This window comes from Lolium rigidum, chromosome 5 (genome assembly GCF_022539505.1).
Source record: "Lolium rigidum isolate FL_2022 chromosome 5, APGP_CSIRO_Lrig_0.1, whole genome shotgun sequence".
NCBI lineage: Eukaryota > Viridiplantae > Streptophyta > Magnoliopsida > Poales > Poaceae > Lolium > Lolium rigidum.
In genome coordinates this window covers 47,668,348-47,740,436 of record NC_061512.1, presented here as the reverse complement: position 1 = coordinate 47,740,436, position 72,089 = coordinate 47,668,348, and the positions used below count along the sequence as shown (strand labels likewise).

General features: G+C 44.4%; 2 protein-coding genes and 3 long non-coding RNA genes across 5 annotated transcripts; 2 read left to right on the top strand and 3 right to left on the bottom strand.

Moving 5' to 3' along the window:
- Nucleotides 1-25,727: 25,727 nt before the first annotated feature.
- Nucleotides 25,728-26,300, bottom strand: LOC124655929 (pathogenesis-related thaumatin-like protein 3.7). Its single transcript, XM_047194756.1, has one exon. It carries the CDS (start codon nt 26,298-26,300, stop codon nt 25,728-25,730), a length of 573 nt encoding a protein of 190 aa, XP_047050712.1.
- A 2,805-nt stretch (nt 26,301-29,105) lies between these two features.
- On the bottom strand, nt 29,106-34,693 carry LOC124655928. Its single transcript, XM_047194755.1, has 5 exons — nt 34,685-34,693; nt 33,362-33,442; nt 33,124-33,268; nt 32,918-33,016; nt 29,106-29,363 (listed from the first exon to the last, which is right to left on the bottom strand). Exons 1-5 carry the CDS (start codon nt 34,691-34,693, stop codon nt 29,170-29,172), a joined length of 528 nt encoding a protein of 175 aa, XP_047050711.1. The 3' UTR covers nt 29,106-29,169.
- Nucleotides 34,694-41,519: 6,826 nt separating this feature from the next.
- LOC124651200 lies at nt 41,520-51,299 on the bottom strand. Its single transcript, XR_006987311.1, has 3 exons — nt 50,695-51,299; nt 42,315-42,358; nt 41,520-42,216 (listed from the first exon to the last, which is right to left on the bottom strand). It is a non-coding gene; the product is annotated as an uncharacterized LOC124651200 (long non-coding RNA).
- Nucleotides 51,300-52,497: 1,198 nt separating this feature from the next.
- On the top strand, nt 52,498-54,939 carry LOC124654131. Its single transcript, XR_006988218.1, has 3 exons — nt 52,498-52,752; nt 53,391-53,532; nt 54,754-54,939. It is a non-coding gene; the product is annotated as an uncharacterized LOC124654131 (long non-coding RNA).
- A 1,174-nt stretch (nt 54,940-56,113) lies between these two features.
- On the top strand, nt 56,114-58,150 carry LOC124654130. Its single transcript, XR_006988217.1, has 3 exons — nt 56,114-57,042; nt 57,346-57,512; nt 57,751-58,150. It is a non-coding gene; the product is annotated as an uncharacterized LOC124654130 (long non-coding RNA).
- The last annotated feature ends 13,939 nt before the right edge of the window (nt 58,151-72,089 follow it).

Here is a 72,089-nt window from a genome sequence, read left to right as displayed (position 1 = left end):
TTGGATACAGGTTTGGACATACCTTCTCCAGGAGGATCAGCGGGATACTATGGCTACTGGATGCAACCGACTTTTAACGATCGCACGGGACTGCTATTTCCAGGCTACTGGATGGCGGCACATTAAAAGAATTGAAGATGGATAGTTTTTGTTTGATTTTCATCTTCGTTTGTTGATTCTTGTCACAGCCTTAGCTTCCACATGATTGTAATAAGTATACATTTTAGACCTATTTTTTAATAAAAGACATGGTTGTGTGCATCTATTGATGCAGAGGTCGGAGCTATGCTCCCATATCAAAAAAATAGAAGAAAAACATGACATTAAGCAACCCAACACTAATGTGTGTTGCAACACAAGCATGAAGCATGCAATGTCTTAAGATCAGTATAGAGTAAAGAAAAGAGTGCTCTGTACCAACAAACTTTGTATGGTAAGTTTAGAGATCAAATTTTGCAAGCAGTTTCAGGACAACAATATTCTAGATATGACTATAATTCCTTGCATAGTATCAGATTTTTTCCCTTTTAAGAATCAATAGCTGCCGTCCAATTTAGACATAACTTTTTTTACGGTACCTGGTACTCCAAAACTATGTGCGGGAGTACCAGGCCGATCTGGCCGTTCGTTTTGGAGGCCAAGTGTGTATTATATTTTTTTGAGAGTGCCAAAAGGCTATTTTGCACTTTTACCATCATTTTGCACTTTGCCCCTCCATCCCGATAGAGGTCAGGAGCATCCCGCTTCAGATTGATTGCGATTGGCAGCGTGTCCTTTGCGATTGATCGGCGGCGCTCCTCTTTGCTGCATCGAGCAGCCGCAGGGAGCGGAGTCACCGGGGCCCATCTGTCGGCGTGCATCGACGCCACGGCCGCGCGGTGTCTAGTCCCCCCTACCGAGTCGAACCGATCCATCGTCTCCGCCGCCTCGAGCGAGGATCTCCGCTGCGCGCAGGCCCCGCCTTGATTGCCGTCTCGCCGTGAGCTGGTTCGTACTTGCCCTTCTTATTTACACTTCTCTCAGATTCATGAACAAGCATGCCCTTTCTTTTGTGCTACGTACAAGTCATCCCAGCAATGACCAATCCCTATAAAGTCGTAAACAAACAGTTCTCTGTCCGTGAGAGCATTACTAACCAAGGATTTAGCGGCTGACTGTTCTTTTGCATCTTCAAAACCATGTCTTCATTCCAAGCATTTATTCGCAAATAGGTATTGCAGATGAGAGTCATTTGTAGTTTACACAAATAAGAATCTATGGTAACTGGAATGAAACTAAGAACACCAAAAAAAATATATTGGAAGAAACAAATTTAAGTTATAGCTTGGATGAACGTAAGTGATATATATTGTTTACTGGAACATCAAAATGATTCTCATATAGTGGACCATGGAAGCCAAGGCTGCAATTGTTGTCGGACAGAAACGCCAATACGCATGTGTGTGGTCAATAGAGATGCGTCGTCTGCGAAACAAAGCTAGTGTTGCACTATTCAAAGCTTGCATGTGTGGTCAATAGAGATGCGTCGCTACCGGGATCTGCGAAACAAGGCTAGTCTACACTATTCAAAGCTTGCATGTGTGGTCATTGATCAATGGAGATGCGTCGGGATCTACGAAACAAGGCTAGTGTTGCACTATTCAAAGCTTCGAAGATCACAGAGGGTTCGCAGCAGATGATGGAATTTCCAACAACCATTCTTGATGAGCCAATCGAAAATGATGGGATCACCGAGGACACAACATTTGGTCATATACCTTTCCCATTATTCTGCCTCTAGCCATGCCTCAGGGGAGTCCTTGATCCAAAAGTCATTGTTCCCAATGGTGCTCCATCTAAGAAGAAAATGAAGCCATTTCATGAGACACTCAAGGAGACAAACAGGCGCAAGAAGAGATACAGGCGCTGCACTGAATGTGGCACCCTCAACCAGGCAAATGTCCTAATCTGAGATAGTTATTATTTATTTATTTATTCACCTTATTGATACAGGTGCTCCATCGAAGTATTTCTTTTTTGTGCATCTAGTTCAGCCATAGGCCACATTCCTGAACTTGTCTATGTTCATTTTGCATTACAGGAGAGGTTGATCTGCAAGACTAGGTTGTTTCCATCATCTACAGAGCCGTATACCTCTTTGTAGATTAGGTTTTTCCCCATCATCTACAGAGCCGTATACCTCTTTGTAGATTAGGTTGTTTCCATAATATACAGAGCCATATAAGACTCATGCAATGCAACTAAATATTGACACGATAAAAAATTATTCATGTAGGACCAAATAATGAAGATGATATCACTTGACTAACTAAGTCTGAGCCGAACGAGAATTAGACGCATCTTTTATTTAACTGTCTATTTATTGATCGAGATACAACCATGTGAATGCGTATGTTGCAATTATGATCGAACCCACCTTGCAGGTACTACACAGAGTTGTGTACATAGTGACCAAGCATAGAATTTGTCAGAATTCATGTCATAGTAGATGGGCACGAAATTCTCATTTTAGCTACACAAGAATTTGGTCAATCCCACGTGCAAGTGTTCTGGAGTCAGGTCTGCCATGCCTACTATCAACGAATACTCAAAACCAGCGCTAGATGTAATTCTATCTCCACGCAGGTTTCAGTCGACATCCATGCCAAATCTTCAGTAAAAATCAAGAGAAAGCAAACGTCCCATTGTGATTAAAACATATACTCACAAGTACTACAAATTTCGTACATATCACTAATCTATCTATCTGTTATACTATAAAAGCAAAATACAGAGGTCTAAAATAGGGACACAAGGTTAATCCACATCATCTTAATTATTTTGACAGTTAGATCTTAAATATGTGGCCAAGATTTATTATTTTACGTAAACATGTTATGTTCCGTCTGACACGATACATGTTGGAAAGTGTACATGAAAATACCGGTTAGACATATGTTAAGTTCCCTAATCTACTTCCCTAAAAAAGTCCCCTAATCTACTTGGTGGACCATGAGCATGTACATATATATATGAAGCAGTCACCTAACAATATGTAACATGCCCTGGAAAAAAAAAATAACGTGACATGTTCTCACTCACTACGGGAAAAAAGCTCAGTGCCGTGCACGGGTCTTTGCCGTGTGCTTGCAGAGCCCTTTGCTGTGCGGAAGTTCTTTGCCGTGCGCCTCGCGCACGGCAATGAATTCTTTGCCGTGTGGCTCCGGGCGACGCACGGCAAACAAACGGCGCACGGCAAAGAGCCGGGTCAGCGCTCGGCAAAGTAAGCAATGCACGGCAAACAAAGCAAAAGCTCACGGCAAAGAAACATGCACGGCAACGAGGGAGCCAAGGCGCACGGCAAAGCCGTGGGCACGGCAACGATGCCTTTGCCGTGCGTGGCAACCCTTTGCCGTGCGTTTTCACGGCACGAAGGGCGGTTTCATTTCTTTTCCTTCTTTTGTAGTATTCATATTTATATTAATACTTATATTTGTTGTAAAATTAGTTTTTACTTTTTGTAGACTATTTGTTAGTGTTACTTAATATAATACGTATACCGATAAAACAAGTAATCTACATCTTCATCGACCCAACATATCGGGGTTTCGAGCAAATTAACGGGGGTTCGGTGTACGCTAAGTGTTATCGCCCCCACATATTTGGTGCAATTTCTTACAGCTTTACACCTTACACGACACTTCCAAACATATTCTTGGTCCACATGAAAGTTTGGCTGAGATTCAATGCTCAGGAGGTCTTCCCCCCCCCAACACGGCGGTCTATATATGGGCCCCGGGGTCTACCCCCTAGATTTCTCCGCGAGGTTCCACCAACATACTTTTTGATAGGTTTAGTTTTGTTTAGTTCATACACACATGGAAAGCTAGGTTTGACACACTTTGGCACACTATAGCCACCGGTATACCGCGGCGGGACACTTCGACCTACAAGTCGAGGAATCTTCCAAGTGTATCGCCCGAAAGAGAGGAATCTCACACATGGGAGCTATGCCTTGCACCATTTGGTGAATCACACCTTCCAACACACTTTCACACATATCCTAGGTCCACTTGCAAGTTTTGGTGGCATTCGGTGCCCCGGCGGTCGTCCCCCGATAAAGGCGGTCCGTGTGCCTCGGGGGGTCTACCCCCCTAGATTTCTCCGCGCGAGGTTCCACCAACATACTTTTTGATAGGTTTAGTTTTGTTTAGTCCATACACACATGGAAAGCTAGGTTTGACACACTTTGGCACACTATAGCCACCGGTATACCCGCGGCGGGACACTTCGGCCTACAAGTCGAGGAATCTTCCAAGTGTATCGCCCGAAAGAGAGGAATCTCACACATGGGAGCTATGCCTTGCACCATTTGGTGAATCACACCTTCCAACACACTTTCACACATATCCTAGGTCCACTTGCAAGTTTTGGTGGCATTCCGGTGCCCCGGCGGTCGTCCCCCCCGATAAAGGCGGTTTGTGTGCCTCGGGGGGTCTACCCCCCTAGATTTCTCCGCGCGAGGTTCCACCAACATACTTTTTGATAGGTTTAGTTTTGTTTAGTTCATACACACATGGAAAGCTAGGTTTGACACACTTTGGCACACTATAGCCACCGGTATACCCGCGGCGGGACACTTCAGCCTACAAGTCGAGGAATCTTCCAAGTGTATCGCCCGAAAGAGAGGAATCTCACACATGGGAGCTATGCCTTGCACCATTTGGTGAATCACACCTTCCAACACACTTTCACACATATCCTAGGTCCACTTGCAAGTTTTGGTGGCATTCGGTGCCCCGGCGGTCGTTCCCCCCGATAAAGGCGGTCTGTGTGCCTCGGGGGGTCTACCCCCCTAGATTTCTCCGCGCGAGGTTCCACCAACATACTTTTTGATAGGTTTAGTTTTGTTTAGTCCATACACACATGGAAAGCTAGGTTTGACACACTTTGGCACACTATAGCCACCGGTATATACCCGCGGCGGGACACTTCGAGCCTACAAGTCGAGGAATCTTCCAAGTGTATCGCCCGAAAGAGAGGAATCTCACACATGGGAGCTATGCCTTGCACCATTTGGTGAATCACACCTTCCAACACACTTTCACACATATCCTAGGTCCACTTGCAAGTTTTGGTGGCATTCCGGTGCCCCGGCGGTCGTCCCCGATAAAGGCGGTCCGTGTGCCTCCGGCGGTCTACCCCCCTAGATTTCTCCGCGCGAGGTTCCACCAACATACTTTTTGATAGGTTTAGTTTTGTTTAGTCCATACACACATGGAAAGCTAGGTTTGACACACTTTGGCACACTATAGCCACCGGTATACCCGCGGCGGGACACTTCGGCCTACAAGTCGAGGAATCTTCCAAGTGTATCGCCCGAAAGAGAGGAATCTCACACATGGGAGCTATGCCTTGCACCATTTGGTGAATCACACCTTCCAACACACTTTCACACATATCCTAGGTCCACTTGCAAGTTTTGGTGGCATTCCGGTGCCCGGCGGTCGTTCCCCGATAAAGGCGGTCCGTGTGCCTCGGGGGGTCTACCCCCCTAGATTTCTCCGCGCGAGGTTCCACCAACATACTTTTTGATAGGTTTAGTTTTGTTTAGTCCATACACACATGGAAAGCTAGGTTTGACACACTTTGGCACACTATAGCCACCGGTATATACCCGCGGCGGGACACTTCAGCCTACAAGTCGAGGAATCTTCCAAGTGTATCGCCCGAAAGAGAGGAATCTCACACATGGGAGCTATGCCTTGCACCATTTGGTGAATCACACCTTCCAACACACTTTCACACATATCCTAGGTCCACTTGCAAGTTTTGGTGGCATTCGGTGCCCCGGCGGTCGTCCCCCGATAAAGGCGGTCTGTGTGCCTCCGCGGTCTACCCCCCTAGATTTCTCCGCGCGAGGTTCCACCAACATACTTTTTGATAGGTTTAGTTTTGTTTAGTCCATACACACATGGAAAGCTAGGTTTGACACACTTTGGCACACTATAGCCACCGGTATACCCGCGGCGGGACACTTCGACCTACAAGTCGAGGAATCTTCCAAGTGTATCGCCCGAAAGAGAGGAATCTCACACATGGGAGCTATGCCTTGCACCATTTGGTGAATCACACCTTCCAACACACTTTCACACATATCCTAGGTCCACTTGCAAGTTTTGGTGGCATTCCGGTGCCCCGGCGGTCGTCCCCCGATAAAGGCGGTCTGTGTGCCTCCGGCGGTCTACCCCCCTAGATTTCTCCGCGCGAGGTTCCACCAACATACTTTTTGATAGGTTTAGTTTTGTTTAGTCCATACACACATGGAAAGCTAGGTTTGACACACTTTGGCACACTATAGCCACCGGTATACCCGCGGCGGGACACTTCGGCCTACAAGTCGAGGAATCTTCCAAGTGTATCGCCCGAAAGAGAGGAATCTCACACATGGGAGCTATGCCTTGCACCATTTGGTGAATCACACCTTCCAACACACTTTCACACATATCCTAGGTCCACTTGCAAGTTTTGGTGGCATTCCGGTGCCCCGGCGGTCGTTCCCCCCGATAAAGGCGGTATGTGTGCCTCGGGGGTCTACCCCCCTAGATTTCTCCGCGCGAGGTTTCACCAACATACTTTTTGATAGGTTTAGTTTTGTTTAGTCCATACACACATGGAAAGCTAGGTTTGACACACTTTGGCACACTATAGCCACCGGTATATACCCGCGGCGGGACACTTCAGCCTACAAGTCGAGGAATCTTCCAAGTGTATCGCCCGAAAGAGAGGAATCTCACACATGGGAGCTATGCCTTGCACCATTTGGTGAATCACACCTTCCAACACACTTTCACACATATCCTAGGTCCACTTGCAAGTTTTGGTGGCATTCCGGTGCCCCGGCGGTCGTCCCCCGATAAAGGCGGTCTGTGTGCCTCCGGCGGTCTACCCCCCTAGATTTCTCCGCGCGAGGTTCCACCAACATACTTTTTGATAGGTTTAGTTTTGTTTAGTCCATACACACATGGAAAGCTAGGTTTGACACACTTTGGCACACTATAGCCACCGGTATACCCGCGGCGGGACACTTCAGCCTACAAGTCGAGGAATCTTCCAAGTGTATCGCCCGAAAGAGAGGAATCTCACACATGGGAGCTATGCCTTGCACCATTTGGTGAATCACACCTTCCAACACACTTTCACACATATCCTAGGTCCACTTGCAAGTTTTGGTGGCATTCCGGTGCCCCGGCGGTCGTCCCCCGATAAAGGCGGTCTGTGTGCCTCCGGCGGTCTACCCCCCTAGATTTCTCCGCGCGAGGTTCCACCAACATACTTTTTGATAGGTTTAGTTTTGTTTAGTCCATACACACATGGAAAGCTAGGTTTGACACACTTTGGCACACTATAGCCACCGGTATACCCGCGGCGGGACACTTCAGCCTACAAGTCGAGGAATCTTCCAAGTGTATCGCCCGAAAGAGAGGAATCTCACACATGGGAGCTATGCCTTGCACCATTTGGTGAATCACACCTTCCAACACACTTTCACACATATCCTAGGTCCACTTGCAAGTTTTGGTGGCATTCGGTGCCCCGGCGGTCGTCCCCGATAAAGGCGGTCTGTGTGCCTCCCGCGGTCTACCCCCCTAGATTTCTCCGCGCGAGGTTCCACCAACATACTTTTTGATAGGTTTAGTTTTGTTTAGTCCATACACACATGGAAAGCTAGGTTTGACACACTTTGGCACACGTACTATAGCCACCGGTAGACCGCCGGAGGCACACAGACCGCCTTTATCGGGGGGGACGACCGCCGGGGCACCGGAATGCCACCAAAACTTGCAAGTGGACCTAGGATATGTGTGAAAGTGTGTTGGAAGGTGTGATTCACCAAATGGTGCAAGGAATAGCTCCCATGTGTGAGATTCCTCTCTTTCGGGCGATACACTTGGAAGATTCCTCGACTTGTAGGCTGAAGTGTCCCGCCGCGGGTATACCGGTGGCTATAGTGTGCCAAAGTGTGTCAAACCTAGCTTTCCATGTGTGTATGGACTAAACAAAACTAAACCTATCAAAAAGTATGTTGGTGGAACCTCGCGCGGAGAAATCTAGGGGGGTAGACCCCCGGGGCCCATATATAGACCGCTGTGTTGGGGGGGGGGGAAGACCTCCGGAGCATTGAATCTCAGCCAAACTTTCATGTGGACCAAGAATATGTTTGGAAGTGTCGTGTAAGGTGTAAAGCTGTAAGAAATTGCACCAAATATGTGGGGGGAGGGGTCGATGAAGATGTAGATTACTTGTTTTATCGGTATACAGATTATATTAAGTAACACTAACAAATAGTCTACAAAAAGTAAAAACTAATTTTACAACAAATATAAGTATTAATATAAATATGAATACTACAAAAGAAGGAAAAGAAATGAAACTGCCCTCTGTGCCGTGCAAAAACGCACGGCAAAGGGTTGCCACACACGGCAAAGGCGTCGTTGCCGTGCAGGGGCACACGGCAAAGGCCGATTGCGCTCGGCAAAGCCGACGTGGCGCTCGGCAAAGACTTTTGCTCGGCAAAGCCGACGTGGCGCACGGCAAAGGCGTGCACTCGGCAAAGGCGTGCACTTTTAGGTCGGGCCGGATCCGACCAGCGCTACCTTACCCATTCGCCAACACCCACATCGCGCCCCCGGCCCTCCCGACGCGCCGCCACCTCGCCGTGCCCATCGCGCCCCCTGCCGACGCGCCGCCACCTCGCGCCGCCACCTCGCGCCGCCTCGCCGTGCCCTCCTCGCTTCGCCCTCGCCCCGCACGCACGCGCGCACCGGCGGCGCGCGCCTCTCCAAGGCCGCCGTAGCTCCCGCCCCAAGTTCTTCTTGCGTGGCCGCCGCCGCCCTGCACTGCCGCCGACACGCAGATCTCCTCCTCCGGCGTTCTTCCCATGCCCGCCGGCCACGCCGCCCTGCACTGCCACCGCTGCTGCTGAGCTCCTTTTCGCCCTTCACTTCCTGGGCGGCAAGGTGAGGAGCAACTCCAAATTTGTGCTACCAAATTGTTAACAGATAGTTTAGTTGCTACAGCCTAGGGAATTTGATATTGGTACAGATCAAGTTGCAATGATATTGCCGTGAAGTGATTTGGGGAAAGTGAGTAACCTGTCACTTGTGTCATGCGCATTGGGAAGAATTAGAGCAGCTGCCGAGCTGCAGTAGAAAAATTAAAGAAATAGAGGGCTAGAGGAGATGAGGAATTCTAGACTGAGTTTCCGAGTCGCCGCTGCAACTTTTCTGGCCTCTTGCCGGCCTGCGTCTGCTGTTTGCCCAGGAATTGCAGATTTGGGACGGGGTCTGGGCGGCGGGCGCCCGCACGCGCTACTTTCTGCTGTACAGTTGTCGGATCAAGTCTCTCCGGCAGTCCGCCTGCTACCTCAGCCGCTCACGCACCGGTTCATGTTAGGTCGGCAGTTGCCCTAGCTAGCGGCCTAGCGCCATTGATGCCCTCGAGAAGAATCAAGGAGAAAAAGGATGCGACGAATGTATCGGAAACGAGATGAATCTCTCTCGTACTTGGGTTGAGTTAATTAGTGCTTTAGTGGGCTTTACACGGGGATGCATAGATATACATTTTTTCTCACCTGGGCTGGGCGGGCCATGGCCCGGTTTTGCCCCAAGGAAGCTCCGCCAGTGATGTGTAGGATGCACGACTCATATTAATCTGATTCTTATTCTTGAAATAATCTAGCATATCAAATAAATTGTGTTCGCTTGCAATAATTAGTAATTCATTTTGTCGCTATGCAGGCGATGCTTACAGGAGGACACGGGGGGCGGCGCCGCGAGGGTCTGTGAGGGGGCGTCCCGGATCTTCTTCGAGGTGGTCACGGGGGGCGGCGTCGCGGTGGTCTTTGAGGGGCCGTCCCGGATCTTGTTCGCCGACTCGCTCACGCGTCAAGGGTAAAAATCTCGCCCCTATGTACCTAGGTTTTTTTTTTGGGTCTAGATCACCAAGTATGTCGCGTTACCTAGGCGTCTCTTCCCGACCGTAAGGGTTACGCGGATAAATATGCATTAGTGGTCTCGCATATTATGAAGCGTAACTCTTACGGCATTTATCGGGACGAGTCGGCGGATTCGTAGTTGGGTACGTTCTCCCTGCTCTACCCCGATCCGAGTCGGGATTTCGGCAGCGCCTCCCGTTGTTCTCCGGATGCACACCCCTCTCGGCTTTTTGGCGAGACGTGTATCGGGAGAGCAGCGGGGAGGTGCTGCCGAAATCTGTCTCGGATCCGGGTAGAGCAGGGAGAACGTACTCAATCTACGGATCCGGCGGCTGCTAGGAGCCCACCTAGTAGAGATTCGAGGTTGATGCATGCGTAAAAAAGGAAAAATTAAAATGCGGATCATGTTTGATAAAAATTCTAAGTTTGTCTGTTTTGGTGCTGGTTAGAGGATGGATAATCGTGATCTGGATGTACGATGGCGAGAATCGGTCCGTGGAAATATACCGAGGAATGGGGAGAAAAGACCAAGCGGTTCGTGGACGGAGCGTTTGACATCCCTAGCGGACCCGGGACAGTTTTTTGCCCTTGTAGTAAGTGCAACAACCAAAAAACACAGGACAAGGAAACTATGAGTCTTCACCGATCAAGTCCGGGTTCAAACCGTCCTACAAGATTTGGACTTTTCATGGAGAAAAGGCGAAGAAACGTGCTAGGAAGGAGGTGCGGCAGATTCAGCCTACGAGAGAATATGATCTCGGGTTTGATAGGTGCCTAGAGAACTTGGCTAATGGTAATGTGCACTGAAAGCCCTCATGTAGAGGCGGAGACATCTAGGGATGCGGAGACAAGTGAGGAGCCGGAGGAAAACACAAAGAAGTATTACGAGGCTTTGTTTGCTTCGCAGAAACCCCTACACGTAAATACCGATGTTACCCAACTAGATGCCATCGCTCGCCTTTTGGCCTTTAAGTGCCACGGGAATCCGTGCGAGAGATGGGTTCGATGAACTTCTGGTCCTCGTTGGCGGCATTCTGCCGAAAGGGCACCTCTTGCCGCAAAACTTCTACTATTCGAAAAAATTGCTCGGTGACCTCAAGATGTCATCTCAGCGAGATACACGCTTGTCCAAAGGGATGCATGCTATTCAGAGAGGAGCATGCTAACACAAACTATTGCATCCATTGCAATAGCTCTAGGTACTTTGAGGTTGACACCAATGGTGATGGTCGGAAGAGGCGGACCACGGTTGCCAAGAATATCCTCCGCTATCTTCCAGGTCCTACCGAGGATCCAGCGGCTCTTCATGACCGAGGATACTGCCCAGCGGATGAGGTGGGCTGTAGAAGGGATCAGACCGGACGGTGGCAAGATGATACATCCGTCGGATGGTGCTGCATGGAAGAACTTTGTCAAGAAATATCCCCTGAAAGCCGGTGACCCGAGGAGCGTAGCAATTGCGATATCAACCGATGGGTTCAATCCATATGGTATGTCGGCTGCGGTATACAGTTGTTGGCCAGTGTTTGTTATTCCCCTGAACCTACCCCTGGCGTACGCACGAGATCGAGTACATGTTTGTGTCGATGATAATCCCGGGACCGAAATACCGGGTAAGAACATGAACGTGTATCCGGAACCACCGATTGATGACTTGCTTCTTGGGTGGGAAGATCGCGGGATCCGAACTTATGACGCGGCAAAGAAGGAACACTTCGATATGTATGTCCGGTACCACACGTCTCGCATGACTTGCCGGCCACGTGCTTTGTTACGCGGGTGGTGTACACATGGGAAGTGGCCTTGTCCGGAGTGCGGGCAAGCCGTGACTTTCTTCGGCTAAACAAGGGTGGCAAGTATTCCTGCTTTGATGAAGCTCGACAGTTCCTTGAGCAGAGCCATGAATACGGGAGTGATGTAAAGAGCTTCAAAAAGGCCGCGTTGTCCATGCACCGAAGCCAATTCCGAAGACCGGACAGGAAACCAAGGCCGAGTTAGACGCTCTCCAGCCTAACCACGATGGGAATGGTTTCTTGGGATATGGGGAGACACACCAATGGACCCACAAGCCGTGCTTACGGAAGCTTCCTTACTTTGAGTTTCTGGAGCTCCCGCATAACATTGATGTAATGCACACCGAGAAGAATATCGGTGAAGCCATTTGGAGCACCATAGTGGACACTCGAGAAGACGAAGGATAACATAAAGGCTCGAATTGACCAAGAAAAGTTGTGCGATAGGCCGAGTTGAACATGAAGCCACCTCAAGGTGCCAAAAAAACTTGGACTAAGCCACACGCTCCGTTACGCCTCACAAAGGCCCAAAAAAGGGAGGTCTTCCAATGGATGAAGGACTCCTTGTTTTTCCCCGATGGGTTCGCAGCCAAGCTGGATGAGGGGTCTTAACATTGAAACGTTGCGAGTACAAGGACTGAAGAGTCATGACTACCACGTATGGATTGAGCGGATAATGCCGGTGATGATTCGAGGCTATGTCCCTGAGAAGACTTGGCGAGTGCTAGCGAGGTTGAGTTATTTCTTCCGCCAGATTTGTGCTAGGGAGTTAGACACTAAAGTGATTGAGAAGCTGGATGAACAGGCACCCATGTTGCTTTGCGATCTAGAGAAGATCTTTCCTCCAGCGTTCTTTAATCCGATGCAACATATGATCCTCCACCTCGCGAAGGAATGCTTAAAGGGGGGGCCGAATTGGGGCCGTTGGCGGTTTGGTCCCGAGAGAGAAACACAAAAGCTTCGTCGGATGATCGGCAATAAATGCAAGATCGAAGCATCCATAGCCGAGGCGAGTCCCGAACGTGGAGGTGGCAAACTTCACCACTAAGCACTATGATCCCAACATTCCCACAAAGCACAACCCGGTCCTCCGTTACAATGCCGCCAACAATGAAGATGTACCCAAGCTTAGCATCTTCATAGGGCTTGGCGGCAAGTCAAGTGGCTCGAAGCCGTACACAACGAATTTACATGAGCGGGAGTTGATCCACTCATATGTCTTGAACACCATGGTGGAAGTGAAGCCGTACATCAAGTAAGTGCTAACCATTTAGTTATTCGCAAACATTCATCGTATGTTCGTGGCTAACTCTTCCTCCGTTCATTGTTGTAGACAATTCACGGCTAAATATTGGAGGTATACCCACGGGGATCCTACCTCGGAAGAATCCAAGGATATTTTCGATAAGGGCGGCGGTCACGGTTTCGATGGCTGGTTCCGTGGTTTGGTACTATCCTATCCAAATTTGTTTGTACACCTGTCGACATTTCGGCCGACATTTCTTGTTCTAAACTTGTCGTCCTAATCTTGTAGGCAAGAAGCGACAAAGACATGAATCCCTTGCTACGAAAAATTGCTAGGGGCTTCAACCATTCCGTCGACTCGTTCAATTCTTATGACGTGAACGGGTATCGCTTCCGGACCCATCAATACACAACAAGCCGTCCAAACAAGAAGACAATAAATAGCGGGGTGGTATGTCAAGGTGATGATGGACTCCATTACTATGGAAGAGTCGAGGGTATATACGAGCTGAATTACGGGTTTGACAAAGGGCTAAATCCCGTCGTATTCAAATGCCATTGGTTCGACCCACGCCGCGTGAGACGGGATCCTGAAATTGGATTGGTCGAAGTTGAAAGAAGCTCTGTTTATAAGGGAGAGGACGTGTACATTTTGGCCACCCAAGCCTTCCAAGTATTCTATCTCCCGTACGCGTGCCGAAACCCGACCAAACGTCTACATGGATGGGATGTTGTGATGACGGTTCCTTCACGCATTAGGCCACCCCCGCCAAACAAGGACGATTACCGCCGCGTAGACCCCTCAACAAGGACTTGTTGATTTTTATCAAGAAGAAGGGCTCCCCGGTCATTTCACTATCGACTTGTCGGCCGTTGTTGATAACATGGTCGTAGACGATGAGCAAGAAGAAGATGCGGTTATGGAGGAAGACAATGAAGAATATGAAGCTGAGGATGTGTGTGCCGTAGAAGACCTTAGTTTGCTCGAGGCGTTCAAAGCAGGCGTTGACCTAGATCCAAATGGACCACCTCCAGGTTTCATCGATGATTATTGGTTCGCTGAGCCTGATGATGATGAAACATGTGGTCCGATTACGGATGTCGACATAGGCTACTGATCTATGTAGTTGTAATTGTGAGGCTATCCTATATATGTACTGAACTATGTGTTATTTGTAATAAACTATGATCTATGTAGTTGTAATTGTGAGGCTATCCTATGTACTTGAACTATGTGCTATTTGTAATAAACTATGATCTATGTCTCGAACTATGTGCTATTTATTGTTGATTTCACTAATATTCATCTGTTTACATTGCATACTAATAAACCACTCTTTTCATTGTGTTTGCGGGTGATTGAAACATGCCGCCAAGAAAAAGAAAGGGAGGTTTCAAAAAGAAGATCAAGGCCGTGGCTGAGCTTGTGGGACTTTCGAGTGGTTCGTCGTCGCAGGACACGTCCTCCTAGCGCTCCTCCTAGCCCTCCACCACGGAGGAAGAATGCCCAGCCACGGCGACTTCGTACCCCTTCTCCTAGTCCTCCCCCAGCCGAGGATGATGACGAGGAGCGGTGGGGTGGGGAGGACGAGGAGGACGGTGAGGAGCACGGTGGGCAGGACGAGGAGGCCGGTGGGGAGGACGGTGGGGAGGACGGTGGGGAGGACAGTGGGGAGGACGGTGGGGAGGACGGTGGGGAGGACGGTGGGGAGGACGGTGGGGAGGACCTCGAGGAGGATGAGGGGCTGGGGGGTATGCCGCAGGAGCTAGACCCGACCCTAGTTTGGTCTCCGCCGGTGGAGGAGGTGTACGTTGCAGCCGAGGAGAGGCTGGAACCACGGGACAAGAAGCCGTATAGGCGCGGGATTACGAAACTCCCCAAGCTAAAAACTTGGGCCTTCCGCGATGTTGTTCTCGTGCCCGTTGGAAATAGGTACATGCTGATTTTGGCATTCCATTATTGAAATTTTTATCATTATAATTTTTTTTATCACATGCATACTGATTTTGGCATTTCGTTGTGCAGCATGTTCAAGTATGGCGACCCGAGGAGGAAGCCGACACGTGAGTACTCGAACATCCTTGGAGGCCTAATTAGGAAGCATTTCCCTGGGATTGTCAATCTCCCTCTGCGGTGGCCGCGACGTGGCTTGGACTTGGAAGCACTACAGCTACGCGGAAGATCCTAGCGGCAAGTACGAAAACATGCAAGAGCGGGTTGTCCGCCACTTACGGGTACGTGACTTTTGGCTTCTTAGCATTCAAACACTTCTTGGCTACCAATAGTTGCTCTAATTCATCTTATTTTACCTATGTGCATGGTTGCGGAAATACTTCAAGAGGGGTGAGGGCAAGGAAATTGCGTGCGACGTTATCTTACACGAGTTGTGCAGGGTGAGGGTGAGCGGCATGCACTACGAGGCACGTGTCCGGTGCGTCCGCGGCCGGCACGCCCGAGCGCAAAGTTTGGATGAGTAAGGCTGATTGTCGGGATACGCTCATGGCACCATGGCGGTACCTGCAGGTATTAGCATCGATGTGTTATTTATTTCCGCATTTTCATGTAGTTTATGTTCTAATAATGGGTCTATCTTGTGTATGTAGCACCCTCCTCAGTACGTCGGGGAAGACAGGGCGTGCTTTCTTGCGATGGTCATATGGTGGACATCCCGCGAGTACGCCGGAAGCACGAGGAGGGCAAGCGAAGCGTTCGAGAGATGGGAGGTGGATCACATGTCCTGGGCAGCAAGAACTTGGCCCTTACCTTGCGGGATGAGGTGAGCAAGTGGTTTCTTCATTCTTTCGTTTTATGTTATTGCTAGCCCCGCAAGTGTCTCCCTCTTCACTTAATTGCATGTACTCTTTTGCGGGAAGTGAAGACGGGCGTGGCACCAAACTTGTTTGGCTTTTTCCAAAAGTCGAAGACCAGGAAGGAGCCGCATCCCGAAACGGGGTCCTTGTGGGTCAACGACCTAGCGGAGGGCCAGTGTGGCGCGTACCGCTCGAAGTTCAAGGACAAGCACGGCGAAGACGCCGACCCAACCACCGAAGAGTTTGACGTTGAGGTTGCGGTGCTTGCGGGACAAGGCAAGAAGGGTGGCCGCCTATGGATTGCTGACGGGTTAGTCGACCCAAGTACCATTCCATCTCTACGCCGGATCCGTCGTGGGCGTACGAGCGAGCAGCCTCGGGTAGAGACCCGCCCACGGGCTTCGGACCTAGCTATCGAGAAGTTACGGGTAAGTTCTTCGTCGATCCTCTACGCTTCATTACATGTTTTCCATTGCAATGTTACTGACATCGCGGCAACACAACGTAGGCGGAGATGGAAGAAAGGGAACGGAGGCACCAAGAGGAGCAGATGCGGATGCAGCGGCAGCTTAGGGAGAACATGCGGATGCAGCGGCGAGATGTTGCGGCGGATGCAACAACGGCGACGGATGTTCCGGCGGATGTTCATGAACCAGACCGTGCTGACTTCACCACCGGGGAGTAGTGGTCCTAGCACGTCGTGTCCTCCTATGTTCCCACATTTTGTAAGTGGTTAACTTAATATCTCCGTCTCAATCTTGTTTGTTGTCTAACCGAACTTTGGATATTGCGAGATCCCCACGCCCGATCCGGCTGTGATGGCGCTCCTCCGGCAAGCGCCAAGTCAGAGCCCGCCGACACCCGGCTTGACCGTCAACAATACGGGCATCATCCGGAGCTGCAGCAGTTTCTAGGTGAGTTCTCCTACACTTCTAATTCTTCCATACCATGTCACTTGTGAATTTTAGCCATTCAACCATGTCAATTTTAGCCGGTATGTTCAATTTTACCTATTCCATGTTAATTTTAGCCATTCCATGTCATCCTTAGCCATTATGTTGAATTTTAGCCATTTCATCCAAATTCTAGCGATTATGTTCAATTTTAGCCATTCCATGTCAATTCTAGTTCTTCCATGTCAATTTTAGCCATTCCATGTCAATTCTAGTTCTTCCATGTCAATTTTAGCCATTCCATGTCAATTCTACTTCTTCCATGTCAATCCTAGTTCTTACATGTCAATTTTAGCCATTCCATGCCACTTATGCATCTATGAACTTGTAGGAGGACAAGGAGGTGGAGAAGGACAAGGAAGTGGAGAAGGACAAGGAAGTGGCGAAGGTTGATGTTGCTTGTGTATGAACTTGTTGTGCGACTTGCCGCATTCTATGTTGGAGACTTTGTTGTTGATGTTGGACTACTTGTTGTATGAACTAATTATGTGATTTGGAACTATTGTATGGACTTTGTTGGACTACTCTTGTATGAACTTTGTTGTTGATGATGCAAATACTCTATATATTGTGCTATATGTGTATCTGGATGATTATTGCTATTTGTGAATTGCATATGCAGGGATTAATGGGGAAGCAGGGAAATTCTGGAATTTTGGCAGCATCTTTGCCGTGCATATGCACACGGCAAAGAAAAAAGCACACGGCAAAGGCCTTCTTTGCCGTGCACACACACACGGCACACGGCAAAGGCCTTCTTTGCCGTGCACACACACACGGCAAAGAGCCTCCAGCTGTGCACTGCGCTGCGCCCTGTGTGCTGGTCTGTTTCTTTGCCGTGCGGGGTGTTGGCGAAGCACACGGCAAAGCCGACCCTGTGCCGTGCGGGTTGGAGGCGGAGCGCACGGCAAAGAACGCCGCACGGCAACAATTTCAGACGCACGGCAAAGAAATCTGCACGGCAAAGTAGGGATAGCGCACGGCAAAGCATGGTTGCACGGCAAAGGCCTTTGCCGTGCCACTTGCCCGCGGCGCACGGCAAAGTCCTCTTTGCCGGGCGGCTCGTTGCCGTGCAGTCTTTGCCGTGCAAGCCCGCACGGCAAAGGCGTTGCCGAGCAGATTTTGGCCTTTGCCGTGCGTTTCGGCTGCACGGCAAAGCACTGTTGTGCCGTAGTGACTTACGCACACAGCCACATATTCGTTGCGTAAAAGAAATAAAAATCAATTGGTAGAGTCCATGCTTAACACGGAAGTGGGATCCACATCAATAGGCTTTTTAAAGAGGTTTCAAGAAAACTAGAAAAGTTACCGTGAAAAATTACACACAACAATGCAAAATATTGTGTTTGGCATCCCCATAAATTAGTAACTAAGTCGGACCGGATTGATTTTTACTATCCCTTTTCAGTGTCCTTTGTGTAATATCCAGGGACCTGTGTATAATTTTGTATTTCTTTGACGTCCTCTTGCTTGCTTTCTGTATGCAGTTCTTGATGAATGGATAAGCGGCACCGGGTCCTTCGGGACCTTTCTTGGTTCAAAAAAAAAGTCGGTCATGCTGCTGATTCAAACATACATATTTAACTAATATATATTAACACATGCTAGGCATATAATTCATCCTAACATCAATACTAACTATAATATTTATATCTGATATCCGATCACAAATGCAACTCCTAGAACTCACATATATAAAATCTTACAACACTATTACATGGTGCATCCTAATTATTTGTCGGACTACAAAGTAAATTGAGTAATGTGCACTTCATTACCTAATTATTAATTGGACCACCAATAATACACACAACGACCATTTTAAAATGTCATATAAATATGTTAAAGGGGTTCTAGATCTCAAATATTTAATAGGGTGTGTCCTGAAATAATATAGTAAAATCGATGATCGATTAAGATATAAAAATTATATCTCCAATGCCGGCGTAGTCAAACTAAATTACCTTACACGAGAGAGATATGGTAAATTGGTGTGAGCGAGAGAGAAGAACAATCAGACTGAATAGTGGGGATATACGAGGGAGAGAGATTTACTAAATTGTTAATTGTCACAATAAAAAAATGATGTTATAGTCCAAAAATGTAATATCATATACTCCCTCCGTTCCTAAAAAAACTTCCCAACTTTATCTAGATACAAAGGTATGTAGACATATTTTAGGCTTTAGCTATAGATTCATCCGTATCTAGAAAAAGTTACGACGATTTTTTAGAAACGGAGGGTGTACTGTTTTTATGTAGTGGTATATTAATATAGAAACTAGTTGAATGCCCGTGCGTTGCTACGGCTTCTCTATTAATACGACAAATAATGTAAACATGCACATATATAAAAATGATAGCACATAATATCTTAATAACATTAAGATTCCACCTCGTTTAAAACCGTGCCTTTTCACACACCTGATTATTGAAAGTGCACACATTTATGGATTTTTCTCTTTCTTACTTTTGGACACAATTCTGAAATTCCATTTTTCCTATTGTTGCCATCTTATCTTTTAGTCATATAATTTTAAGTAGCTATACTTTTGGGAACTTTAGGGGTGAAGCATAATGGTCTTTATAAGGAGTATTTTCATTGATTTAATGATTGCCTAAAATTAATCAAAATTAAACCTAATTAGGTCCTATTTGTATGAACCCAACTATTTTTATGTCCACTTTTCTGAATCAAATCTACTAATCTGTTTGTCTGAGTAAGAAATATGTATTAAGAAATTTCAAGATTTATATTTTATGGTTTAAAAACTTGTTTTGATTTTTCTTTAGGACAACTGGCTTATAGACCCCGAGTTCTATTATGAATTTTGGGCCGACCTGTGCACAAATACTGAGCGAAAGATATTTGGGTGGAGAGCATTGCATGGCTTGATCCCAGGTTTGGGGGTTTTGGCGAATAGGCATATCAAAGTATCTGCTCAGTGCCCAATTTGTTGGCAAGGATCAGAAGATATCAGACATTTGATGTTTACTTGCGGAAGAGCGAAAGAAGTATGGAAATCTTTGGGACTTGAAGAAGTAATCAACAATGCAGTTAATCTGGATAGATCGGGTTCAGTGGTGCTGGAAGAAATATTAAGGAGTCCTATCAAAAAATCGCCTGTTCTTGGCCAGCTCGGTTTGCAAGAAATTGTGTTGGTAGCTTCTTGGTACATTTGGTGGCAGAGGAGAGAAGCAGTGAAGGGAGAGAGGGTGGCGCCACCATTGAGATCAGCTTTCTCAATACAAGCACTAGCCCTGAATTATGGTTTGGCGGCAAAAAGAGCAACCCCAAAACAGGTACAATGGATCAAACCCTCGTGGAATAATTATAAAGCTAATATTGATGCATCATATTTCCCGAATGGAAGGGGGGCTGTGGCAGTGGTTATACGTAATGATCATGGCGAGGTAATAGCGGGTGGTGCTTGGCCAAAACAAAATTTGTTGGACGCTATGACTGCTGAGGCGGAAGCCCTTAGACATGGTCTCCATCTCATTGAGAGTATTGGATGTGCTCCAGTTACTATTGAAACAGATTGCTTGGAGTTAGTGCAGGCTTGTAATGGTGCGGAACTATGGAGCCCATGTACACCTATCATTGCTGATTGTTGTGAAATTGCTCAACGCCTGGGTATGATCACTTTTCAACACTGTCAAAGAGAAGCAAATAAGGTCGCTCATAATCTTGCTAGGTCCTGTTTTCAGGCGGATATTATGATTACTTGGGATGATGACCCTCCTAGGCAGGTTGCTTTAGATGCTTTAGATGATCTAGCTGTTTTGAACAATGTTGTAATTGAATCTTGATGTTTAGCGGCAAGTTTCAGACGCACTCTTTTCCTTACCAGGGTACCGAAGGGGACTGGAAGGTTTTTAATGAGGCGGCTTGCTGGCTTTAATATATATGTGATTTTCAAAAAAAAAAATACTGAGCGAAAGAACACCAAACACCAATAAAAATAAACTATCCAACTACAAGTTTTAGAAGTTTGGTAGAAAAGAATGTTAAATATTAATACCTTTGTTCCACAATATAAGGTCTTGCTAGGCTTTTCAGCCTACAAAAATATCTTATGTATTAGGAGGGAGGTGGTAGAGAAGTTGAGCCAGGCAAAATAAATAGTACTCTAGAAGAACTTGGGCAATAAAATCTCGTGACCGTGATCTACCCATGCATACAATTAATCATCGAAAAAAAAAAACCAATCATTGCGCTTCAGTATGCAATCTCACCGACAGATAATTTAAAAATAAAAAATAAACCTGAACGGGGTAAAGACACATGAATACAAATGCTAACAACTTAGAACCTGGAATTCTTTTTTTGAGTGGATTGGAGCGTTGCTCCTGCTCCAGATACACTTAGAGCATCTCCAGCCGCGTCCCTCAAAGCGATCCTGCGCTGGATTTATCGTTTGGGGGACGTGTTTCGTTCGTGCCGCGTTTGAGGGACATCGCTCCCAGCCGCATCCCCCAAATAGAATTGAGATTTTTAAAATTTAAGTGAAAACAATTGAATTCATCCAAACTTAATATTATATTCGGACAAAATTCCATGAAATTTATACCTAAATCCTAATCTAGTAGTATTTGCGGCGGCCAGTGGAGTCGTAGTATTGGTGGAAGTTGTATATGTCGTCGACGAAGACGTCCTGCTTGACGCGCTCGTCGGGCTCGTCGACGAGCTCATCCTTCACTGCGCCGCTTGGCCCAGCTTCGCCGTCGTTGGTGAGGTCGACGAGTGGCACCCCAGCGTCGCGGATGGACATGGCGACCGCTGTGTCGAGGTCGCCCCTCCAAGCGTCCTTGTCATTCAACGAGGCGTCCTTGTCATTCAACGACGCCATGCACGCTGCGCGGAAAGCCTGGGCAGTCCTCGGGGTCGTCGCTACTGGCGATGAGGCACTGCTGCCGCTCGTACTCCGACAACTACGCGGCCTTCGCGGCTTCCTCGTCCTCTTGCTCCTCCTCCACCTCCGGGTTCGGGGCGAGGAGGGTTGCTGCCGCGCTGGTTCGCGGATGGTGACGCTGATGCAATCGCGCATTTGACTCGCTAACGGCGTCGCGTACTCCGGCTCTTCCTTCACCTTGTGCTTCAGCACGCTGTATGGCGTGGGACGGAGCGAGGAAAGCGTCGATGCCGCTGGCCCAGATGGCTTTCACAAGTGGAATATATGTAAACCTATTTTTTACTGCACGAGAATAAACTTGTAACATTATTATTATTTTTCACGAAGTTATAACATTATTATTTCCTTAATATATTTCCAAAATCTATTTATAATACCTATACAATCAAAGTTCAGCATTTTCAGTCTTAATACTGAGTGGCCATAAGTAAATAAACAAAAGTGAAAATAAAACTCAATATACCTTTAACTGAACATGTCATCAAGAGGCCAGAAAGGATTCATTAGGACCTGAACCATAAAGAGGAAAACTCAAAGACCATACGGATAGGAAAACTGAATGGGGAAATTCAGTCAATATGGACGACAACCATATTGTTTCCTCGCTTCAGTGCAAATTCGGAAACAGAGCATGTGTAGATTTTCAAATTTGTTCATACAACAACTGTCAGTGAGGTTCCTTTACCTGGATCACATCGTAGTAGAGCAAGCAGAGCATCAGATTAAGAATTAAACTAATCTTAACTGATCCACAACTTCTCTGATCCATCTTCTCCATGGCATCGCGTTGTCGCCTCCGAGACACGCTCGTGGCGAGCCTCCCTGAACTCGCGCTCTGCCTCTAGCATCTTCGTCTCTCACATCCACTGGAGCATGTCGGCTACCAGAAATTCCAACCAACGCCCAGCCTAGCCTAAAATAACGAACAAGATTGAACTGGATAATTAGAAGAATGCATCATGCACAGCCAAGAGAGATGCACTAAGTAAGAAATTTGCTATGCTAAATTACTATTCATAATTCAAATCAATCGATGCCAAAAGCCATAAAGAAAACATGCAGTCTATAATTCTCGAAACTTTCCACTATTCCACGACTTCGGCAATAGTTTTATTCACATAATAGCCTTCGAGTTTATGAATCCTCTTTTTCTCCTGCTTTATTATAGGAAAAGATAGTGGAAAAACTAACCAGTACCATCACATTTCTAATTTCATTAGGCTCGGATCGTAGTTTCTATGCGAGAGCCTCCTCTCCGCCTCTAGTACAACACAAGTTGATCATCTATGATCTAAATACTCACCTCAAGGGTGGAGGCGAGCCTTCATGCCGGCACGATGGAAACATTTGCTAACCTGCACGACATACTCCACTTGACGCTTGAGCTGGTCCGCTAGTCCGACGCCGAACACGAACCACCATATCAGAAACGATGCACCTGAGTTGTCGAGTCTGCGCATGGCGCCGTGCGCTTCAGCGCCATTGCCGACGCTACATGTGCCCACGACTACACCTCAATTTGCAGGGACTTCTTCTTGTAGTGGTAGTGTAGGGAGGTAGAAAACGCTCAAACAACAAGAAGGTTAGGCAAGCGAAGCTTGGCCATATGGCTCTGGTGATGAAATGGTGATTTTTTTAGAATTGGGGCGGGATGAATCGTCAGGCCTTTCCATCTGACTATGTGCAATGTAAATTTAATGCTCAAAATTCTCCGTGTGGGGTGACTCGGGGGGTGACTCTGTAACAAGGGAAGGATATGATTTGATAGCTTTGGCCTTAAGACAATGAAATTTCCAATTTAGTTACTTTCCATGTTTTCAATTCCCGTTATTATGAACAAATAAAAAGATGGAGGCATCTGCTTTCCATGTTTTTCTAAATCCTACTGATTGTGGACGGTGAAAGAGGGGAGTTAATTCCCTTCCATGTTTTTTTCATGTTCTCATGATTCTGGCGATCCCTGATTATTGGTACTATATAATATACTTCCATAATGGTTGAATCGCACGGGTAGCATAGGAAAGCTAATGGTGTGATTCTTCTGATGTTTTGTGTGTGTTTGTGATGTTGAATAGACGTCGGGATGATTTAAATTTTTAAATAGTAAAGATTCTCTCCCCGATTATGGCTGCTTACTTTCTTAACCGACGAGCGTCACCTCTAACTGTGAATGTTTATAATCGTGGCAATCCCTTGATTGTAGGGATTTTGTAATCAATATTCCGCGTTTGCTTCCTCTGATGTCGATTTTGCACGGATGGCTAGATATCAAGCGGGAGACGTTTAGTAAGATTGGATGGTCAAGATGTCTCCAATCTTTGACATCAAACATGTTTGACGACGTACCAACTCGAATATAATAGTAAAGACTAAGCTGCATCTCACAAACTTAAAATCTGACTCAAAAATACCATATATTTACTGTATATATCTCCTCCCCTTTAATATGTTGTAAGAAGGTGAAATGAAAACACTTAATATTTAACTAGGATCCATTTTTTTTTTACAAAAGTAAGCAAACTTATCATTCTATTCCGTTCAAAAGATCATTGAAACACTATGTTGATAATGTAAGTGAATCAAAAAAAATTAATTGGACCACAATAAACATATTTTTTGTAACTACACATCTGATTAGTATCATGACTAGCAAACTGATAGTTAATCTCATTTGATCAAATGTCACATAAAATGCTAGCAGGAATACTATAATTTGATATACTGTTATAACCATGTACAAATGACACAGATGGTCATTAATATGGGTTGTTTTTAACTGATGTAATCAACCACAAGTTATATTTCATTTAGCACAAATCACATTAAACTGGCTATGAAACCATATTACTTCCTATCACATAATGTGAAAACACATAAAGTTATCGTATTATTTATCAAACACTTTCGTCATACAAAATATGATTCCCTCGCAATTGGGAGAGCCACCATGCTATTTTAAGTAATAATATATCACAAAATAAAAGTTTAACTCTTACCCTTCAGGGATGACGAACGGGACATTCCTGGGGCTCCAGACTTGCAAAGCTTTACTCCGGCGACCATTGACTGCGCGTCGCCGTGCCCACACTCTCCATACGTGCATGATCCATCTCCGCGCCCAAATCCGCTGCACATCCACTGTTCAAGGTGTGTCGGTGACGAACGGTGCTCATGCACACATCATTTCCTGCCGCAAGAACACGATAGAGCACGAGACACACGTCCCAGGAGAGAGGGCACACTAGTCCCGATACGTTCTCAATGGAGGACGGCAATCTAAGGTAAGTCCAAGAGAGTTGCACTGCGGTGAGCGACGGAAGAATGGCGGTGGAAGGAATAGAGTATGGACGCTAGCTTTCTAGTTTTGTCAAGGTGGGTCTCTCTAGTAGGGCTAAAGGTCATAACAAAAAAGCGAGGTGAGATCCACATGTAATAAAACTAGTCAAACAGATGATAGGTTAGTTGGTCTTAATGGGGTTAAGTGGCATAGAAACAACGACTTCGCTAAAATGACGAACAACCATCTAGTTCACTGATTCATGGAGGGAGAACCATAATATTGCGAGAAACTAAAAACACAATCATAAAAACGAGTGTGGAGCGTTTGGAGCACTGGCTCCATGTAGCCCCTTTTATGAACAATTTAAAAACAGGGTTTCAAAGTTTAGAAAAATATGAGCAAAATTCTAGATTTAGGAAATACTGTAGTCTTCCAACAGGAAAAAAATCTCAAATCAAAATACGCAGCATTTTGGGCTGCACAAAAATGACAAAATCTGAAATCTTAACTAGTGAAAAGTGCAAATTTTAAACCTCCAAAATCTATCCGATTTTGTCATTTTTGTTAAGCCAAAACTATAAAGTTTCGGGCTGAGATTTTATATGTTAGTTAGTACATAGTACATCATTATGTATGTCCATATTTTTTCCCACATTTTTTTGAAACTTCAAAATCAAGTTTTAAAATTTTGACAAAATAAAAGGCTCCATGTACCCCGAGGTCCAACGTGAATTTCCCTCAGAATCACAGATGCTAATTTGCATTTACTGATCGAGATACAGCCATGTGCATCCTGCAGCAGTAGGTGTCCCCGCCGAACTTGCCGCAGGAGCTGGCGCACCCTCCGGTGACCTTCAGCTCCGGCAGGCACTCCTTCGTGATGTCCACGACGCAGCTGGCGGCACGGCACAGAGCACCGTCTAGGGGCTGGAACCTCATCGGCACGTTGAACCCGTCGACGAGGGACAGGTCGAAGAAGTCCGGGGCCCCGTCCTTCCCCAGCGTGTACTCTGCAATTGTTGTCGGCTGCTCGCCGGAGAGGGTGCAGGCCAGCTTGCCGGCGCAGTCGCCGGTGATGCAGCGGCCAACGCCGCTGCCGTTGAAGGTGCACCCCGTGCGCGGCCACACCCTGGCGGCTGCGGTGCCGGCCGGCATGGTGAGAGGCCACGTCTGGCCCGGGTCGAGCCGCACGCCGCCGCCCGGGAGCGCGGCAGGCCAGACTGTGTAGGAGCACTTATTCACGACGGTGATGGTGGCCGCGTGGGTGGCAGCGGCAGCTACCAGGAGAAGAAGAGCGATCTGTTGGAGGACGCGAGAGGGCGCCATTAAGCTGTTCTTCCTATTGGCTGCTGGCTTGCTGCTGTGCTGGCAGTGTACATGGGCTGTGCTGGAGAATGGAGATTTGCAGCTGTGACTTGGACCTATTTATAGCCGCGTGTGCGTCTGTATTATGATGTTTATGGTTCGGTTGCGTGTCTAAGTATATTTTTTTATCATATATATCATGCATATTATAATACTAGTATTTAATACTATCTCTACAACGCATGGTATCATGTAGCAGTATCATATAGATATCGCATGAAAAATATATTATGATATATCTCATAATATTTATTTTGTATTGTAGATGTTAATGATCTATTTTAAAAACCTGGTTAAACTTTACATAGTTTGAATTTCCAAAACAAAGCCAGATTCAGTGAAAATGAGGCACTCCTTTACTTGATGCTAAAATAGATGTATATATAACTAATATGTGTCTAGATACATCTATATTAGCGTCAAGTAATATGAATCGGAGGGAGTATAACATAATGCTCCATAGAGTACACGAGGAAAAAAACCTTACTATTTTTGACAGTAAAACATGTTTCAAAATACAACTTTGAGTCCTTGATCTTATTGCAAAAATGTGTATAAAACGATCAACATACACTGTACAGGGTTGGTAGTATTCTGAAAAATACATCTAAAAAAAATTACGCACTAATATCAAGTTCCGAATCTAAATATGTAAAACAATATCATTGACTAAAGTTTTAGAAGTTGGATTTAATCCATTACTTTTTTATTTACCAGAGGAAGTGTTTTTTTATTATAACTAGTCTAGCGTACGGAAATCAATCCTCCCACTACTCCATAGAGGGCAACTCTAGTGGGTAAGGTTTTTTTCATACCGAAAGGGCACCACAAGATCACCGGTCACGAAAACTTCCAGGAAATGTCCAAACTACATATTACAGAAATCTATATCTATTTTTTAAAATGGGGCAGCCCAACCTCGAAATCTATATCTATATTTATATCTCTATCTATAGATATATTATATATCTATATTACAAAATCTATCTGTACATCTAAATCTATATATGTATCTATCTTATATATCTATATTATATCTAAATCTAAATCTAAATCCATATCTATGTCTATGTCTATGTCTATGTCTATCTCTATATCTATATCTATGTCTATCTCTATATATATATAGGTCTGCTATTCTCGAACCAGTTCGAGAATAACTATTCTCGAACCCTTTCTGAACTTCCGGGTGTTTTCCTAGTGAACTTCTCGATGGAATACCAGAATTGCATGTTCGTGCGGACAGTATTTGCATCATGATTTTCAAACCGCTTATCGGATTGATGCGTATAATATACCGTTGGATTCGCACGGAAATTTCGCAACTTTTTTGTGTTCATTGTTTTCCCAAATTCTATATTGATTAAAACTAATTTGAAATATACAAAACAACGTTTTCGCGGATTTCCCTATTTTTGTACAGTTTTGGGGTTCCAGTTTTCAAACCGTTTATCGGAATGATGCGTATGATATACCGTTGGAAAGGTACTGACTAGGCGCACCTTTTTTATGAAGAACACTTTTCCAAATTCTTTATAGTTTAAGAGCAGATTTGAAAATACGTGATTACGTTTTTCGAATTTCTCGGTTTTTTGAACTGTTTTTTGGGGCTTATTTCCGAACCACTTATCGAAATGTTCCAAATGATATTGCGTTGAAAAGATATTCATTGGGCGAATCTTTTTCATGTTGAATGTTTTTTCCAAATTCTAAATGGTTTTAGTTTAATTTCAGAAATACATAAAAGTGAAGATAACGCCGACACAAGAACATTTCAAAATTGGCTCATCTAAATTGATTAGGTGTGGCATTGCGATATGTTGGAGTATTACTAGAGTTATATTAGTGCTAATTGTACGTTGAGTTGGTTGATTTGCGCAATCGGTGGTCGTACAGACGATTTCTATGCGTATGATTTCCGTTCAGAAAAACGGAGTGCATGAGGTGCTCGAATATAGAAGTGAACTTCTTTTATATCTGTTAGTGAACTTCCGATCGCGGTATAAAAGTTTCATGCATGTAATAAAATTATACTTCACAGGGACGATGTCTGTCAGCATGTATAATTTCCACGTCCTACGCATGCGCTGCCTTCCAAATACACGTGAGCGAACTTTGCCTGGACCAAAAGTGAACTTCGTGACGACACCTTTTTTCTGTTTTTTCAATTATAACGTGAACTTCCAAAAAAAAAATCCGAAAATTATGAACTTCGTAGTACATGAGTGAATTTCGCTACATTAGCAAGTGAAATTTCGCTACATTAGCAAGTGAACTTTCAATGGACACAAGTTTCTCAAGTATTCCGGTCGTTGCATGGGTTTCGTCTGGGCTGGTTTGATTGGCTCGGTGGGGGCACTTCTACTCGGTAAAACTAGAACGTAGCTAGTACATGGCTTGGCAGTAGAGCGCTCCCAAGTGAAGAGATCATATAGCTACCAAAGTGAACTTTTATACCGAAATAAAAATACTAAACCCACGATGGACAAATAAAGTCAAACTTCACATTTTCATTTTCAAGTGCATTTTTTATCTTCTAATTTAACTCAAACAGTATCATAAACATAGCGAACTGCTCCAAAATTAAAACTGAACTTTCTTTGTTTAAAAATTCAACATATAAATGAAGAATGAACTCCTGGGTTAGAAAAAAAAAATAAAGTTCCATTTTTGTTGTCTATACAGAGCAAAAAAGGAAAATATAAATGAAAGGGAAAAAACTTGCCAAACAACCCACGCCAGTTCCACCGCAATTTCATGCCCATGTCTAGAAGATACAATACTCATTCAATATCCACTTGCATATATGATCAAACAATGATGCATGTGCCTACGCCTTGCATATGCACATAATTTCTTGTCTTGTTGACCTGGACGGATCATGCCTCCCTCCCTGCATTGACCTGATCAACCGACCTCTGTCGACTCTACATTGTATCACCTGGGAATCAATCTGGCAATAGTAACATACATGCACCTGGTGGCCAAGTGAGTATACCCACGTTTCCATCACAAAGTCTACACCTGCAAAGGAACAACACAACCAAGTTAAAACAGCCAAAGTTGGATTCTTGTTCATGCCAACATACATACTGTTTGACTACATCTGGATGGAGTAGTGCTAAGCACCTTTTGACTTGCCAATTTGAAACCAGAAGCTAGATAGGTACTCCAACTACTAGTTTTCTTAAGAAAAAGGAAATACACAGGGCAAGTCCAGCTAGTACTCCTAGTTAGAAGAATTGGACCAAGATAAAAAAAAAAGTTAGAAGTGGATCAAGATAACAGAAATGGTGGTGGGTTTCGCTTGACCTGGATCAGGTCGTGTCCCCGTCGAGTAACTTTTCGCCTTAGCTCTGCTTGACGAGAGACCCATGATGCTGTGCTGGAGCATGGCGATGCAGAGGCGCACATTAACCAAAGTTCAGAAATGTGATGAATCACAAAGACATTTGAAATTTTGAATCAATCAATTTGAGAGAGAGAGAGGGAGAGAGATTTAGCAAGGAACATACATTGTTACCTTAGCAGTATCTCTCCTAGTTTTCCAGAAAATTGCCGATCAATGTACACCTCCATATTAGGAAGCTGCAAGTAGTAGTAAAGGTAGTGAGAAAATGAAATATGTAGACCCATCACAAGATAACAACTTCTCTTACGCAGATTCATGTAGGAGTATAATGGGGCAGGAGCAAATCGTTTTGTATAAGATAACTTAAGCATGATGAATTGATACTTTTATCGACAAAAGTGAACCCCCTTTGCTGTACCAAATGAACTTATCAGAGAAATTACAGTGAACTCCAGATTTTTTTTAACTGCTCATTTTACTGTGTGTTTTTAACTATCAGACAAACTAAATGAACCCCTGAAAAATACAAAGTGAACTGTCCTTGTGAATAATGTCACCTTACTTATATACTGCATTTTTTGCTTTAATAAATAAAAATATTCTATACTAATAGGCATATCACCAAGCACCTAGGTCAGATAAGAATGTACTGCCTGAAAAAGGAGTGAACTTGTCCTGCGGATGAAACAAACTTTTCTGAAAAGGAACAATGAACTCCTGGCTATAAAAGGGGGAATTTCCTGGACTTAAATAGTGAACTTTTGTTATTTTATATAATGAACTACCAAAATAGGATGAGCGTACTGCCTATTTTTCAACGATGTGAACTGCCTTGTGATTATTTTTTTGTTGATTTCAATGTATAATTGAATAAATAAACATTGCACATCCATATAGGTAATATATTATTAAACCTTATACTGATCAACGTACTCCTTTACGACTCTGTATTAGCAAGCTGCACATAATAGGCAAGGAAGTAGAGAAGAAAGACATATTGATCTATCACTTGATAATGCATGCTACCATGTCTGAACTGCACGACTTTTATGTCTGAACTGCACTGACCTCTACCTGCTCAGCCTGTGTTACTGTGAGACGACAGCACTGGTGCATGGCAAAATGAACTATCTGAAAAAGAAAAGAGTAGAACCGGACTTCGGCTTTTAAAAATTCTGAACTTCTAAAATATCTCCATGGTTATGAACAAAAGTACCAACTAACCAGAAAATCAACTAGAACAAGAAAATACGTAGCATTAAATCTCCACTTATGCATTTCAAAGAGTTGAGAAAACCTCGCTAAGAAGTACACTGTAAAAATCTTTGGCGGTTCACAAATTCAGAAATAGCTTCAATTCTGGGCAATTTTTACAAAGATTTTTAGTAAAGCAAAGACGGATTTATACTGCTGGTAAGATAAAAATAAAAGTGGACTTAGATGGGAACTGCCCAGAAAAATAAAAGTGAACTTTACATAGGAACATAGTGAACCTTCTTTTTATTCTCAAAAAAAGTGAAATTTTAACATGTGCATTTATACTGCTGGTACCGATAATAAAGCTTACATGGATGATCTGAACTTGCCAAAAAAGCTGAACTTTCATGCAGAGAGAAAGTGAACTTCAAAACGATGCGCTGTGAACTTGCCAAAAGAATAATGGACAATGCAAACTCACAGGAAAAAGAAGGCGAACATACCCCTGACATCAATATTGAAATGCAATGCTATGCTGAACCAGTGATTGATGCAAGCGTATGAGACGTTCATTTAACATCTGGAAACTAGAAGTATCACCGAAAATCTCTCTATCTGAACTACATTTGAGCCCAACATCAAATGAATCAAGCAAAGTATTTTATAACAAATGTACCCCGCAGTGTCAATCTGAACGACAACAGAAAATCAAGAAGGGATATGTACCATCTCAGGGATCGGCCAATCTTGGAGTACCATCATAGTACTGTCCTACAAAGAGAAACCCCAAACAATTAGTAGCATACAACTAAGATGTATGGCTTGGAAGGAAAAGCTAAAGCGTGATTACAAATATTGTGGTAGCGAAAAGGTCACAATAGTATATACTTTGGTTCAAACTTCTAAATTAAAAAAGTGAACTCCTACTTTGGTTTAACACATCAAACTCTACATAACGAAAGGTGAACTTCAATTGTTTTACACATCAAACAAAGAGTGAACATCCTTAGCTTTTGCAAAGCCAAAAAAAAAAGTAAATTAGGAGCAACTTCTTGTGGAAATTATTTTTAGAAACATAATTCATTGTTTGTAGACATGGAAGTAAACACTTGTAAGGAACAAAATTCAACAATAGTGAACTGCTAATATTAACAGAAGTGAACTTTTTATCGCATACAAAGTTAAGAGCCCAAAGAACTCTAGCGATCTTGCAAGAGAATACATTTTCTACCAAGGAAATAGTGAACTTAGCACTAGTACAAACTGAACTTTAATAACAATAAATTTGGAAACTTCATATGTTGAATGACAAGCAATAAAGTGAATCACGGAACTGGTATTTGATCCACTAGCCAAAATCATCTACGACTACGAGCATCACCATCCGGAGTTCGGAGCAGCAACAAGGTAAAGGGCCTGGTTGTGAGGTCATTGACACGGCCAAGTACCAAGAGCAATGGTTGCATCTTTGTGCCTATATCTGAACTTCACATTTTCCGGTTTGTGAACTTCAAAATTCAGTTAAGAAAGAAAATAAAAATTGGAAAGACTAATTCACCTAGAAAGAATATCTAAATGATAACAAGGGAATAATTAAGTGAGAACAATCATGCATTCCTAAATGATAATATCCTGCCTCTATCCAGGCTCTACTCTTCATTAATTATAGAACTAGTACTCCTAGCTGTACCGTTCACAGTCCACACTAACATCAGTTCAACTCTTTCGAACTCACCAGCTTTTAAATGAACTTCTATGCATTACAAACTAAAATCCCGGCGTGTTCGAAGCAAACTCCGGACAAAAGAGAACTTCGCTTAAAAAATATTTGAACTTCCTGGGATGCACCAAGCGAACTTTCTTGACACAAAGTAGTGAACTGCCGACAAATAATGATAAATGTGCACTTTCACATGCACGAATTTTCCATTTTATGCATTTTCGCAATATAACTCCTAAAAAAACACAATCTGTAAAAGAAGAACTGCTCCAGAACCCAATTGTGAACTTCCATAGAAAAGAAAACTACCTGAGCGAAATGCTACTCCGTGTTCTGCTCGTGATCGAGCTTGACGATCCATCATTCCATCTGCATCTGTGCAACGTGATGTTCTCAGCAAGTTTAGACCTGATATTAATGAAGTTCATATGAGCGGTAGCCTGCTTGATGCCGTGCCTCTGGAAAGCTTGAAGCATAGCCTGCAAGGCTGAGGGAAAATCTATGCATGGCAATACCTCCTTCCCAACACGGAGGTGAACTCCCCGGCAGCGCGCGGTAGACTGTCTGGCGTCGCAAAGTGGACTGCAGGACGGTGCGATGTGGACTCCCTGGCCGCGCGGAGTGCTGGGTGTTCAGTGTTGCTTTCAAATAAAAAGTGAACTTCATGGTACACCAAGTTATAATGTGCGATCATTCAGTGTTGCTTCACACATAAAAATGGAAACGAACTTCCTGGTAGTAAAAAATACTCACATATATCCACTGTCGCTTTTTATAAGTACCATGCCCCGTTTTCCTAACAGAATCATATGCACTTAAGAATCCAATGTGAACCTGAAATGTAATACGGCAAGATGGTAAGCATAAATTTACAGGAAATGCATAAACAAGTGAATGACGATAATATATTAACAATAAACCATAATCACACTAACTTGCACATGCTAACAGGCTGAATCTTGATCAAGAGAAAACCGTAATTCAAAATAAAGGGGAACACCACCAGCTCATGTTCCCTTCTATTCTACCTCCAACCTGGCTACATGATTATTTGATCAAATGCTTCTCACAAGATAGAAGAAAGAAATAAAAACGTAAGTACTGGTAGTACAGAAAGATAAGAAAAGGAGTGAAAAATTATACACATGGACAGAGAAGCGATAGAGTAATGACAGTCTGTTCTATAAAACTGAACTTTTCATAGATTCAAAAGGTGGACTTCCACACAAGTACGATGTGAGCTTGCAGTAAAATAATTGATGATGCAGACTACCGCGAAAAAAGAAGCAAACTTCAAGCATAGACGAATCAAACTTCTTGACTGATCAGGAAGACGAGGTGAACTACCAGCTCATTCAAAGTGAACGCCCCAGTGCATTCAAAAGAAAACCTAAACTTCGCACTCGACGAGCCGAACTCTTTGCCGTAAAATATAAGTGAACTTCGCAATTATTCGCTTTAAACCCAAATTCAGGGGACCAAGGGAACTGAACTGTGGACCCACATAAAATGAACTGATATAAATAAGGAACGATGCAGCGGGATTAGATGCACAAGACAAAAAAAATGAACTTTTGGGAGACGACAATACACCTACACTTCCACACAGCAAATAGTATACTTCTCAGAAGCAAAAACGGAATTTCCAAAAATATGGATAATTTTCCACACACATATACTTTTTTAACAAGATGCGAACTTCGGGATTTGAAAATAGTGAACTTCGTGACAACAAAATTGAATGTTTTCCTCGTGGGTGAATTGAACCTTTTTTGCCGGAAAAAATGAATAATGGATGAACTAAATAATCAAGTAGCAAGAGATGTGAACTTCATGAATTAGGAGAAGTGAATTACAAGGTTTAGAAGAAGTGAACTTAACCCATCGTCCTTGGCATTGGTTTGAGATAATTCGTCCCAAAATTAGCTGCTTCAGATAATTCCATTTGACCAATATCTCGCTGAATCCTTGGCATTGCTACTGTAAAGCAAGTGTCAAGAAGGTTTAAGTTCTCAAGGGGTTGCTTAAACTGAATGTACATTAGAGGAAGTGCGGTGAATGTAAGGATGTTCCTACCTGCCCCATTGTGCACTTCTACGTTTGAAAATAGTGAACTTCATGACAACAAATTTGAACGTTTTCCTCGTGGATTAATTGAACCTTTTTTGCCGGAAAAAATGAACAATGGATGAACTAAATAATCAAGTAAAAACATATGTGAACTTCATGAATTAGGAGAAGTGAACTACAAGTAGCACTATGTTCTATTAACAAATTAAGCATGTCCGATTGGAACTGGTTCTACCAAATAAACTGAAATTTTGAACTTCAGAACATGTGTTACAACTACCATTTTTTGAGAAGTTAACTCACTAGCTAACTTCAGAGTACCGTGATCTGCTCAAGAATTTCGGAATGCACAACTGAAATAGAACAAAAGCAAGCACATCACTGTGATTTTTTTGCTATATGAATCTGACCACTATTCAAGAACAAGAAGAGAAAAAAATTACATCTCAAAAAATGGTCGACGGAGGGCGGGCGCGTGTGTGAAATCCCGTGGATAACTGGATATGCATGTGAACTCCCGGGTTGGGCGTCGCCGGACTCGCATCGATGCAGGTTAACGGGTTCACGGAGGGAAGGCCGGGGGATCAGACACGGTGGAGGCGTGCTACTCCTGGTAGTCCACGGCCGCACTCGCACAGGAAGAAGGTGGGGCGGGGAGACGGGCGCAGACGACGGAAGAAGGTGGGGCGGGGCTTCCCAGCGCCGGGGAAAGAAGAAGGTGGGGCGGGGAGGTGCGGCACCGGCCAAGGAAGAAGATGGGGCGGAGCGGGGCGGCGCGAGGAGGAGGTGCGCGCCCTCCCGGCGGCGCGCGGAGGAGGTGGGGGGGGCCTCCCGGCGGCGCGAGGAGGTGGGGGCCCTCCCGGCGGCGCGAGGAGGAGGTGGAGGCCCTCCCGGCGGCGCGAGGAGGAGGCGGGGGCCCTCCCGGCGGCGCGAGGAGGAGGCGGGGGCCCTCCCGGCGGCGAGAGGAGGAGGCGGAGGGCCCTCCCGGCGGCGCGCGGTGGAAGCGGGAGGGCCACGCGGCGGCGCGCGGTGGAGGTGGGAGGCACTCGCGGCGGCGCGCGGTGGAGCGGGAGGCCCTCGCGGCGGCGGGAACCAGAAGGCGAGCGGGATCCGGGCGTTGGCGCATGCCGATGGGGTTCGTGGATCGGGGTGGAGGAAGTCCAGAAAGAAGGTTGTTTGGTTGGGGGTAGTTGATGGGCCGGGTCGGGTGGGTTCCGTTCGGTAGGTAGCTAGATTTTGGGTGGGTCGGTCCATATTTTCTGTGCGGGGTGAGAGAGGAGGCTGTAGGGTTCGAGAATAGCTATTCTAGAACCACTCTTAAGGGGGGTTCGAGAATAGTTGGGCTCTATATATATATATATATATATATATAGAGCCCAACTATTCTCGAACCCCCTTAAGAGTTATATATATAGAGCCCAACTATTCTCGAACCCCCCTTAAGAGTGGTTCTAGAATAGCTATTCTAGAACCCCCCCCCGAACCAACCGAACCAACTATGAAGCGAACTTCCCGCCCCGCGCGCCTCCCACCTCCCGCCCGCGCGCCACCCGCGACCTCACGCCCCGCCCCGCGCCGCCCACCTCCCGCGCCGCCCACCTCCCGCGCCGCACCGCGCCGCCCACCTCCCGCGCCGCACCGCGCCGCCCACCTCCCGCCCCGCCCCGCGCCGCCCACCTCCCGCGCCGCCCACCTCCCGCTCCGCACCGCGCCGCCCACCTCCCGCCCCGCCCCCGCGCCGCCCACCTCCCGCTCCGCGCCGCCCACCTCCCGCCCCGCGCGCCTCCCATCTCCCGCCCCGCGCGCCGCCCGTGATCTGGCCTACACTTCGCCGCTGCCCGTTACCCGTCCTACGCGCTGCCAACGCCGACCTCCCAGCCGGCGCGCCGCTGGCCGCGTACTGCCCTGTCGACCGGGCGCCGGAGTTCACCGGGCGCTTGACACAGGGAGGCGACCCATGCCTGTTGCCAGATCTCAGTTTATTCCCTGTGAGAAAAATAAATAAAAAACTCTAGAGTACAAAAAATAGGAAGTTCACATCTACAAAGACTCCGTAGTTCACATCTGCAAAACTTGGATGTTCACATACACAAAAATTGTAAATTTGGAAAAATCTCCAGATTTCAAAAAATCAGGAAGTTCACATCTGCAAGACTTGGTTCACACTCGCAAAATTCAGAAGTTCACTTTCGCCGAATTCAGAAGTTCAGAAGGCTGCATAACTAAACATGAAAAATCGGAAGTTCACTTCGAACGCAATAGAAGTTCACATTATTTTGGGAAGTTCACTTCGAACAAAAGACAAACACAACTCGGAAGTTCAATTTGAACATGTGGAAGTTCGCTATATTTTCAGAAGTTCACTTGCCACCACCGGGAAGTTCATTTACCTCCATACGGAAATTCACTCCCCGTATAGAAGTTCATATTTGAAATGGAAGTTCACTCTTACAATGTTGAGGTCCGTCTGGAAGTTCAGATGCAGAGAAGGGGAAGTTCAGATAGTGTAGATGCGACGGTAGTTCGCTATATTTTCTGAAGTTCACTTCAAACTAGACCAAAGTTTTGGAAGTTCGCCCTTTACAATATTGAAGTCCGTCGGGAAGTTCAGATTCAGGGGAGAAGAAGTTCACATCCACAGAAGTTCGCTATAATTTTATTACATGCCAGAAACTTTTATACCGCGATCGGAAGTTCACTAACAGATATAAAGGAAGTTCACTTCTATATTCGAGCACCTCATACACTCGTTTTTCCGGACGGAAATCATACGCATAGAAATCGTCCGTACAACCACCGATTGCGCAAATCGACCAACTCAACTTACAATTAGCACTAATATAACTCTACTAATACTCCAACATATCGCAATGCCACACCTAATCAATCTAGATGAGCCAATTTCGAAATGTTCTTGTGTCGGTGTTATCTTCACTTTTATGTATTTCTGAAATTAAACTAAAACCATTTAGAATTTGGAAAAACATTCAACATGAAAAAGATTCGCCTAATCAATATCTTTTCAACGCAATATCATTTGGAAAATTCCGATAAGTGGTTCGGAAATTAGCCCCAAAAAACAGTTCGAAAAACCGAGAAGTTCGAAAAAACGTAATCACGTATTTTTAAATCTGCTCTTAAACTGTAAAGAATTTAGAAAAGTGTTCTTCATGAAAAAGGTGCGCCTAGTCAGCACCTTTCCAACGGCATATCATACGCATCATTCCGATAAACGGTTTGAAAACTGGAACCCCAAAACTGTACAAAAATAGAGAAATCCACGAAAACGTTGTTTTGTATATTTCAAATTAGTTTTAATCAATGTAGAATTTGGGAAAACAATGAACACGAAAAAGTTGCGAAATTTCCGTGCGAATCCAACGGTATATTATACGCATCAATCCGATAAGCGGTTTGAAAATCATCATCAAAATACTGTCCGCACAAACATGCAATTCTGGTATTCCGTCGAGAAGTTCACTAGGAAAACACGCGGAAGTTCAGAAAGGGTTCGAGTATACCAGCACTATTCTGCAACCGGTTGCAGAATAATATTCTGAGCACCGACTTGTACTTTTCTGGACACAAGGTTGTACTTCCCGAATAACAGGGTTGACCTTTCTGTCGGAACTTACCTGAACTTCCCATTTTCTTCAGAGCTACTGATTACACTACAATTTTCTCAACCGTTTGGCGGAAATGTACAAATAATACACCGTTGGATAGATAATTAAAAACCGCAACTTTTTCATGTTTACAACTTTCACAGATTTTGCACGGTATAAATTTAATTTTGAAAATACAAAAACACTTATATATGGCCAGAAAACGAACTTTTAGTTCGATTTTCGAATCGCTTATCAAAACTGTGCAAATGATATACCGTTGGAAAGATAATGAAATTGCGCAACTTTTTCATGTTTTAGGTTTTTCCAAAATCCTTACAGTTTTTGAACAATTTTGAAAATACCGAAATTCGGACGTACTCAAAAAACGGGCGGAGTGTAATTTGGACGATTTGCATCAACCGTTTGTCGGAATGATGCAAATGATATGGCGTTGGAAAGCTATGGACTAGACGCAACTTTCTTATTTTAATTATTTTCTCTAATTCCTGACAGTTTAAGAGAATAACTTGAATTACTGTCCGCATGTTTTATGTGACGGACACCGAGTGATTTTCCCCGTGATTTCCATGCGGTATATTCAAACTATGGAAATTATATATGGTTGGAAAGGTCTCAAAATGGCGCATCTTTTTCGTATCTATCATTTTTGCCAACTCCGAATGATTTGAAAGTAATTTTAGAAGTTTTGAAATCATGTTTCCGGTATATTTTGTGGGATAACAATTTGAATTTGATAGATTAGATCCATTTATTTGTTGTAAAATGTTGTAGGTAATGAAATTAGATATATACTCTACCATATAAAGCTTTTGGTGATAATGATTGAAGTGGTTGGTGATCAAATCGATGAGATTTGAACAATAGATTTCCGCCCGGTAAAAACAGAGCATTGAACTTCCCTTTACACGTACTTGCACTTCTAGGGAAATGCGGTTGTACTTCTCGGCGCTGTTTCACGAAAGTGTTACAGTAAAATGACTATAAGTTTCTCATACGATGTCCGTTTGAGGTCCATGGCCACACAAAATGCTCAGCATAACCACGCACATCTGAACTTCCCGCGACATGTCCTTGTACTTTCTGGCCTTCGTGGTTGTACTTCCTGGAAATGTTTTGATACTAGTGTGTTTTTTACAAAAACTAGCACGTGTGCTTCGAAATGATAATTTTAGATTGTTCATATATTCTATTTAAGAGATTCTATACTTTCTGGATCCTAATATTTGAACTTCACAACGTTGCTATGTGAACTTATGAGGGGGTATTTTCTTGATGTAATTACCGCTTGTACTTCCTGTTGTCTCCGCCTGTACTTCTCGTAAGCACTGCTCGTACTTCTTTGCATATGACGGGATTATTTTGTTTTTTCCTACATTTGGACTTTGTCAGGTTTCTTGTACTTCCTATATTAAGTGGGTGTATTGCTTGTGTCGTATGGTTGTACTTCTCATTGTCAAGTATATGAACTTCCTTACGGGTGATGGGATTATTATTGTTTTTTGCTATGTGAACTTATGTGAGGGTATTTTCTTTGAACACTTTTAATTCATATAATTACCGCTTGTACTTCATGTTGTCTCCGCCTGCACTTCTCGGAATCACTGCTCGTACTTCCTCGCAGATGACGGGATTATTTTGTTTTTTCTACATTTGGACTTTGTCGGGTTTCTTGTACTTCCTATATTAAGTGGGTGTACTGCTCGTGTCGACTGGTTGTACTTCTCAGCATCAACTATTTGAACTTCCTCGCGAATGATGGGATTTTTTCTAGATTTGGATTTTGTTGGTTTTCTTGTACTTCCTATAATAAGTGCTTCTATTGCTCATGTTAAATGGTTGTACTTATCAGTCTCTAGTATTTGAACTTACTCGCGGATGACCGGATTACATTTTTTTGTACATTTGGATTTTCTCGGTTTTCTTGTACTTCATATATTAAGCTTTTGTACTGCTCGTGTCGAATGGTTATACTTCACACCGTCAAGTATTTTAACTTCCTCGTGGATAACAAGATTTTTTTTTCTACATTGGTTTTTAGTTGGTTTTCTAGTACTTCCAATATTAAGTGGGTGCACTGCTCGAGCCGATTGGTTGTACTTCTCAACCGCAAGTATTTCAACTTCACTTCGGATGACTACATTATTTTGTTTTTTCTACATTTCGATTTTGTCGGTTTTCTTGTACTTACTATAATAAGTGGTTGTACTTCTCGTGTCGAATGGCTGTACTTCTCATCGTCAAGTATTTGAAGTTCCTCACGAATGACGGGATTATTTTGTTTTTTCTACATTTGGATTTTGTCGGATTTCATGTACTTCCTATAATCGGTGGTTATACTTCCTATAATTGTTGCTTGTACTTCTAAAAATCGTTTCTTATACTTCCCGTGACATAAAAATTGAATGATTTATTATTTTTACTACACTACAAGGAAAATTGTGTGCTTCCTAACACTAATCAGTTGTACTTTCCCAATGTTGATGTGTATACTTTCCGAGAAATGAAATTAGACTCATACTCTACCATATAACACTTTTGGTGCCAACGTGGTCGGTGATCAAAATGATGAGATTTGCACAATAGATATCCGCACAGCAAAAAATAGAGCATTGAACTTCCCGTTGACATGCGCTTGCATTGCTCATGCAATGAGCTTGAACTTCCCAACACGATTTTACGAAATGTTGAATTGCCTACCTGTAAGGTTGATCTGCGCGCCTGTCAGGTTTTCACATTACACTTTTTTTTTAACAATTGAAGGATTGAACAATTGAAGCAAACGGTCATTACAAAATAACAAAAAAAAATCCGATATTGTTGTCACGGGAAGTACAAGAAATAATTTATATCCAATATCCACACGATGCATGTGTTCTTGTCGGCGCCACGAGTCCATGGCGACCATCACCGAAGATGCCCAGCTCTGGCTGCCAGCGCTAATACCAGACAAACGACGCTTCGCTGCCGCCGCCAGAGATCATCGCGGAACCCTTCCTTGTCACTACGCAGCTGATGTACCAAAATAAAGCAAACTCTGTTGTTGGATACCGAACAGTATGCGCATGAATAAGCTCCTCAGGAATTTAAATCAACACACATGCGTGGATTTCTAAGTTTCGGCTCTGAACCAGCTAACTACACACTGCACTGAACTAGCGAACTGAACTATCCAAACCTGGTGCACCGAAACACATAAAAAAGTAGGCTTCCAATTCAGAGTTTCAGAGTGAGCATAGAGCTTTATTATATATATATATATACTATCAATTAAATAGTTGCTCACCACGTATGCCTGAGTGAGCGTACATCAACAAGAGCTTAGAATGAACTCTGTCCTAGCAAAGAAAAACATGGCAGCAGTAACCGCAGCTGCTGCGCGCAGGAACACGATGACCTAGCCTGGAAGAGCCACATCAGCGGTAGAGGAAATAGAGTCTGTGGCGGCAGATGTAGGGTATGGGCTCATCGACTCATCGTCATGGAAGATGGCTCCCAGTTTCCGTCGTCCCTCGCGCGCGTATACAAGTGTGCTCCGAGCGGAGCTGATGGCAGCGTTGCACGAGGAAATGTGTCGACAGCGGACGGAAGCAGCGGCTCGCCGGCCACGGGGAAGAAGGAGCCACCACTACGGGGAAGAAGAGACACTTTCGACATCAGGGAAGGGAAGCGGTGGCATGCGGACCTCCAGGTGGTGGTGCGTGAGGGCATCCAATAATGGAAGCGGGCATGAGTGGTGCCACTGGCCAAGCGCGACCGTAGGGAGGGCCAGTGCGCCGCCGGCCAAGCGCGTTGTAGGGGAGGGGCCCTGCGATGGAGCACTGCGCCAGGGGAAGGGAGGAGCTCTGATGGTCGAGCTGCGCCAGTGGATCTCCGACAGCCGACGGCGCTTGGCCGGTCTCATAATTCCTCCTACATACACACAACGGGAAGCAAAGAAATGAGCACAACATGATTTAGTTTCAGGCTTGAAAGAACTGACCGGATCGGATCATATGCAGAGTACTGACTTCTCTGTTGAGTGCTTCATATAGCTGCCTTTAAGGCTGAATCACTGCAATCATTAGGAGTTCTCAGTGAGCGCTTGTCCAGTACATAACAAACTCAAAATTTAAAAACTACAAAATGCAAGAGGCTAGCCATGCATGAAAGAGAAACCAACAAGAGAACTTTGGGGGCACCAACCAATTTTTTAGCGGCGATCTCATGGCAAACTTTTGCAATCACAAACAAAAATCAACAAGAGAAAGAGAGATACAGAGTGTCTGTCTTTATTGCCATATCAAAGTGGTTCTCTGACGCTATGTACTTAACCTGAACTTGTGCCTGTACTGCCGACGGATTATGACTTGTACTTGACGAATGTATTCATTCTATGCAAAGTTTCAACATCAATACCGTTCACTTCGGTTGTGTGAACTGCACTCAATAACAGTCCCATACTGCCAATGATAATGCAATGCTTGTTGTAGGTGATATTCATTTTCTCAAAAGATTGATCTAAGTAAAAAAAGGAAAATATGGAGAGTACGGCGGCGTGTACTGCGGACGATGGATCATTTATACTTCTCCAAATGCATTTTTCTGAAAATCATTTATGTGTACTTCTATATAGATTTTTTTTCTAGAAAATTCAGAAGAAGAAAAAACAGGATATCACCTGGTACGGGGAAGGGCTACTGCCTGGTTCTCCGATGGAGGTTGAATTGGAGGCTGAGGGTTGGCAGCGCCTGTTATCACCAGAATTTGACCAAGTCAGAGGTGGGCCGCGATCAAGATGGATTTGAAGAATATACATAGAAGAAATACATGAATCGGCCTATTATGCAAAGTTTGGGCTAGGTGGCCCGTGTATCTGTAATATAGTAGATTACGTGTCGGTTAGTTAGAGTTTGCCTCGTGCACGGTTGGGATTATTCCCACGTTAGAAAGTCCCCTGGACTATAAATATGTATCTAGGGTTTATGAAATAAACAACAACCAACGTTCACCACAAATCAATCTCGGCGCATCGCCAACTCCTTCGTCTCGAGGGTTTCTTCCGTAAGCATCATGCTGCCTAGATCGCATCTTGCGATCTAGGCAAGCACAAGCTTATTACGTTGTTCATGCGTTGCTCGTACTGAAGCCTTTTTGATGGCGAGCAACGTAGTTATCTTAGATGTGTTAGGGTTAGCATTGTTCTTCGTATCATATGCTATCGTAGTGCAACCCTTGTACATCTAGCCGCCCTTACACCTATCTTAGGTGTAGGGGCGGCACCCCGCTTGATCATTATTTAGTAGATTCGATCCGTTACGGTTGCTCCTTGTTCTTCAAGGATTAGTTTAATATCTGCAATAGTTAGGCCTTACAAAGGGTTGGAGGATCCAGCGGCGCGTAGGGTGTCGTTTGCTAGTCCTAGACAGGATGTTCCGGGGATCAACCTCGTGTTGGTTTTTAGGCCTTGTCTAGGATCGGCTTACGATCACCGTGCGTGGCCGCGAGGCCCAATCGTGAGTAGGATGATCCGATTATGTGGTGAAAACCCTAAATCGTCATAGATCGCTTTAGCTTTATCTTGATCAAGCAGGATCACCATATGTTCGTACACCTCGTACGAATCATGGGTGGATCGGCTCCTTGAGCCGATTCACAGGATAACCTGAGAACCGATCGAGGCTCGTATTTAATGTTTACGTGTATGCCATGCAGGAAACTAAGCGAGGCATCTCCATCACCTTTCCGACCAGGTATAGGTCGGGTGGCACGCCCTTGCACCAGCATCGGACGTGCGTACCGCAGGCTTTGCGGGCCGTCGCTCGGAGGGACCGGGGCCAGCCGCAGCCCTAAGTTGTTCCCGGCTCTACTCGTGTTGCCCGTCGCTGCCCGCCTGTGGGTTTCTGACCGCAACACATTCTGGCACGCCCGGTGGGACAATCTTCGTCATCAACCACATCGCCATCTACATCTGAGATGGCGGACGGCACTCCAGTCACGTACGAGGATCTGACCGACGAGCTCAAGAAGAAGTATGACGAGGTCAAAGCTATCCTCGAAGCCGACCTCATCGGCTCTTTTCACGAGACCCGTTCACATGGCATCGGGTGGAAGGGGTTCTCGCCCGACGGTGCGCTCGATGGAATAGACCTGTCCGCCCCGTCGGAAGAACGCACCAGGTCCCTGCGTCAGGAGATTAACTATCTGGTGGCTCACTCGCTGCACCGCCACTCTGAGAACCTGGTGAACACTTTGGAGCGTGTCGCTCTTCGGGTGATCCAGGAGATCATGAGGCACCAGTACTCTCCGTCAAGACCAGCTCTCGGGACACACCAAGGAGAGATGCCACTCCAGTCCCGTCCACCGCTGCCATTTGCGTTGGCAACACCAGAAGTGCCGAATTCACCGGCATTCGTCGTCTACAAGATCGGTGGTGACCCTAGTGACTGCCAGTTCTTGCATGGGGCGCCTAAGGAGATCCCTCACGGGTACATGTGCACATACATGCCAGACTGCGGTAACTGGGCACTCACAAACCAGACCGCAACAGCAGGGACTTCTGGGAAAGCAGGAGGAACGTCAGCGACAGATCTTGAGAAGCAGACGTGGCTAGCTAAGTATGCCACTCCGACGAACCTCCAGAGCTCAGCTCCTGCAATTGGCTCAGAGCTGGAAAAGCAAGCATGGCTGGCTAAGTACGCCACCCCGGCGAATCTTCGGAGTTCGACTCCCGCAGCCAAGCACCGCGGATCAAATCAGTACCATACTGAGAGACCAGTTCGGCATGGTGCCGAAAAGGAGGACAATCGGCTATTCCAAGCCGTACCCCGACGAGTACGAGTTGATCCCGCTACCACCCAAATATCGGCTCCCTGATTTCTCCAAATTCAGTGGATCAGATGGTTCCAGCTCCATCGAGCATGTGAGCCGATATTTGGCACAGCTAGGAACGGCCTCGGCGTCGGATCCACTACGCGTGAGGTTCTTCGCACAGTCCCTCACGGGATCGGCTTTCGGGTGGTACACTTCGTTGCCACCGGACTCGATCCGGACTTGGAAGCAGTTGGAAGAACAGTTCCACATGCAGTATCACTCAGAAGCTTCCGAGTCTGGCCTTGCCGATCTAGCACAGATACGTCAGAAGCGTGGAGAAACTGTGGCGGAATACATTCAGCGCTTCAGAAATCTTAGGAACCGATGTTATTCGGCTCGTGTGACTGAAAAAGAAGCAGTCGAGTTGGCAGTGGTGGGCCTTGCATCGCCACTCAAGGACATGGCCTCCCAAGCAGACTACCCTTCACTGGCGCACATGGTTCAGAAACTGTCAGCATATGAACAGCGCCACCCGGACTTGTACCAGGACAAATTCAAGCGTGCGATAGTCCGAGTCGAGGCCGATGAAGACGAAGGTTCTGCGGGAGATCAAGAGGTAGCAGTGGCTGAATGGACTCGGGGGGCAACCCCCGTGTCCTGCAAGTGGGTTAAGCCACCAGGTCCGCCCAGAGGGTTCGATTTTGACGTGACCAAAACTGAGCAAATCTTCGACCTCTTACTCAAGGAGAAACAGTTGAAGATACCCGAAGGCCTCAAAATCCCCACGGTACAGGAGCTGAACGGAAAGCCATACTGCAAATGGCATAACTCGGTCTCCCATGCCACCAACGACTGCAGGGTGTGGCGTCAGCAGATCCAAATGGCGATAGAACAAGGACGTCTGATTTTCAACCAGTACGCCATGAAGGTCGACACCCACCCCTTCCCCGCCGTTAACATGGTGGAATGCACTTACCCTGAAGGTTGCCAGCCAGGATCCTCGTTCAGCATCAACGTGGTAGGACCTGGACACCATTCTAGCAAGGATGGAGACGAGGGCAGCTGCTCTCGTAGCAAGGACACAGAGGAGGCCGCTCCACGCGATCGGCTCCGTCACGATGGCAAGCGCTACGTCACAGAGGGAGAAGTAAAGAACATAAGATATCAGCGACCTCTCTCTGATCACCTCCTCAACAAGTATGTGAGTCAGTATAGCCAACGCCGGCGATCCAGCGACGATGACGATGAAAGAGATCGTCTGGATAGAGAAGCCAGAAGACATCGTCGGCATGATCGCGATGAGGAGGAGTACGAGCGCCGTGCCAAGGAAAAGTCAAGGGAGCGAGACGACGAGGATAGGCATCGGGACTGTCCCTTCTTCAGACACTGCTGGGATTCAGGAATGAGCCGATTGCCTACAATCGGCAATTGCCCAGAATGTAACCAGAAGAAGAAGGAGGCAGCTAACGTGTCCGTGTTCCAACGCCTAGGGCCTTTCCCGCCTCGAAGCAAACACGCTGAGTCCCCTCGGGTGGAAGATCTCGAGGATTTGGAAGACGATGAAGAAGAAGAAGACAGGTACCACCGGCCAAGGTGGTGCCCTGATGGACTCAGCCGTTCCCAAAAGCGTAGGGTTCAGCGGCTGCGCGGCTTGGAAGAAGCCGAAAGGTTGTACCTGCACACGCTAAGGAAGGCGCGGCCTGATCTGGCCGTGAAAATCCAGCGAACCCTGGATGAAGAGGGTCGACTACAAAAAATGGTGTGGCGCCCCAAGCAAAGGAAAGCCGATGATGAAACATCGGCTGGCACAAACATGGTGCTCATCCTTCCAACGGAGTTTAGTGCTCCAGGATTAAACGATGCACTCAATTTGGACGACGGTGAGTGCATCGACGTGACAAAGGATGGGGTTAGGCTGGTCTTATCCACCGGCCTGACCGTGTAGCAAGAACAAACTGATGAGAAAATGTGGCAAGGCCGATCCTTGGGATCGGCCCCAAAGATTTATGAAGGAACATTACAAAACCTTCGTTGAGCGCTTCGATCAATATGGAGGCCGATTCCAGCAATCGGCCAAAATTATCTTCACCACATGTTCTGCTTGTGTTCAACATCGACCTACTGGGCAGCGGTTTTACGTCGGCTGATGAGTCAGGGAAAATCAGCATTGGTCCTACCAGAGCCGACGTGCAAATACAGTGCCTGGGCTAACCACAAAGCCGATATCTGCAGTCACCTGGCAGATTCGGCTCGGGGGGCATCTAATCATTAGATGAACAGGTGTAGATGAACATGTGTGCAGTGAAACATTGGGGGCCGATAGAAAAAATCGGCCAGTAAAAAAAAAATTCTCATCGTTGGAAACAAAGCCGATGCATAGCCATCGACTCTAGTACAATTACATACCGGCTATGTGCTCAAGGCTCAGATTTTCGCCAAGATGGTTTTCGGTTTCCTTGAAAGGAATGTACAATGAGAGCAGCCTCAGCTACAATGAGCCGACAACCCTTTGTGCTAGTTCAGCGGTAACATCAGTGTGGCTGACTTTTCATGGTGGCTGTCTCGGATTGCCAGATTACCTGAGGTCAAAGCCTTTTGTTTAACCTGTGCATCCTCGCCGGTATTCTCGCCTTGATTAAGGCTCGGGGGGCAACTAACTTGTAGAGGCTCTGTTTTTGGGAGCCGATTGAAGGTGCATCGGCTGACCCTGCATCATAACCTTCTCCGAAAGCGGTGAGTTGTTGCAGAAGAAGACTGCTAAAGCTACGAAGAGGAGCCGGAAAGGGGAGCCGTCGTCTTTTACAGGGTTTGAACCGTCCTGTTGCTGCAAGAAAAGGAAAGAGACTGGATTCTCAAAATAGCCGATGGACAGTCATCGGCTATAGGATTGCGAAATATTATGGTCAGGTATCAAATCACAGTCTGAATTTGAGAAGTGCTTGACTGACGGTCTAATCGATATCTGAGTCCGGCTTCATGGGCGTCTAAGGGAAAAAGATCCGATACGTTGCTATCGGTCTTGGTGTGGCAAGCGGAAGGATTGAAATTGGATTAATTGAAAGATAAATTGGAAGAACAATTCTCATTAATTCAAAGGAGCGGCTTTACAAGAAAGAGCCGATGGCTCTCAAAAGGGGGATCTGGTGCCTAGTGCACTGCTACTACTAGTTCTACCCTACTAGTCGTCGCTGTCCTCATCGTCGCCGTCGTCGATGCCGTCGGTGCTGATCCCAGGAAGGTCCTCGTCGCTGCTGCCCCAGCCCTCGGCCGGAGCTTCTTCTTCCTCGTCATCATCATCATCCTCGCTGTCCGCCCAAGAGCGGAAGCGCTTTGTCGGCGGGTATCCGATGGAGGAGGAGGATTCGTCCTCCTCCTCTTCCTCCTCGTCATCATCATCGTCTTCGCTGTCCGCCCAAGCGCGGAATCGCTTTGCCGGCGGATGCTTAGCGGGGGAGGAGGACTCATCCTCCTCCTTTTCCTTTCCTTCCTCCACTTCTTCTTCTTCCTCCTTCCTGTCGGAGGAGGTGGGTTTCACCCAGGGATGGAGGTCATCTTCGCTTTCGCTTATCAGCTCCCCTTCGATGAGGAACTTGAGGTCGTCTTCCCCATCGGTCAGAGGCAGGTCGCCATCTGACCCGACGAATGCTTCGGGTGGACCGTCTGGCACATGGTCGAAGTTCCACTCCGGCTCGCTCGAGGAGGAAGACTGAAGGGAGAGGCCGGAGGAGACGGAGGAGGAGGAAGACATTGCTACAGGGAAAGAGGGTTTTTCGGTGCCGATAGCCAGAACAGAGGAAGATGATGAAGAGGGCTAGTCAATCGGCACAGTTAAATAAAGGAGGAGCCTAGTGGAGATTTAATGCCATTGCAGTTTCCGAGGAAGTGATGCTAAAGCTATCGAATTTTGCAGAGAAGTTGAGAAGACAAGGCATCATGATGAAGGATACTGCGACGGTTCTGCTCTGCCACGACATGACCCGACGAGGAAAAAGCAGGGTGATTTTGGAATTATCAATTCCAAAACCAGGGGGGCATGTGTTATCACCAGAATTTGACCAAGTCAGAGGTGGGCCGCGATCAAGATGGATTTGAAGAATATACATAGAAGAAATACATGAATCGGCCTATTATGCAAAGTTTGGGCTAGGTGGCCCGTGTATCTGTAATATAGTAGATTACGTGTCGGTTAGTTAGAGTTTGCCTCGTGCACGGTTGGGATTATTCCCACGTTAGAAAGTCCCCTGGACTATAAATATGTATCTAGGGTTTATGAAATAAACAACAACCAACGTTCACCACAAATCAATCTCGGCGCATCGCCAACTCCTTCGTCTCGAGGGTTTCTTCCGGTAAGCATCATGCTGCCTAGATCGCATCTTGCGATCTAGGCAGCACAAGCTTATTACGTTGTTCATGCGTTGCTCGTATCGAAGCCTTTTTGATGGCGAGCAACGTAGTTATCTTAGATGTGTTAGGGTTAGCATTGTTCTTCGTATCATATGCTGTCGTAGTGCAACCCTTGTACATCTAGCCGCCCTTACACCTATCTTAGGTGTAGGGGCGGCACCCCGCTTGATCATTATTTAGTAGATTCGATCCGTTACGGTTGCTCCTTGTTCTTCAAGGATTAGTTTAATATCTGCAATAGTTAGGCCTTACAAAGGGTTGGAGGATCCAGCGGCGCGTAGGGTGTCGTTTGCTAGTCCTAGACAGGATGTTCCGGGGATCAACCTCGTGTTGGTTTTTAGGCCTTGTCTAGGATCGGCTTACGATCACCGTGCGTGGCCGCGAGGCCCAATCGTGAGTAGGATGATCCGATTATGTGGTGAAAACCCTAAATCGTCGTAGATCGCTTTAGCTTTATCTTGATCAAGCAGGATCACCATATGTTCGTACACCTCGTACGAATCATGAGTGGATCGGCTCCTTGAGCCGATTCACAGGATAACCTGAGAACCGATCGAGGCTCGTATTTAATGTTTACGTGTATGCCATGCAGGAAACTAAGCGAGACATCTCCATCACCTTCCTGACCAGGTATAGGTCAGGTGGCACGCCCTTGCACCAGCATCGGACGTGCGTACCAGAGGCTTTGCGGGCCGTCGCTCGGAGGGACCAGGGCCAGCCGCAGCCCTAAGTTGTTCCCGGCTCTACTGTGTTGCCCGTCGCTGCCCGCCGGTGGGTTTCTGACCGCAACAGCGCCAGAAAGAGGAGACGGTGGCTCGTGTCCCGTGGAGGCGACGAGGAACCAGCGGCGGCGGAGGGGCCTGGCTGGTGGCGCGGGTCAGTAGCAGGGGCGCCCTGGCCTATGGCCGGGAGCTGCGGCCAATGCAGCGACATGAGGGAATGTTTGTGATGGCCTATGGCAGGAGGGAATGAGCTGCAACATGTGTGTTTCCACCAAGATCCATGCATTATAGATGAAGGGAGTGCGTTGGGTAAAGTTTATGCAACTGTTGGTCTGTGGATTTACGATGCACATGTGGTTTTGGCAACAAACATGGAGCACTTAAGTTTTAGACAAAAATGCGTTCAGTGCTAGCAGTTACTGTACTACTTATATAGCTAGAAGAATACTTGATTGGAAACGACTCATACCTGTGGAAGTGTCAAACACAGGTTCTTGTGTCATGTTTTGGGAACCTTGAAAACTAATATCACTCTGTTAGCAGGCTTGCAAGAGCTAATTCAGTTGCTGAAACCCTTGATCCTCTATCTGCAACGAGGCAAGACTGATAAGTACATGAGTGCATATTAGGCAGTACATGCGCTCGTATGCAAAAGAAATTGCAGACAACAAACTGCAGGTAGGTTCACTGGCCGACGATTGGCGAAACAAAGTGCACTTCCTACGATATTCAGTAGATGGAAATATGGAATCATAAAAACAAGAGAGAGAGAGACACACGCTCTGACTGAAATCAGAGGATGCAATCATTCTGCCCAATGAATCAATCAAAACAAGAATTTGGATCCAAAATCCAAATCGACATCCTTGACTGAATTCACCATGGTCACAAACGACAGCAACTCTGGTTACGGAGCTAACAGCGCGCTGCCTGACGAAAACAACGCTGCTTAACGATTATGCTTCCCTCTGGTGGGAACCTGGGCGACGTGAGGCGGCAGAGGTGGGCGACTGGCGTGGCCGCGCTCTGGCCGGTGGCGGAGGTGGGGAACTGGGACGGCGGGGGCGAGATCAGTGGGTCACCAGAGATGGAGCGTGGAGCGGCGGCGCTAGAGCAGCGAGCCGGAGGGCTAGTGCAGGGGGGCGACGGGCGGCGACGCGGGAGTCCGTCGGGCGGCGGCGCTGGGGCAGCGGCGCGGACAGGCAGATCTGTCCTGGCCGGCGGCGAGCAACAGGGAATCGGGGAGGGATTTAGTTGGGACAGGCTAAAGGTAGGTGAAGCTTTTCCTCGATCGTTGTCTATATAGGGGAGGCGGTGCTCAGAATAATATTCTGAACACCGGTTTCAGAATAGTGCGACCCTATATATATATATATATATATATATATATATATATATATATATATATATATATAGGACATATTCATACTACACCCGGGTGTAGTTACACCCACGTATGTTTCTCATAATCTAGAGAGTATCTATCATACCGGAGAGTATGTACATGTAGTATGAAGTATATAAGACTATTTTGGTAGTATATATAATACTTTGTAGGTAGTATGTACATTTTTTACGTATACTCACTTTTTACGTATATAAATAAATGTATTTCGGATATATAGTGCAAACTACATGCTCACTTGCATTTTTTTCACCAAACTTGATTTAGAATATCTTAGATATAGTGTAAGAACATACTCAAACCGATAAAGTATCGTATATACTTTTGTATGGTAGTATATTAGATATGGGTGTAACTACACCTAGGGGTAGGAAGTATTTATCCTATATATATATATATATATATATAGAGCCCAACTATTCTCGAACCCCCATAAGAGGGTTCTAAAATAGCTATTCTGGAACCCCTGGGTCCGAAAACGTTCTACGCTGGAAGCCTGGAACCAAACCCACTCGCCGCGTAACCGAACTCCCGCACGCCTCCTCCCTAGTCTCTTTCCCCACCCACCGACCACTGCCCAACTCCCGCCCCACCTTCTTCCCCGTCGGCGGCCCAACTCCCGCCTCACCTTCTTCCCCGTCGGCGGCCTAACTCCACCGCAGCCCCACGCCTCTACCAGCTGCAGGTTACCCACCATCCTTGATGCCGGTTCCAGCCCCAATCTGGATCGATTGGCAAGCCCGCGCGTCGCCCCTGCCGGCCATCTCCCTACCACGGCCAACCACCTAGCGCACGGCCCCTGCCTTGGTCGGCCACGCCGCGTACCACCCCTTCTGGCGAGATCTCTTCCCCGGCTAGCCACCCCCTTCGCCATCCCTCCTTCTCCCATTTTCTGATCCGTCAAGGAGGATGCCATGGCCGCCACTTTGAACTCCATGGCCAGCGGCGGTTCACATGCCCAACCGAAGGCCCTAGATCTGCTCTGAATTTCCGTTGCTGCACCGCCACTGGAACCTGAGTGGACCACTGCTGCTCCCGGCATGATGCGTGCTGATGCATAAGAATGCAGCTGACGCGGGTACTGAACCTGTACGAGGGTGCTTCTGAACTGCATATAGTTTGGTACGTTTTCTTATTCTGAATCTCCACCAACTGTTTGTTCAGCTAAATTATCTTACTAGCTAGCTCTTTGTTCTGATGGGATGGATCGGAAACAGATGAGCAATACCTGTGTGCTCAAATAATGTTAATATAGTAGCTCACGTACCGCACTTGAAGTTCTGATTGCTTGATGTTATAACATAGTGATACATGTGCACTTATCTGCATTGCCTATGAAGCATGTAAAGTATATATACGGTTTTAGATTCATATGCTAGTAATTAACTGGCTTGTTTTTGTTTGCAAAGTATTGTGGGGAACAAATTGCAGAAACTGTCAATGCAACCTGGCAGGGTATTATCATTTAAGAGAAAGATGCTTGTTTTCACTTGATTTTCTTGCTTATGGGTAGATGTGTGAAGTGTTTTGTTGTTTCTGTTTTTGTCTCCGAAAGTTCATTATCTGAGGAGAAAATTAGAAAGGTTTTTATCATCTCTATAGGCCTAATGGAGATGAATGGATTTATGCTTAACTAGGAAGAGTTTTATTTGTTGGTGAAAGGATGCTATAAAATAGCACTTAGGATTTTTCGAAAGAGCTCTCTGTTCATGTTGGACTCTAATGGACGATTTATTCATTGCATCTAGTGTTGATGGCAGGCAGTCCACATGCAGGAAAACATGAAGTGAATTGGTCAGTATGAAGAATTTCAGAGATGAAAGAACTTTAAGTGCGCAGAATGCCTTCGGTAAAGGTGGTCACTACTGCTGTTTCATAGACACCAGCAAGCCCTCGTCCACGGTATGAACTGCTGAATTGTATTAGTTACGTGGACTGCTATTTGGATAAGGATTTGTTGCTGGTTTTGTTTTACAGTTGTAGTTGTCGCTGTACTGATTTTGATCTGCCAGTGGCTTGTCAATGAGATTTTTTTACGCATAGTTTATTTTGATTGGTCAAAGTTCAGATGATTACGGAGCACATAAATAGTTAAATCCTAGAAGTTCATATGATCTATGCGTGAAGCTCGCCTCTTCTTTACTTGGGGAGTTCGATGTGTCAATTATTTTTGTCGGCAAGTTCACACCATTTTTCTATCGAAGTTCACTTTCTCCATTGTGAAAGTTTGGCTTTATTTTTGTGTGGCAGTTCAGCACACATATTACTTAAAAAGGTTGATGTTATGTTCCCTGTTGCCATCACTATTTTTGGTAGTAAGCACCAATATAATTCAGAAGTTTTGAACTTTAAAAAAAGTGAAGTCCAGTTCGTCTCATGCTCGAAGTTTGTCTTCTGTTTGTCTCTCTGCAATTTTTCATCCGGTAATGTGCATTGCTTAACTTTCTTTATTCTATTAGCTATCATGATATTCAGTATTCACAAGCTATTGGATTCATGTGTTTGGGCCAATTCATCTATTATTACTCACTTATATTCTGTTAAGCTAGCTAGATTAGTACTATATAAGTTCACCATGCCCCCATCGAGAGTCCACCGTGCTCCAGACCGGAGTCCACCAACCTCAGAGCTCGCGCGCAACCCCTGCGGATGCACCAGTCCTACCCCCTTGCTGGAAGTGCAGGTGCATATAAACCGGCAGAACATTGTTCCAATATCAGAATCACGTAGTGTTAGACAAAATATTATGGAAACATCGATGCATAGTGAAGTTTAGATGATGAACATCTGAAGTTCAATTGATGAACAGTGAAAGTTCATGGAGAGAGAGAGAGAGGGGCAGACAACTATTTTTCTATTGCTTCTACGTTCATGTGAAAATGAGCAACATACAATTTTGATTACGCTTAGTCACCCCTTTACCTTGATATGGAGCATGTCATTGCGGACGGGAAGGCAACATGGCACTTTACATGATGCTTGATAGTGGGCATATTCCAACACTAGACAGATAATTGTTGGCTGTCAGTTTCTTTGCAATCATACGGTTTTTCATAGAGCTGCATTATTTGTTTTCTTATCTGGTCTTTCACAAGTTAACATTTTTAAACATCATACTTGCAGTGTTTGGTTCAAAAGTTCTGTTATTTGGGACACAAATCTGACTGGCAACGACGTCACCCATAAAAATGTAAAAGAAGCAGTTCAGGATCGACGTTGTGGAAGTTCGTTGGTAGCAACGACGGGTGTCCACCAACAGCTGGTTACTTATATCACCTTTTGGGACAGTCCCTTTCTTCCTCTCTATGTATGCAAGTTAGGAAGGGCGGGCCTGGTGCAGCGGCAGAGCCTCACCGCCTGTGACCGAGAGGTCCCAGGTTCGAGTCGCGGTCTCCTCACATTGCACTTCGTGAGGGTAAGGCTTGCCACTAACACCTTCCCCAGACCCTGCACAGTGCGGGAGCTCTCAGCACTGGGTACGTCCTTTTATGTATGCAAGTTAGATGTTGTTTAAAATTGCAAACCCGCTTGTCCACATAAGCATAAAAAAGTGAAGTTCACTTTTATAAAAAATGCAAGTTAGCTTTTATTTAAAATGCAAGCTCGCCACATCAGCATAAAAATGTGAAGTTCACTTTTATTTAAAATGCAAGTCCGCTTTTATTTAAAATGCAAGCTCGCTTGTCAACATAAGCACAATAAAGTGAAGTTCACTTTTATTGAAAATGCAAGTTCGCTTTTATTTAAAATGCAAGCTTGCTTGTCCACATAAGCACAAAAATGTGAAGTTCTCTTTTATTTGAAATGCAAGTTCGTTTTTATTTAAAATGCACGCTCGCTTGTCCACATAAGCACAAAAATGTGAAGTTCACTTTTATTTAAAATGCAAGTTCGCTTGTCCACATATGCACAAAAAGGTGAAGTTCGCTTTTATTTAAAATGCAAGTTCGCTTGTCCACATAAACACAAAAATGTGAAGCTGGTTACTTAAATCACCTTTTGGGACAGTCCCTTTCTGGTAGATCAGGTTTTAGAGATACACTATATTTGTGGCTTGTAAGTGTTTGTGTTTATGCTTGATAGAAGAAATTTTATTTCTTCTTTGAAATTTAGATGCAACTAATAGACTTGATCCTAGTGATCTGTTTGTGTAGAATGAATCATGCATGTTGATCTAGGAAATGCATTGTTGCTTGTGGATGATCTATTTTTGTGATTTTTATGCCGATAAGATCTATGAATTTATTTTTTGAAGTTCACATTACTTGATTGGCGTAGTAAAACTTATATCATATGTGAAGTTTGCTTTTTTATATATGACTTAACTATCATCACATTGCCCACAAAGCAGCATTGCAACGAGCTGGGAGTTCTTTGCGGCTGGCTCCCACGGTTGTCACTGCAAGTCATGCTCTTCTTATCACATTGATATTTTCCTAATCCCTGCATGTGCACTCTTGTTCCATAGCAGTCCACATGATGATCGGCAGTCCACATTGCATCAAACCAAGAAGTCAATATGAAAAGAGGTATTTTTTCTAAATTATTAGAGAATGCACTTTGTTTGTCCCGGAAGGTCACAGCTTCTATCCAGGAAAGTTTAGTGTGTATACACATAGTTGTGAAGTTCACTTTATATTTTCTGGAGTAGTACATTTCGTCCAGCATGGGAGTTCACACTTTTTTGTCGATGTGAACTACAGTGCTGCCAGGCATTAATGCATCGATCAGGCAACCTAGACAATGCATGGAGCCCTGAATTTCAGGTGCGCCACCATGGTCTACCAGGAGCACCAAGCGTGAACTCCTGTCAATTTCTTTTGCGTTTTTATTTCATGAGAAAAATTTCACTTGAGAATTTGAAAAGCGTCACTAGACCTGAGCTTGTACGTGTATGGTTATGAACTTGCGTATTTTTTAGTTCTTTATTTTTTATGGAAAAAAATGAATCAAGCATGGGAAAAACATGGTACAAGTATGTGCAGATGTGTGTCTGGCTATAAAAAGTAGAAGTTCCTTTAGTTTACAAACAAAGTTTATGTTTCATTTTGTACATGCTCACTACTGTCGGTTCATCTAGAAAAAAAATAGCTTTTCTATGTGTACACATAAAATCAATTCATGTGTGCTTTATTTGTTGTTTGCTATGGAGAAGTTCACTAATTTGTTTTTGGAAAGTTCACTCTTACGCGGTTAGCTATGTCTATGGGTAAGTGTCGATGGTACAGACATAGAAAACTAGAAGTTCGGATTTAATTGTTGAGCGGTGCAGTTCACATGGGCGTTGGCGAACATCCCTCGGTGCACATACCTCCGCATCGGCATTGGTGAACATCAGTGCACACCAAGTTCCTTGTCGGGATGAGATGTTTTTGCAACTGACTTGCTATGAAGTTCACATCTCTTTTTAGGGTACGTAAGCGTGAGGGGAAAGACGTTTAGTTAAACACTACAGTAGCTAATATGTTGTGGCACAGTTCATCATTGCTCATGATATGTTGTTGGATGTTGTTGATGTATTATCTGTCGTGCAGTTTCCATTGATGCATTAGCTGCTGTAAGCTACTATCGATGTTCATGTTTGGATTTTACCCCTTCTCGTTCGATGTTAATGCTTAGTTATTTACCAAGATGTGGATAGAGAATTTCACTATTGTTTTTTTGGGAAGTTCGCTTAGTATATGATCTGAACTGAGCTGTTGCTTTCTTCATTAGTCATGGCCATGCAGGGAGTTAGCTTCATCTCTAGAAGAACTTCAATTTGGGTTGAAAAGAGCACTGTCATGGACTCCTGCAAGCACAGCTCTAGACTTCCGCGAGTGACAGTGTGGTCTTCACGACCATTGTCGTTGCCGCTGCTGCTTCAAGCGACATGGTGTCTGGTTAATCTCTTTGAACCTCTCTGAACTTCTTTGATTTTCTCTGTTTTATGCAGCCAATTTAACTAGATAGCTTTTTCTTCACTGCAATTCTTGAGAAAGGAGATATAGGAGAACCACAGTACATTGTTCTTATGCCCTAGGTGACATCAAGCCTTATAATTATGCAGATTGGAATACTTTTTTTCTTAATCCAAACATGGTGCACTGATGGTATATCTGATCCTTTCCTTTTTCTCAGGTTCTAGCGAGCAGTCGTTGCGCTGCTTCACTCTGCTGTCGGCGCCCGTGAGCTTCTCTTAGCTAGTGTGGTCCGGTCGTTGCATGTTGACATAGGGCTGTACGCAGCCTTGGAGACACAAGTACTTGCCTGCCCACGACGTAGCTTCGTTTTTGAATATGTTGTAGGGGTAAACGTTTTTTTGTGTTACCTGTTGAGCAACTGCTCGTGAGAGCTGATACTATTTTTCTGTAAATTTGTGACACCCCTTTTTCCCATGTCGGATAGAGAGCTGAGAGGTTCAGAGAGGACACGTGATGTGAAGTTCAGTTAAGACTACATTGAAGTTCACATAGCCCATCTTATGTGAAGTTCAGAGAAAAATAGTTTGTTGAAATTTAGTTACTTTTAGCTGAAGTCATTGAACCATACTGTGCTTGTTTCTTTTATTTAATTATTTTCCATCGAATCCCGGAAAAATATATTCCCTGTAGTGTCCAGGGAATGTAGAATGCACGTTGGATTTGCTGATTCTAAAACTTGGACATTGTAGAGATTTGTTGTGTTTGAGGAATGTAAAATTTCCATCTAATGTGAAGTTTACTAAGAGTACAAAGTTCACATTAGTACTTTGATTAGGAGGTTCACGCATGCATATGAAGTTCACTTCTGTCAAGAAGTTTGTCGAAACTTCTCTCTGGAAGCTCACTTTTGTGTGTGCCGAAAGATCATTTGTTCTGAATGGCACGGTGCAAGTTTGAAGTCCAGTTTGATTTGATGGGAAGTTCCAGTTCTACCAGCGGGAAGATTACTCTTTTGTCGGTTCACAAATTTAATTTCCCGCAGTACACAACCGTACCATTATTGTTTTTGGTACGCTTATTTATTTTGACCAGCTCATCCATTTGGTTATAGTGCACTTGTTTATTTACTTTCATATGAAATTTAATTTTTGGTTGAAGTTCAGTTTTATTATCAGGCGAGTTCACTTTATTTTTTTTAAAAAATCAAATGGTCTATTATAGATAATACACATATTTGGCAGAAGTAATTCAATTCACGCACGAGGTAAAAAGAAGCTCACTATTTTCAATCCTGGAAGTCTGTATCTCGGAAAAAAGTTGATGTTTCAACGTATTGAACTTTAGTTTTGCATAAACATAATGCGGAAGTTCACCGTTGGGTTTTGTATAAACGTAAAACAGTAGTTCACCTTATGACCATTACAAGTTTAGTACATTCAACATTAAAGTGTACTCTAAAAACTGCAGATTTTGAGAAAAAATAGTTTTGTATATTTGAATATGCCCTGTGTTCGCCTAGCTTCAGAAGTTCGTTCAATGGTTACAATCTAAAAAGTCCCCTTCAAAATACTAAGAAAAAACACGAGTTCAATAAAAAAACATAGATTCTTATATCTTAATTCGCGACCGGAAGTTCACGTGTACGTAGGGGGCAGTTCACATACTCTATTTTCACGGGCGGAAATCCTACTTATTAAATTCATACATACGAGCTCCGATTGACGAAATCGATCATCTCCTTGAGTAGTTGACACCAATACGAGCCCAATTTCACCCCAACATGTAAGCCCGCCTCACCCGACTACGGAAGGCGCGTTAATTTGAATCGTTTGTGTGCCGACGACCATCACAATTTTTAGTATATATAAAATTAATTTCAAACCATTAATAATTTGAAAACGTGTTCAGCACGATAAATTTGCACACTTTCCACACGTTTCTGACGGTATATCATACATTTCAGTCCAACTTATGGTTTGAAAAAAGCGCCCAAAAACAGTACGAATTTGGAGAAGTTCACGAAAACCGTTTTCAGTATTTCTAAAACTGCTCTTAAACCGTGAACTTTTTGGGAAAACAATCTAAACAAAAAACATGCGGATTTTTCATACCTTTTAAACGGTATATCACATGCATCAATCCGACAAATGGTTCGAAAATGACAGCCGAAAAACTATATGAAAACTGTGAATTCCGCGAAATAGAGTTTAGTATATTTGAAATTACTTTTATACCGTTACGAATTTGGGAACAGTTTCTGAACAAAAAAGTTGCGAAATTTCCGTAGCTTTCCAACGGTATATCATATGCATCATTTCGATAAACATTTCGAAAATCAGCCTCAAACCATTGTCCGCCAAAAACATGGAATTATAGTGTTCCGTCAAGAAGTTCATGTGCGAATAAGTGGGAAGTTCAGAAAGGGTTGGAGAATAGTTATTTTCGAGAATAGCAGACCTAAATATAAATCTATATCGGACAGGGTGTTTCTGCACCCGGGTGCATATGCACCCTTTATTTGAAATGCATATTAAACATATTTCCAAATGTTAAAAAAATAAAAACAAAAATGCCTCGTGTATACCTTGACATGTTACATGTTCACAAAGTTGTTTCAGCAAAAACCGATATGTTTTGTGCCCTGTACTAAAAAGACAAATTTTTGGTGTTAAAATAGTCTATTTCTCGAGGCATTATTTGTCTTTTTTACACATGGTACAAAAATTGTTGGTTTTACGTGAAACTTTATGTGTACACATAGAACATGTCCCTCTACATGCTAAATTTTTTTCCTAAATTTTTTAACTTTTTGAAATATGTTTTATACATACCAGGTGCATATGCACCCATGATCAGTTTTGGTTTTCCGTCTATATCAGACCTATATAGATATAAATCTATACTTATATTTATATATATATATATAAATATAAATCTATATCTAAATCTATATCTAAATCTATATCTATATATCTATGTCTACATATTCTATACTTAACAATAATATAGAAATAAGCTTTCTTGATGTCAAACTTTGAACTACCCCTAAAATTGAAGGAAATTACCAACCAATGCCGCCAGTAACTTAAAAAAACTAGCACCTTTCTGTCTTATTTTCCTTCATACTTTTCTCCACTACTAATAAAAGAGCAAACAAAAAAATCTAGGTTACACCGTCAAACATACACATATCTCTCAGCGCCATATGATCGGTGCACTTGATTAAATATATCCACACAGTAGGATATTAATATTGGGTGTTATGCGCTAAGCAAATAGTCAGGCGGAGTGCGGAAGGAAAACATCCCCCCATCCCTCCCAGCGAATGTAAAAATATCACCACCCATTCTCTTTCTTAAGTCAAATCGCCCCCGCTCTAACTCCCTTCTCCCTGCCACCACCGCAATGACTCAACTTGCCGCCTCGCGACTGCCACCACTAGTAGAAAAAGAGTCTTCCATACGTCCCCTTTAGTCCCCAAAATATTTGAACCACGACTAATGGGGTCTTTAGTCGCGGTTCGGGAGGTGAACCGAGACTAATGCTCCACCAACCGGGACTAAAGGGCTATGGTGGGCTACAGCCGACGCAGGACCCTTTAGTCTCGGTTCGTATTACCAACTGGGACTAAAGGTCCACCCTTTAGTCCCGGTTCGTATTACCAACCGGGACTAAAGGGTTTTCGGATTTTTTGCCTCCCCACGCACCTCCACCCCCCCCGTGGATCGCCTTTATTAACACTGTAAAATAGAAAAGAAAGTGATAGCAAATTTTAAAAATAAAAAATTCAGATTCTTGTATGTTATGCAACATACTATTAGGAAAAATTAACAAATTTGAATTTTCACTTTTTTTGCAAAAAAAGTTTGAAAAATGGTAAAACAACATTAACTTTTGCATACGACGTCAAAAAAAAGTATATAATATATCAAAATCATCGTAGGAAAAAGTTACATACGAATTCACCTTGGTTTACCCGGTTAGCCAAATTTTAGATTCTCAAAATTCCAAATGAAAATACGAAAGCAGGAAGATTTTAGTTGTTGCTATAAATTACGGATTTTATATTTTTTTTTCATTTTTTTTAAAATTAAAATTAATAATTTAATACTGCATAAATATTACTATTACTTTTACACAATTTTTAGATTTTCGAAATTTTAGGTTTTAGCTTTGGCAAAAAAAAAAAAAAAAATTAAAAATAATACAAATTAAAAAGTTAATTTTTATTTATTTATTCAAGATTATTATTACATCATTACTTTTGTTTATTAAAAGAATTATTTGAAATTCAAACAATAAAGAAATTTGACATCGACCAACATATGTTAATAGGATTGATATTTTTTTTTGAGAAACACAGTACAAACGCAGGCGCTCACATACACACGCATACACTCACCCCTATGAACGCACACACGCACACCCTACCCCTATGAGCACCTCCGGAAGACCGAGCCGACGGATTGGATCTTGAAATTGACGAAGTCACCACGAGGCGCCTCGCTATCGACGGGAACGTCGCCTCCCACTCGAAAGAATATTCCGCCTTTATGAGACACACAAATGTCAAACCTGGGGTTTGAACTCTGGTGGGCTGGGGGTACAACCACCCTCCTAACCACCCAACCTCAGGTTGGTTCTCGTTAATAGGATTGATATGATACTAGTATCACATAAATGTGCGCGAATCACTTGGATGCGGGACGGGATGGAACTCGGAAGTTAAGCGTGCTAGTGCTAAATTAGTGGGAGGATGGGTGACCGAGCGAGAAGTTTGACCATGAGTAAGTAATTTGACTAGAGATAAGTGTAGTTAGAGATAGAGACTAAACTATGTAAATAACTGAAATAATAGAAATTCTTAAAAAATAGAAAAAAATGGAGTGGAAAAAAATTAGAAAAAATAAAATTAGAAAAATTCACATGGGGAGACATTTTCGCCCCGACGCACAGAACCCGCGCGGACGGACCTTTAGTCCCGATTCCTAAGCAACCGGGACTAAGGGGGGGCCTTTAGTCGCGACCCTTTAGTCCCGGTTGCACAACCGGGACTAAAGCCCGTTGTGAACCGGGACTAAATGCCCTTTTTCTACTAGTGCACAACGCCAGCCCGCCCTGCCCTTGAGCCACAAGTCACCTCCATGGCCTGCTCCCACTTCGCCAACTGCATCCGGGACAGACCGTGGTGCCGCGTGGTGAGTAGGAGGTGATGCCTCGAGACAGATACGCATCACCGTCAGAGCCAAAGCTCAACCGAGATATGCTTTCATCACTAGGTATTATCATGTCTTCCCTTGCACCAGGTGCCACTTTTTCAATGTGGGCAGCCGGGACATCGCGAAGGCCCTAGCCGGATGCACGACCACCGCAATGCTGTGTGGAGGTTCGCGGCCATACAAATATCACCGCCCAAGTGCCCATCAGGGCTCGCCGCTGCCGAGGACCTAGCATAGCAGGGGCCGCCAGTGCCCTATGACATATCTTGCCATAAATTGCATGGTGATCATTCCCCCCTATATTGTATTTATTCCATTCTCTTCTTGCAATTCATTTCATCGTCAGCTATGCATATATCAGCATAGCAAAGTAACATATACAAGTACAATGGGCCAAACGACAGTATGTGGAAGTGGATGTTGAATATGAACATATGTTACCCACATACCAGGGGGTAAAGCATACATGCGCCTCCTTCTTTACTCAGCAAATATGAAATGATCATTTACATGGTCTGTTTGTCGGTTTTATGGATATGCCATTTCACTTGTTAAGTCCTGGTTTAACAAAGTCCCCATAAATAAGTAGTTCGTTGTCAAGTGCATAAATGGAAAAAATACAGTCTGAGGGAAGTAATGTAGTGATTTTTAGTGTATTGCCAATATAGGTCCAGGCCTTCCTTTGTGTATTGAAACTAGATAAATTTCGATTTTTATTTATTACAGGTTGGTAGCATCATCCGGTGATGTTGATTTGCCAGTAAATTTCGCTCATAATTTGTACTTGCTTGCTTTGATGCCTCTGGCTACTTTTTAGATTTTCTATATCCTAATTTGTAGGTGCACCGTTTTGGAGAACAGGAATAACTGCCTTGTCTACATTGATATATGGCTGTATTGGTGAGATTGGGGTGGCCTAAATCCTCCTAGAGCGGGCCAGGTGTGTTTGACGCTCATGTCCATCTAGAAGACCTCCACCTCAACATTGCCGAGCAGGCACTGTGGTGCTCTTCCTCCAAGCATTGCTAGAGGTCTGGCTCTTTTGGCACACCAGATGGACGCGCATGCACGTACGGCTTCTAGGCCCTCGCCTCTAGCCGTTGCTATGACCACCATGGCTCCTTGCCGACCCAATTGTGATATAACTTCTCATTATTTAGAAACATTTGTTCAGACTGTAGGAATGCAAAAGATATTTTTTTCAGACTTTAGGAGAGGGAGAATGCCTCCCGTTGGAAGGCGTATGTCAAATATAGGTATCTTATGTTTCTTAGGCTATATATCTCTGGGATGAATAGCTCCTATGCGACATCTTTGCAGAAAATTGGACCGAAATTAAGAGTTGTCGTTCGTGGAAATATCTAACATGCGACGTTCCTTCGATAGGAAATAGCCCACGGCCACACGGGCCATAAATCGGTCGTTAGCGCCACAGTTTCATGTTAACGTTAAGGTTAATTGGTCGCACCTGACGGAGGAATCAAACCAACCGCTTCCCACCAAGCATGCGCGTCAGTTCATGTAGCTTCCCGGCGGCGGCAGAGCTCACCCGTCCTTCTCATCGGCAACGACGTACACTTTCTTTCTACGGCGAAGGTGGTGAGTGGCATTTGAAACCCTAACCCCCTCCCATCCTTCTCAAATCATATATGAGCGTTCCCATTTGAAATCTAGATTGTGGAGGCCCGGCGTGCTGAACGAGGAGAATGAGATGGAGCCGCTAGAGGGAACTTGTAGACGGTATTTCCTGCATCCTGCAACTTAATTTCAGTTTGAGTTGCTTGTTCGCTTCCGCTAGCTCACAGTGGCCGCCAAAAACATGGGAGATGGGTTGAGCGGCATAAATTCGAATTTGTATCAAATTAATTCCCTCTAAGGCAATGTTAGTTGATGGCAGCATGCGGGTATGGAGAGAGACAGTATGGTTAAATGAAAGGTAGAATGTGCATACATTGATCCCCAAGAACTACAAAGCATGGGAGAGAATGTTGTGAGGAATTTGATGGACAAAATTGGGGAGAGTGTGGTCTAGAAGGCAAAGCAAGAAGTTTCTTTGTTGGGATTTGATGATTGGAAAGGTGAGTATGTTAGGATTGAGACATGAGAAGAAATAGTTGATGAAATCGATCGGCGAGACGGTTGGACAAGCAAAAGTGCTAAGTTTTTAGCAGAGCTCACTGATTTGAAGTCTGATTCTAGAGTTGGATATATGCCCTCGAAGTCGGCTTGTCAAATGGTTGATGATGATTGAGCTACACAAAGGCAGGTAATGCCTATAGTTACTAAGTTGGCAATGTTAACATGGGAGGCTAATGCAGATGCAGAAGAGGCAAATACTTGTGCTCGAAATGGTTGTATCTATTGATTGGAATATAGTTGAGATAACTAACTAGACAGATTTGTTCATTGCACCAATGTCTAACATTCAAATGGCAAATCTCTTTGGCATTCATGTAGATGACAAAGACAAGGAGAAGGAGAGGGATGATACCGCAGATGATTGTAACAGACTTTCAAGGCGTGATGGTGATGATGATGCAGATATAGATTCAGAGTTTATGCATAATGATGTAATTGATGTGGGTGATGGACATGATGATGAACTCATCAGTGTTTATGGTAATGAAAATCCAGTTATTGAAGTAGGGATATTGTTTCGAAGCATGGATGAGTTTAGGATGTATTATTGGACTTATGCAATCAAACATGAGATTGAAACCAAGACTTTGTGGACAGATAAAAAGAAGTTCTATGCAAGGTGCAAAGGTTTTGATGATGGATCCATGCCATGCAATTGGTATATATCTGCTATATGCCAACCTGATGGAAGGACAATAAGGGTGAATCAAATTCTAAGAGCACATACTTCAAGTTCACAAAAAGTTTCAACCATGACTTCCCAACTTTGGGTGGAAGAAAAGTCACTACTATTTTAGCCACAACACCAAACACCAGTGCAAAGAAACTGAAAGTAGACTTGAGAAAGAAGTACCCAATCAAGCTAAAATATACTACAGTGTGAAATGCAAAGCAGTGGAAATGAAAGAATTATATGATGATTGTGCAAGTACCTTTAGAATGTTGTATAACTTCAAAGCAGAAGTGGAGAAGAGGTCACCTGGTAATGTTGTTGAGATATATAGGTAACACGAGATGGAAAAGTCTACTTCTCTAAATTAAGCCTTGCATCGATGGCTTCAAAGCAAGCTATCGCCCATATTTGAGCATAGATTCATCATTTTTGACTCGTAAGTGAAATCGTCAACTAGCAGCTTGCAACGCTCTAGATGGGCACAATTGGATGTTTCCTATAGCTGTTGGCATGTTTACGTCTGAGACAGGGGCTTCATGGATACGGTTCATGATGCAGCTAAAAAGATGCATTGGGCCAGTGTCACCTTTGGCGGTCCACACTGATGCATGTAAAGGGCTAGAAAATACAGTCAAGAATGTTTTCCCCATGCTGAGCACAGGGACACTGAAGCTTCATGGACATGGTTCAAATGTCAATCAAAAAGTGACTCACCGATGTCTCCGCAAACATGCTCATGCCCAACTGAGGCTTGATGGACATGGTTCAAATGTCAATCAACAAGTAAGGCTTCATGGACATGGCTCAAATGCAGACGTGGCTCAAATGCCAATGTTTTTCACCTTTCGCAGTCCACAGTGAGGCTTCATGGACATGGTTCAAATGTCAATCAACAAGTGACTCGCTGATGTCTCTGCAAACATGCTCATGCCCGACGCGAAGATGGACAAGAGGCGTAAGGTGCTGCTGCTGAAGCAAAAACAGAAGATTGTGATCGAGAAGGAGAGAGGCACCATGAAGAAATGGAAAGAGGACTTCACGATCTTTACTGTCAATACAAAGGGAATGGATCCCCATGTGATGGCGGTGCAAATGTTCTACATCGACATGATCTTGAAAGAAATCGTCGATTGAATGAACATACCTCCTGCACCAGCATCAACATCGACAGTTGTGGCGGTGTCAACATTTGCGTCCGCGACGGCGTCAGCATCAACATCCATGACTACACCAGCGATGGTATCACTAGCGAAAATTATGTTGACACCGAAAGAAGGTCGTCATGTTTGACGAGCCTTCGCCGAGTCATGACGAAACGTCGATGGCCATAGACAACTCCAACCCATTCTTCTTGGCTTCATTTGTATCCCGGTCTGTAATATTTATTGCGACAACTATGGCTAGAACTTTGATCACGATTACTATGGTAGGAACTACTCCTTTTGATAACGTGATGATCTTTATTTATTTTGGTTGAAAATTCTGTTTGAGGCCGCCATCGAGGGACACAGCTAGGAACGAGCGTCCCCCAAAGGCAGCACCACCAAGCGGTATCGCCCATTCGACCGATCCGACGCTTATGCCAAACATGGTTTGGGGGACTCGACTGCAGATGCTCTCTCACTCGTGGAAGACTGCATAAAGTAGTTAATACTGATCGAAAATACCAACTTATTTATAAGTATCATCCGAGGACGTCTTACCCACGCCGGCAATCCTCCTCTGAGGAGGCGATGTGGTTGGGGCGGATGAGATGGATCTTCTAGTGGCAAACCAGAAGTCTAGAGGGGTGCATGTTCTCTTCTTTCTTCATTAGATATATGAAAAAACCAAAAAAGCATCATGCAGCATAAGAATTGCATTTATTCAATGTTTTCTAATTCTTAGTTGAATGAGAATTAAATTAGACCTCATTGAACTCAAAGAAATGTAGTTTTACATCAAGATTGATGTGGTCTACAAATTGCAAGTGAAGTTACCGCTGAATTTTTTCAGTTACAAGTGGATTGGAATTTATAACTCTCACTTAAAATTGAGTTGTAATTGAAACTTTTAAGTTACACGTGAGGAAAAAAATGTTTCATGCATTGCAACTAAATATTGACACGATAAAAGATTATTCATGTAGGACCAAATAATGAAGGTGATATTACTTGACTAACTAATTTTCAGCCGAACCAGAATTAACTATACCTTTTATTGAACTGTCCATATACTGATAGGGACAGACCCATGTGCATGCATATGTTGCATATCACATACATGCATGTGATCGATCCTACCTTGTTGGGGACTACACAGAGTAGTACATAGTGATCCAAGCATAGAATTTTTCAGAATTAATATCATAGTACTACATGGCCACGAAATTCTCATTCTAGCTACACAAGAATTTGGCAACCCCACATGTGCAAGTGTTCTGGAGTCAGGTCTGCCACACCTACTATCAACCTATAATCAAAACCAACGCTAGATGTAATTCTAACTCCAAAAAGATTTCAGTTCTGAGACCTATGCCAAATCTTCAGTAAAAATCAAGATGAAGCAGACGTCCTGTTGTTACCACTACATATACATGCGATTACAACATGATTCATATCATTAAATGAAGTATTAAACATATCACAAAATAAAATTTCAATTCTTACCTTTCAGGGATGACGACGGGACATTAAGGGGCTCCAGAGATGCTTTGCTCCTGCGACCTCTGACTCCTTGTCGCCCCCGCCCACAATCTCCATAAGAGCAGGATCCATCTCCGCGCCCAGATTTGCTTCACATCGACCGTTGAAGGAGTTTCCTGCCGCCAGAGCATGACATAGAAGGAGACACGTACCAGGAGGGAGGGCACAAGAGTCCCGAGATGTCCTTAATGGATGACAACGAGCTAAGGTAAGTCCAACAGATGTGCACTGCGGTGAGCGCCGGAAGAACGACAGTGGGTGGATTAGAGTAGAGAAGTTAGCTTTCTACTTTTGTTGTGGTGGATCTCTCTATTAGGGATAGTGGTGAGGCCCACATGTAATAAAACAAGTTAAACAGACGACACGTTAGTCAGATATTAGACGGACGGATCCTCCTATAATGAGGTGGTGGTGTTTTGCAGCTTCTTGAGGCCCCTGAGAAGATTTTGGAGCATACGACAAAGCTAGCTCAGTTGTTACAACTTGGGAATTTTTTTGTTCTCGTCATGGGCGGTGACTAATTTTGGCTCACTTTCCTGGCATCTTAATGCTCATTGAAATGGTCATGGTAACTGCAATTTCTATACCTAGCAAAGTGGTTCGCGCACACGCATGGACGACACCTTGAAGGTCCATTTAATCTTTTTAGAAGATCCATAAAAAGAAAACAATTTTACACAATCTAATAAAAAGACGATATTTAACTTCATCTCAGGATGGCGTGTTAATATTATTAATAATTTCTATTTAACTTTATTTTTTTACATAATTTGAATGAATATAAGTAATAATTTTACAGTAATTTTTATTAGATGTAATCCTGTTAATATACATGTGCAACCGTGTTTTATCTGGGTTCAATTAAACTCCCAATAACATTAAAATTTTACATTATATATCTCTATCTACAATTTACATCAAGCATGGACACACATCTACACAGGCACGGCTTTGCCTCTAATGTATTTCCACCCCAAGGAGTTTGAGGATGGAGGGGGATTTGGTGAAACTCTCCATTTCACTCAATTCTAATATTCACATCATTTCCCCTACCCCATCTAGTTACTTTTATTTTGGGGAAGAGAGGGAATAGTTGAGGATTGAGATCAGGTAATAAAAGGAGAAAATTTATACCCCAGAACATGATAATGTACCGTCACTGGAGTAAAAAACTCAATCTTTGCACTAGATGTTATTGTCTATTGCACAACCAGTTCATAAATAAATATTAGTCCTAATTTTGCACTTGAATACAAAAACATGAAAACAAGAACTCGGTGTCATGCTCATTTTCTCGAACAGGAACACACAGTTTTAATATATGCTCGAAAGAATGGAGCTCAAGCACATGGCTCGTTATTTCTACAAGAATATTTTTGCTGAGTATAATTTTGTATGCTCCTCCCAAAAAATAGTAGATGTAATCATTCATCCGTCCAGCTGCTCTCAAATGCTGTAATCAACCATCAACCTCTTATATAAGGCAACTAATTCAAGTTAAATGTTCCATCATTTCTAGTAGAAAAACAGCAAACTGCAAGTTGTTAGGCAAACTGCAACATACATGTGCTACATGTGAACAAAGCAAAAGCAGAGACATTAGTACATCATGGTAGCAACTATCATCACCCGGTCATGAGAAAATCAAACATGCCAGCGTACGTAAGATCCATGCCATATACTAAGGTCAAAACATCCAACACTAAAAACACCAATTTCCAATCAAACATGCAAGCATAGTATCCTGCACCTGGGTATACAATCAAATATGCGAGCATGGTATCCAACACTAAAAACACTAATTTCAATGCACACAGCAAACGCCGATTTTCAATAAAATACTAACACCACCAATTAATAATCCGACGAGGCATGATAAAGACACATACTCCACTTGGTTTTAGCAAGAAAATACTAACAAGTATTACCGTATTGTATATGTCTACTCCCAGTTTAGAGTTGCGCTTGCATTTGTTAGCAAATCAAAATCAAACAAATCCGAATATTAGGACATCTATTCCATCAGGTTACCAAACTGCAAAACAAAGGCCCCCCGTGTTCTGTATTTTAAACCTGAAATCTGTAGGGATTCGTTGCATATAAAACAAAAAATTTCCTACCGCGAGAACGCAATCCAAGCCAAGATGCAATCTAGAAGACGGGAGCAACGAGGGGATGATCAAGACTAACCCTTGAAGATTTCCAAAGCCTATAAGAGTAGGCTCTTATTGCTGCGGTAGACGATCACTTGCCGCTTGCAAAAGCGCGTAGAAGATCTTGATCACGGTGCCACAATCGGGCAGCACCTCCGTACTCGGTCACACGTTCGGTGTTGATGAAGACGACGTCCTTCTCCCCGTTCCAGCGGGCAGCGGAAGTAGTAGCTCCTCCTTGAATCCGGCAGCACGACGGCGTGGTGGCGGTGGCGGTGGAGATCTCCGGCGGAGCTTCGCTAAGCGTGCGGGAGAAGAGGAGGAGAGAGGGGGCGGCTAGGCTTTGGGAGAGGGGGTGGCCGGCCACCTATGGGTGCGGCCAAGCTATGTGCTTGTGGTGGTCAGCCCCCTCTCCTATGCCCCTCATTATATAGGTGGAAGCCCCAAGTGTTGGACTACAAGTCTTCGAATAAGACCCGAACCAAAAACCTTCCATGTGTAGGGAAACCTACCCAAGGTGGGAATCCCACTTGGGGTGGGATTCCCCCTTCCATGAGGGGGTTGGCCGGCCACCCTTGGGGAGTCCACCTTGGACTCCTCCCCTTTAGGGTTGGCTGGCCATGCAAGGTGGAGTCCCTCCGGGACTCTACTTTCCATAGTGATTTCTTCCGGACTTTTCTAGAACCTTCTAGAACCTGCCATAAATGCACCGGATCATTTCCAAACTTGGAATATGACTTCCTATATATGAATCTTATTCTCCGGACCATTCCGGAACTCCTCGTGATGTCCGGGATCTCATCCGGGACTCCGAACAAATATTCGAACTCCATTCCATATTCAAGTTCTACCATTTCAACATCAAACCTTAAGTGTGTCACCCTACGGTTCGCGAACTATGCGGACATGGTTGAGTACTCACTCCGACCAATAACCAATAGCGGGATCTGGAGATCCATAATGGCTCCCACATATTCAACGATGACTTCAGTGATCAAATGAACCATTCACATACGATACCAATTCCCGTTGTCACGCGATATTTTACTTGTCCGAGGTTTGATCATCGGTATCACTCTATACCTTGTTCAACCTCGTCTCCTGACAAGTACTCTTTACTCGTACCGTGGTATGTGGTCTCTTATGAACTTATTCATATGCTTGCAAGACATTAGACGACATTCCACCGAGAGGGCCCGGAGTATATCTATCCGTCATCGGGATGGACAAATCCCACTTGTTGATCCATATGCCTCAACTCATACTTTCCGGATACTTAATCCCACCTTTATAACCACCCATTTACGCAGTGGCGTTTGGTGTAATCAAAGTACCTTTCCGGTATAAGTGATTTACATGATCTCATGGTCATAAGGACTAGGTAACTATGTATCGAAAGCTTATAGCAAATAACTCAATGACGTGATCTTATGCTATGCTTAATTGGGTGTGTCCATTACATCATTCATATAATGATATAACCTTGTTATTAATAACATCCAATGTTCATGATTATGAAACTAATCATCCATTAATCAACAAGCTAGTTAAGAGGCATACTAGGGACTCTTTGTTGTTTACATATCACACATGTACTAATGTTTCGGTTAATACAATTATAGCATGACATATAAACATTTATCATAAACATAAAGATATAAATAATAACCATTTTATTATTGCCTCTA

Bases quoted from the DNA above. Each gene is read 5' to 3' on its own strand.
- LOC124655929 (XM_047194756.1), bottom strand. From the start codon at position 26,300: ATGGCGCCCTCTCGCGTCCTCCAACAGATCGCTCTTCTTCTCCTGGTA.
- LOC124655928 (XM_047194755.1), bottom strand. The intron at 33,017-33,123 runs GTATTGCCATGC...CATTAATATCAG, and splicing joins ACCTCCGTGTTGGGAAGGAG to GTCTAAACTTGCTGAGAACA. The intron at 29,364-32,917 runs GTAGTTTTCTTT...GTTCCTTTGCAG, and splicing joins CGGAGTAGCATTTCGCTCAG to GTGTAGACTTTGTGATGGAA.